The following is a 72,089-nucleotide window of genomic DNA, read 5'->3' on the forward strand; positions in this document are numbered from 1 at the left end:
CTGTTTGATTGGGTGTGAAAGTGGTGTCATGTGTATGAGTTGATATCTGATTGCCTATATTAGTGTGTGGCTGGGTGTGTCAGTGACTGTATTAGTACTTGCCTGGGTGTATCAGTATCTGTACCAGTATGTGCCTTGGTGTGCAAATGGCTATATTAGTATTTGGCTGTGTGCATCAGTGTCTGTTTTGGTATGTACCTGGATGAGTGAGTGGCTGTATTAGTGTGCACTGGGATGTATTAGTGCCTATAACAGGGTGTGCATGGGAGTTTCAGAGGCTGTATTGGTGTTTGACTGGGTGTGTCAGTGGGTGTATTGGTATCTGCCTGGGTGTATTAGTGGTTGTATCGGTGTGTGCCTGGATCTGTCAGTGTCTCTATTGGTATGTACCTAGGCTGGGTGTGTCAGTGCCTGTTTTAGTGAGTGGCTTTGTGTTTCAATGTCTGAATCATGGTGTGCATGGGTGATTGAGAAGCTGTATCGGTGTATGCACTGCTGAGCTCCTAACTGCCATTTCCTATTAACTCAAATTAAAATAACAGTCATTGTTGATTCAGTCTATTAAGGCCCAAGCAAACATTTCATTATATTACAGGGCAATCGAATTTAAAACAGATTTCCAATTTATATTAATTTGACTAAAAAATACTTTAATTAAAAATGAACTAGTCCCAATTATAAACATTCAGACCACGTGTGCAAATTATATAGCAGAACTCAGATGTAATTCATGATATGTATATACCCTCAGGGGTTACATTCAGTGGCAACTTGCTACTTCCACAAATCAGACCTTCACTCAAATCCATAAAATACTTTGTATGACCGTGGCAGCAATTTTGAAAGACACATGAAAACCTCAAAAAACCTTTGAAGGCTAGCAGCAACATTCCACTTAAAAACACAACTGGAAAAAAGTGAATTATAGATGAACAGATATTTCCTCATCAATTTTGAGGCCCTTGTATCTATTTCAAGTATATACTTAGACTCAAGTTTTCTTAATTCCTTTTCCCCTTTTCCTCTCCTTGTCTCTCTGGGAACACTATCAAGACCTCCATATCATAGAACTATCTCTTCCCTTTTATGGAAATGCCATAAAAGGCAAGTCCTAGGGTAACTTATATCATTATTTTGTATAACCCTAAGGTGTTGGAGAATGCGTTTGTGAGCATGCAACATAGTGCTGCCTTTAGATTCTTTGGGACAAGGACACGTTAACATATAGATCACACAATCTACCCTACAGTTTAGAGCCTGTTTAATCCTGATTTTCTTATTAAATGGAGTAAGTATTTACTTAACATTAACCCGATTTTGGTAGGTTTTTCACTAATAGCATTTTACAAAACCCTCTATTTGGTTCAACCAATTTTCCTTTGCTTCCTTAATCTCACTTTTGACCAAATGGCCTCTCATAGACGGTGCCCTAGGGAAGGTGATTTGTGGTCACCTGGTTACTTCTTTACCTATCACTAGTTCATTTTAAATGAAATGCCAATGTTTGTTCAAGATGGCTTGTACCCTCCTGTGATCTGTATGCTATGAAGTGATAAACCTACATATGCTCTCTTTGTCCTGCTTTTGGTCCCGAAACCTTAAATGTTCTATCTTACACTTCTCATATCTTATACACGCACAATTTAGTGTTCCTTCTCAATTACCCCCATGAATAACCCCCATCTCTCAACCTAGAGATCATTTTGTCTTATGTTGCACAAACCCTCTTGTTTACTATATATTATTTTGCTCCTCATCAACTCACCATGTGGGATACTGTTAATGAGTGCTGATGGATGAAAGCTTTTAGCATGGAGAATGTTGTTTCCTGCTGTGAGTTTTCTAAAAACTGAGGTAGTACATTTTCACACTCAGCCAAATGTTTTACATCTAGAAATTCTAGCTCCACTTTGTGGAAATTACTGATAAATACCAAATTAAGATAATTCCTATGAATCATTTTCACAAAATCATTAGCTTTTTCCTCTGTACCGTGCCAAATGACAAAGTGGTAATCTATTGAGTGGACCTAAAACATTACGTTGACCAACCATTCCTCCAAATCGGAGCTATTGAGCACCTGTTCCTCTCATCCTTGCATATGTAAATTTGCATAGCTGGGGGGAAAACAGGTGCCCATAGCTGCACCCTTTCTTGTTCGGAAATGTCATGATTAAACATAATTTTCTTTATTGGTCAAGCACCATCATATCATCTTCAAAAACATGGTATTGTATTTGTAAAATCTAATAGGTTGTGCTCTCAAAAAATGTGATGTGACCCTCAAACCATCCTCATGGTGTATACTAGTATAAAGCAAAGACACATCCAGACTCATCATAAACATACCATCTTCCCACTTCAAATAAAAAAGATTTGAAAAATCAGAGGTACTATTAATGTATAAAGGTAGATTGACTTATAATGGCCTCAAAATACCCGTCTATACATTTGGACATGTTTGGTAACAGTTCATCAATTCGCCCAATTATAGTTCAGCCTGGTGGATTGAGGACATTTTCATTTCTTTTACGAATAAGGTAGAAAATGTTGTTTGGTCATTTTTCAAAACATGTTATTCATTCCAAGTGAGGAGACCTTTCTCCCTCCATTTTAGTAATCACAAAACATTTTTTTTACCTTGAGGTATTCTGACTTAGTAATTTTCTTCTAACATTCTTCATCATTAAGCTGGCCATATGCTTCTTTATTATACAGTTCAAGTGGCCACAACACCACATTCCCACCTTTATCTGCATCTCTTATCACACAGTTCATATTCTCACTCCATTTTTTATAGTTTGCCAATAGCTCATTTCATCTTCAATTCTATACAAGTTACGTCAGCCCTCCTAATTGTGTAATTCACGCAATTCCTTGATAACTGTCTCAGAAAACATATCAATGTTGTCATGTGTCGGTGCTGGTACATGTTTGGAACGCAATTTAAAATAATTTGCTCCTTTCTTATCTACTTCAAAAATACTAATTTCTATCACATTCTCTTCACTCTCTTCTAAACTCCTCATTTCATACTCAGTTTCCAACTCCAAAGGATTTTCATCACTTCCACATCTGATACCAACAAATTACCATGACTACTCTCATTGTCGCCCAGCACAGCTTTTTCCGTCAGCTGTTTCTTTATCAGGTCCACTGGAATTCTAAGCTTTTGTGGCAGGGGTGATTTTTGCATAAATGTACAGTTGCCATCTTTGCCATACAATCCATCATCTGCCACAAACTCTGCAGATTTTAACAAAACAATATATTTTGTTTCTAGTTCAAAGGGTTCAAACGTTACTAAAAATGCAGTCACACAGGTTGCTATGCAGAAAAAGGCCTATTTGCAAAGCTCGACTGGTCAATTCTCTGTTGCTTATTGCTATATTTGGTTGTTAAACGGGTATTAATGAGGTGCAACCAATGCCCAGACAGTATTACCAAGTTTAAAAATGCTAACATAAGGAAGCAATACTATTATAAAATATGCTGCATTTTGCAGCACAGTTGCCTTTTTTTGCCACATAATTTACTCAACCCTGCTGCAAATTTGGCCCTCTCTTGCTGCATAATTCTAGTGGCCCTTTTCTTTATACATTTTCATCAATTTAAATTTCCGTATTCGAATAAATCTATTCTAGATTGTATGTATTTAAAATTAGATTTGGGGCAAAATGATAGACCTAGTGACAAAACCTTTATCTCTTCCAAAGAATTGAATCAGTCAAATGTATTACTCTATTCTTATCAAATATAATTTCGTGTTGCTCCTTGTATAATCCTCTTTTCCTTCCCTTACCCTGATCACATTGACTTTGTTGCCTGTTCTTTTTTTGTTTTATATGGCTTCTTCTCAGTTTGGTTTTTGTTCTTCTGTCCAACCTTAAAAGACAGAATTCATGAAGTCCAAAGCAACAACTTCGAATGACCTGCACCAAGCTGAGGGCATGTGGCTTTTGTATATATAAACTGCATACACATCTCTGCTATTTTAAACATTTGTACTTGTTTTCCATCGTGTTAGACTTGGCATCTTTGGAGTGGTTTCCCCAGACTTTTTGCTTCTACCTCCTTTGTTTTTGATGCTGTGCTGGATTTCGTTTTTGCTGGATTAGAAGCTTTGGGTGCTTTACCACTGCGGATCAATGTCAAAGTGAAAGTGCTCCCTGTGTAAATGATGTTTAAGATTGACTCTCCCTGATTGGCATATGTTCTTTACTGGTAAGCCCCTATTAAAGTACACTGAGTGTGCCAGGGCCTGTAAATCAAATGCTACTAGTGATCCTGCAGCACTGATTGGGCCACCTACATGATCAGCCTGAAAGGGTATATCAGACCTGCCACTGCAGTGTCTATGGGCAGTTTATTAACTGCCATGTTGACCTGGGAAGTACACCCACTTGCCAGGTCCTAACTTTCCCTTTTCTTACATGTAATGGTACCCCTGTGGGAGGCCCAAGGTATCCCCTGGGCAGGGTGCAGTGTATCTGAAAGGTAGGGCAAGTACTGGTGTGTGTGACATGTCCTGATAGTGAAATACTACCAATTTCGTTTTTCACTATTGAAAGGCTAACCTTCTCATAGGATAGAATGTGAAATACTTTGTAACATCTTGCAAGTGTACCTTCCCATTGGGACACGATCAATAAATAAAGTTTAAGCTCGCTGAACTCAGAATTTAATAACACATCTTTTAGTAAAGATGGTTTTTAAAGTGTGTGTTTTAAAATGCCACTTTTAGAATGTAGGCATTTTCCTGTTTAACCATTCTGTGTGCCTTTGCTTGTTTGTGTATTTACCTTCTTGTTTTGGAGTGGCGGGGGGGAATGTGCATTTAATGTAGACAGCCACTGAGGGGGTGAGGCTTGTCTGGCCCTTTCTGGATGACTAGGCGCTGAGCTGAATAGACCTTGTCAGAATTTAGAGTAATGGGAGAAGTTTTTCATGCACCTGAATACGGTCTGTCTCCCTTGCACAATGCTGTCTCCAACCCCTATGGTCCTACTGCAGAGTGAGGACAGAGCTGGTTTGGACTGGGCTCAGAGACCCTTGCACAAAGAGAACACAGACATTTTGAGGTATAAGTATTGCACCTGAAACTCCGGACCTTTAGATCACTTCTAGACTCAAAAATAACCTTTGTCAAGGAGAAGAGAGAACTAAAGAGCTGTGAGGAAGAGTACTGTCCCTATGCTGTGTACTGTGTGGGATTGGTCTGCAGTTGCTGTTTCTGCCAAGGAAAGGACAACAATTGGATTTTTGCTTTGAAACTGCTTTATGAAGATCTCCATGGGTCTGTGTGTGCTGGCCTCCTGTTCTGAAGTGTCTTTCACTAATATTACAAGTACTGCAGGAACAGCGGGTTGGGGCCCTCGCTCATCATTGACAGATTAGGGTGGATTATCAAAGTATTAAGGGGACACTTGATGAAGTGATGAGTACAGTTGCTAATATCACAAAGGAGGTGACAGAGTTGCAAAGCAGGGTGGCGGATCTGAAGAGGCTGTTACTTCAGTTACGCAGACTGGTCAAATGCACGAGGAGCAGCTTCAAGCTTGCCATGCCAAGATTGAAGATTTGGAAATAGAGAGAGAGAAACTCTGTTTATTTAGACCGTGGTCTTTAAACAATGAGATCGAAATGCATCACATCAATATCAAAACCATACAAAATTTATAAAATCAGGCTGTTACTCTCCATGCCGCTTTCTATATGTTCTAGATTTGGAAATAGACAAAGCCGAAACAATTTAAGATTTTTTGGGGCACCAGCAGGCAAGGAAAATGCAGATTCTCGAGCCTATGTAGTACCACTATTACAGAAAGCTTTTCCTGATCTATCCGATTGGGACTGGGACTGCCAAGTACAAAGACCTCATCGGCTTCCTTTGACTATACAAAGGAGCAATGCTCGCTACCCTCGGCCTATACTTATTTTCTTCGGGAATTTCTAATTACGACTAGCACTATCATTCAAGGCACGTCCTAATTACCAGTCTCAGTGAGTTCTTTGTCTATATTTTTTAGATCTGATCTGAGTCGTGGAACTATGGAAAGAAGATGGAAACTTAGGCACCTTATAGACTCATTTAAGGCAACAGGTGCTCAGGTGTTTCTACAGGAAAATGCAAGACTGAAAGTTATCAAAGATGGCAAGCCAGTGTTCTTTGTTTCGGAGGCAGAATCAAAAGCTACATTATTAAGATGGCAGACCACTTGATTGATATTAACATGAGTTGGTTGTCTTCTATTTCACAATTCTTCTTTTCTTTGCCCTTTTGTTTCTCTCTCTTTTCTTGTTTCTCTTTTTAGATAGAATGTGTTTAGGCTAGAGAGCAAGGCGCGTGTTGGACCTGTTGGGTCCTGAGATGCTAGCTGTAATTTTATATCGGCAGCTGTTGGGGGGGTGATTCCTTCTTGGGAGACAGGAAAGATGGGCCCGCGGGCTCTGTTCGTGGAGGGGTGGGTTGAGGGGGGAAAGGGGTATTAAATAGGTTAAAAGGTCCAAAAAAAAGGGGTTCACAGTTTTATTTTTGGTGGAAGAATATTCAGGGATACTAATGTGTTTGTTTTCTTTCTAGCTGACAATATTAAACAGCCATGGCAGCAATAAAGTGCTTAGCTTGGAATGTGTCTGGGCTGAATAGAGCATTTAAGAGGCAGTTAGTTAGGGAAGAGCTCAAGGCGTATAAGCCTCAGATAGTGCTATTAACTAAAACGCATCTAGCATATAAGGACCGGCAATTTCCTGAGCAATTGGGTCTTCAGAATGTTGTTTGTACTTCTCAGAATGTGTCTATTAGGGGGGCAGCTATTCTAATTTCATAGACATTCGATTGTCAAATACTTAAAGTGGCTGCGGATCAAAGGGGGGAGATGGGCAATTGCCCAAGTTGAAATTAATTTAGATAAATATGTATTTTGTGTCTTGTATGAGCCTAATAGTGATGATCCCACTTTATTTGATAATATTTGTTTAGAACTAGTAGGGTGGCAGGGGCAGTTGCTATTTATGGGGGATTTTAATTGTGTAATGAACTATGCTATAGACTCTACTAGCCAGCCACATGCTTTAAGAATGAAGAAGGTGAGAGCTTCTATCTTAGAACTAGCTGGAATTTACTCTTTACAGGATGCATGGCGGGTCTTGCATGTAAATAAACCTGGGTATACGTATTATTCTGCACCCCATGGTCAATATTTAAGAATTGATATGGCCTGGGTTTCAGTTGCTATTTTATCAATGGCTAAAATGGAGATTTGCCCCAGGATTACATCTGATCACAGCCCTATAGTTTTTTCTTTTCTAGCTAAAACTGTTCTCAAAAGTCCTCAACTATTCATATTTCCTAAGAATCTGATTAACAATGCGGAATTTGTGAGCTTTATTAGGGATTTTTTTTAAAATTACCTTACAGATAATATTGGCCCTGCCTCGATTTTTGTGGTCTGGGATGCTATGAATGCGTACATTACGGGAGCCACTCAACAGTATATATATCAGATGAATGGAGAACAAGAGAGACAAATTAAGGATGCTCATCAAAAGCTGGCTATTTTGGAACTCCAACATGCTGAGGCTATTCGATTAAAGCATACCAATCAAGACTCCCTATATATGTTACTATTAGAACAAAAAGGGATGATAACTAGGGCTCTAAAGGAAAAAGTAGCATCATGTTACACTAAACATAAGACTTTACAATACGAATATGGTGATAGAATTGGCAAAGTCCTTGCACATCAACTTATGAATAAACATCTTAAAACTAGCTATGTAAATTGCTGACTTTAATAGAGGAAGATTCGTCTTTATTGGAACAAAGTGTTACATTCGAGGAAGTATTGGAGGCAATTGTGGCATGACCATCAGGGAAGGCGGCAGGAGAGGATGCCATTCCTGCAGAGCTATAAAAGTGCTGTAAAAGTATTCTTGCCCCAGTATTGCTTGAGGTGATTTCTCAAATTGGAAATACAGGAGGCGTACCTGACTCCTGGAACACGGCAAATATAGTTTTTTTTTTAAGAAAGGGAAACCTCCAGAGGAAAGGACTTCTTATCGCCTAATATCGTTAATTACCTCTGACTCAAAAGTATTTGCTACGATATTGGCCACCTGGTTAGCTCCAGTGATGCCTGCCTTAGTTTCTCCCTAGCAACATGGGTTTATCTATGGAAGAGATACCACTACTCATGTAAATACAGCAATCGCCGCTTTTGTTGTTGCTGAGAAGTTGAAGAAGAGACTGGGCATGGTATTATTGGATGCAGAAAAAGCATTCAACCGGGTGGCCTGGGACTATCTCTGGACAATTCTCACATTATTCGGTATTAAAGAAAAAATTTCCAAACTGATAATGGCAGTTTATTAGAAACCGATGGCTAAGCTATTGTATTTAAACATTCATACTCCTCCTTTTCTTATTCAACCAGGGACTAGGCAGGAAGGTCCCCTCTCCCCTCTTTTATTTGCTCTTTACATTAAGCCATTCAGTCACGCACTTTTGGATAATAATTTGATTTGTCCCTTTGAAATAGAGCAGCGTTCTTTAAAATTAACAGCATATGCCGACGATATAGCCATTTCTTTCTTCTGAAAATCCGAAAGAGGCTATAGAGCGATTGACCAAGAGACTAAATTATTTGGAAGTTTCTATGGCTATGAATTGAATAGGAATAAAACTCAAATCGTACTTAATTGTTAACCGGAAGATGTGATAGATGGGGTGTGTGCGAGTGCCACATATTTAGGGATACAAATTTCTTCTAAAATAGAGCTTATACTTGCCTTGAATTATGATGTCTTATTGGCTAAAGTTATTAAGCAGTTAAAAACATGGCATTAACTCCCACTTAGTATTTTAGGAAGAAGAAATGTCATCAAAATTATGATACGTCCAAAATTTCTATACCTTATTCGGTCAATACCGGTACGCATCTCAAATGTGTTTTTAAGAAATTAGATGGAGCCCTTATATGGGGATATAAAAAAGCTAGACGGGCAATAGCAGCAATGAAACTCCCATACAATCAAGGCGGCCTAGACTTCCCTGATTTTAAACTTTATTTTTTGTCTACTTTAGTTGGACGTTTAAGGAGCCTTCTTATTCCGGAGCAAACTAATTTTTGGCAATGGCTGGCCTTGGGGGCAGACAGCCAGATGTTTCTCTATCGAATCAATGACCCCAACTATGTTAAACGGGTGCGTTTCAAGACAATTCGAGATTGTGTATATATATATATGGAAAGTGAGAGAATACACCCGTGCACCTCCAAAAAAGTCTTTTTAATCCCTTCGCTTATTTAGCAATACATCTGGAATTCGTATCCTTGGTCAAACAAATCAGTTTCATCACACCAGACGTTGTACCGCCGAGTTGCAGGGACGGCGTATACGGTGAACCAAGACACGTGTGAAGATTGTGGAACTTAATATGGCTCCACAACTATAACCTCAACTAAGAAAAATACTGACAATTGGAAGAACAAATAGTATCTTGCCTCATTATTCATGATTGTTTTTAAGATTGCTTGAACATATATGAATTGTTTCCTCAAAATTTAAAAGTACTTATCAGAGTTGAAAGTCTTTTCGACAATATACAAAGCCTTGAAAAAGCCCATAGGGGGCGAAACGCGCGTTAGCTGGGGACGATTAAGTTTGGAAAAATAAAGACTTGAATCCGGTACAAAGTCTGGTGTGATGAAACGGATTTGTTTGACCAAGGATACTAATTCCAGATGTATTGCTAAATAAGCAAAGGGATTAAAGAGACTTTTTTGGAGGTGCACAGGTGTATTCTCTCACAGTGTAAGGACTTCCATTCCAAAATCTTTGGGAAGGTGGTCGAAGGTTGATGCCCGAGGTGGATGTGCATCCAACGCCAAGTAGCACTCCATATTGAACTGTGTGGATATTGTAATTTGTTTTTGTGACTATTGAAAACCAAGGTTGATGTGCGAATCTGAATAGCAAATCCACCAATTTTTTGTCCGTAATATATATGGAAAGGCATTGAGTCCAAACTCTCCCTTCCTTCACTGCATGCGAGATTTCCGCTTTGGAGAAATCCAATGCTGCCTGGTGTTTTTTAGGATAGCACTGCTCTGCGATGGGCTAGATTTGAGATATATTCACTGGGACAATTTTATGATTGCAGTAGTATTAAGTCTTTTGAGAACCTCCTGGTAACTTACGATATTCCCCAAAGCATGTTTTTTAAATACTTGCAGATTCGAGATCATTTGCTTAGAACTTTGGAGCTCCGCAATGTAGCTGACTCTGTTATGTGGGATAAGGCAAACAGAATATTTTGTCAACAATGAACAGAAGAATGTGCTAAACTAGCACTTAGATGGAGTGAGACGTTGGGTGAAAATATTACAATTGATAGTATGCGGGCAGCCTTTGATGCTGTTACTCGAGCAGTGCATTCGGTTAGCCTACGGCTGCAGCAATTTTGTACACTGTTTACTATATTATACTCCTGAAAGGATTGCTTGGTGGTCTAATGGTAGAGACATATAGGGAGGGACTCAGGATGGGACACGTCAGAAATGCCCTAAGTGCAGGCTACATGCGGCAGGTATTGCTCACATGTTTGCTACATGCCCTTCACTTGAGAAATTTTGGGATAGAGTTCAAGGCATAATTCAAAATAAACTAAATATGGATATTATAATCACGGTGACTGAAAGGATGCTCTGATACAAAGGAGAAGGGGATGGGAAAGGCCCAATACTGACAATTATGTTAGTTGCTGCCCGTTTAGCAATAGCTAGAGCTTGGATTTCCCCAAAACCTCCCGAAGAGATAGAATGGTGGATAATTCTTAGAGAAACCGGCAAAGAGAAAGGGCTCTGGCTAAAGTTAGAGGGGTCAGAGCAATGCAGAAATATAGATCTATCTGGGAGGCCCTGGAAGTGGTCTGAAACAATTTACTGCTGGTTAACTGAAATAGCTGCTGGCCTCTATTAATAACTCCGGCATTATTATCAGTGCTGTAAGCTAATTTATTTTATTTTGCATATTTTTGAAATTATATGTATTCCCCTTTTCCTTTTTGACAATAAATATTTTTTTTTTTTTAAAGAAACTGCTTGAAGAAGATCTCCAAGGGTCTGTGTGTGCTGGCCTCCTGTTCTGAAGTCTCAGGGACACAAAGACTTCACCCCCAGATCCCCTGAACTCTGTTGCTGAGAGTTCTTATCTGCCAGGATGTGCCTATTCCAGTTGTGGGTCTCTAGAGGTTGTCCCTGCTGCTGGGAGCTGAAAGAAAGAACTACAGACATCGACGCATCGCTCTTCTTGCTGCTGTTTTTCCCAATGCAGCATCGCCGTGCAAGAAGAATCTCCACACATTGCTGGGCTGCTGCTGAAACCGACACAGCACCTGTCAAAGCTGTAAGAATTGACGCCTTGAGGGATCGCAGATGAAAAAACAGACGCAGTGTCGCTCGGTGCCGCAGCATCGAACCCCAATGCATCCCGGATTTCCACGCATCGCCCCTGTGAGGCAAGTTTTCCCGATGGATCACCCGCGAGAATTGTCTAGGAGTCGATGCATCACTTCCCCCTACAGACTGGATTCGATGTGTTACTTCACCTGCGTGCAGCAGAATTGTCACATCGCCTCCCCAAGGTCTCAGTAACTGACACATCTCTTTGTTTCTCAATGCTTTCCATCTCTGCGGCTGTTTGGCCATGTGCATTTTGATGCATCTACAAGTGCTGTGTGAGAAATCCCACACCTATAGCTTTCTATGGACAAAGATGTATGTAACCTTTTTAAAGTCATATTCTTATTACATGTATGTTGGCTTTTTTGTCGTTTTGGTCTTGTTGAGTTTAGATAAAGATACTTTATTTTTCTAAACTCGTGGGGTGTTCATTTGTGGTGTTATCACTGTATTATCATGTGTTTTGAGTACCAATACACATTGCCTTTGGGAGAAGTCTATCTGCATGTGCCAAGCTATCCAGGTGGTGAGCAGAGGTTATCTAAAGTGTGTATCCCCCTTACCCTGACTAGAAGCAAGGGTGCTTATTTGGACAAAGGTACTTACCTCTGTCAACTAGAGACCCCCATTTCTAACACTTATGATTTAATATTGGCAAGGCTGGGTCTTACAAATGAGATTAAAAACGACAGATTTCAATACATTAATTCATTTTTTTTAAGTTTATGCTCACACAATATTAGTTATAGGTACTTTGATTCACTGGTAAGTACAATTACATTTAATATGCCATGTCCTTCAAGCAGTGTGTGTCTAGGTTCTAGGATGATGGATGTGCATTTATACTGACAGTGCTTTAGTGGTTGAAATGTCAATCACAAGCTTGTGGGTGGTGATGTGGTTTCAATCTATAAATCTTCATATACACTTTAGCTATTCTAATGACTTGTGCTCATTTTCAGTTGAATAAACATATATACCAGAGCTGGTTTATAGTTTGGATTGGATATTGTAATTTACAATAAATGTTGGGAGAATTATGAAATGTGTGATGTAACTCTACAATCAATAGGGACAATCCGTCACTGGGAAGTGCAAGTGCCCAACATTTTCTACTTTTGTGAAAATATTTTTTAAGTTTATGTTTACATGTGCAATGTAGTCTCTCAAAGTGAAAGCATCCAATGAGTGGAGTGGACTGGATATGTTGATCTATACTTATAATGGGAGGGAGGGTAGTTTGAGTGACATCTCAACAGACCTATTGAGAAAGTGTGTTGATTTAGAGCCCCTATATGTGTAGGTATTTTTGTATCATATTTTTGGGAAAACATGAGACTGGCAAGACAGCTGAATCTGTATTTAAGCCAGACCTAAAAATGAAGAGAAATCAAAATATGATTCATTGTTCCATCTGCCTAAAGGAGGCGCAGGATTTTGTCATAATTCTCTGTTTCCAATTCATTGTAGATTTGAGTCAAAATCCTTAGTCGGTTTCAAGGGAATGCCCATGCACCATCCATGGAAGGCCACCTTGATGCAAAGTAACGTTAGTCAGCGCATTGATCTCTGTTGTGTTACTTTGGGCTACAAACCGATTGAAATCGTGATTTGAGTTAGATTGTAAACGCAAACCCAACACTGTGCTTTGGGTCATTGCTAAAAAATGTAACGCAAACTGGAAGCAAAGACTTTGTAAATAAGGCCTTGATTAAAGTGCTAAAGGGAGTTTTTTTAATTGCTTGAGCTGTTTGAAACATGGAAAGAAAGTGTGGTGAGATCTCATGTTTATCAGGATCTCCTTTAAATTGTGTGGCAAATTAGTTTCAAACATTGCAAAACCCATAATCATGGAGCCAATTTCCATGTTCCTGGGGAAAATTAAATAATCATTCAACTTTTGAAGCATTTAATGGGACGGTGAAGGACACCCTAATGGACATTTCTGGAAAAATATTTACCATGTGGTTCTTGGGCAGCATCAAAGAAGTGACAAAAGAGAACAAAAAAAGCAAGCATGTGTCTTTTTTAAAGAAAATGCAATGATTGAAAATTATGTAAAATTAGGGCTGGGATATATTCCTAGCCTTTCTCGGCCTTGGCCATGCTTTTGCAAAGACATCATTGACAAGAGTAAATATCATCACCATGGGCTTGGTCAAAGGTCTCTGGCTCTGACTACCCTAATGTAGGAAGTTACTTCATGCAGTGTGCATCTAGGTTCTTTTGAGATACTTCATGCAGTGTGCATTTAAATTCTAGGAAGATACTTCACTCAGGCTGCATCTAGGACCTTCATTCAGTGTATGTCTAAGTTCTAGGAAGATACTTCACGGGGTGGGCATCTAGGTTCCAGGAAGGTAGTTCTTGTAATGTGCATCGAGATTCTAGAAAGATACTTCATGCAGTGGCAATATAGGTTCTAATAAGATACTTGGTGGGGTGTGTGCCTGACTCTAAACAGTTTAAAGCTAACAAAGATCCTAAGCTTTTAGTAGATGTAACGTGAAATAATAAGCACAGACTTTAAATAAGGACTGTGTATCTTTTACTCCAGTGTCCAGCCGGACAAGGAGGTATTTATTTCAAAGGTTTTAGTGAATATATACAGGATTTAGGAAGTGGAGCAAGCCACAGTTAACTGGGCACAAGCCTGTAACAAGTCAAGGGGAAAAGAAAAGACAATACATGGGGGGAAAAATAGAATAACAGGCAAACAAGTTGGAGAAGAAACGGTGGCTTATGATACAATGAAATATTACATAAGCTCAGAACCGGCAGCTGCCTGTTATTCTATTTTTCCCCCCATGTATTGTCTTTTCTTTTCCCCTTGACTTGATTTTTTTGTTATAACCTGCCACAGATTTTGCTTGTTTGGGTGCCCCTTGCATGGAAGGGAAAACAAAAAAACCGTTTCACAGGGGGAAAAATCTACAGATGTGTGAGCAATTGTTATTTTGTGCTTCAAAACTAAACCACCACTTTTTTAGCTTTGTTTTGAAAAATTATAATTAAATGCAAAGCGGTCTACAAAGATATGGCCTCTCTCTCTGCATTCAAATGTGATTCAAGTGAATTCTATGCTCCGATGAGGCAATGATAGAGATCCCCACCAGGCAGGTCAGGATTTCACAATGTGGCAGTGGTCCTTTGCCGGGGTGAGTTAGCCAAGTCCTCAGACGACTTTGTGATCAAAGAATGACCCCTATGTATGCATTAAGGTCATTGAAAGATATGATGATATTCATGACATCTTGCACTGTTAGGGCACTATCATAGAAGTGTCAGATGTTTGGTGTGTGGTATTCTTTGAATTTAGAGTAGAACCAAAAAAGGCATACAGGTGCCATTGTGGTAAGAATTAGGTTCAAGGAATTTACATTGAAAGTGGTCATTAGAACATCTTTGAGATGGGAGTGTGAGAGTAATAGTCCCTAATTGGACACCACCAGTTTGCTAACTAAGGAACCTAGAATCAGCTGGGTTTTCAGAGGCTGCTGTTTGGTTAGTTGGTTGATGGTGTGGCAGCTACTTCATATACGCTGACAGTATTGACTCACAACCTGTGGGTCGGTACTAATATGATCATAGTATGGAAGTGGTGGCACAGCATTGTTGATATCATTGATGAGAATCGTTTTGGAGGTTTCCAGGCAGACCATGTGTCCGGCTGAATTATCTGGGACAGTTATTATGACAACAAATGACAGAGGATCTAGGATCCTTCTTAAGTGTGAAACAAACAGATTGTAAGCATTGCAAAGATTTGATGTATTAATAAAAGCTCTGCATCACTGAGGACATTTGACCAGATAAATGGGTTGTCAGTAGACAGAGATGTCAGTGATAACTTTGGCGCTCATTACAATAGCAGTAAATCCGCCACTGGCAGCATGCCTGTAGCGGGTTCACTGCCAATGTGCGGCCATTCTCTGCCCGCTAAATTAGGATGGCGGGCGGTTTGCTGGCGGACTGGAAGTCCGTGCACCACGGTTCTGACACAGTGTGACGATTGCCTGTCAGATCCGGAAAGCATGCCTACAATGGTGGCGATGCCTGCCTAGCAGGCACCGTCCGCCATATTAGGATACTTCATCGACGCCAGCCTTGAATAGCAGTTCAGCCGCCATTCAAAGGCTGGTGGAGATTGACATTGGGCGGTCCGTTGAGGGCTCCCATTCACAGGGGCACTTGCATCATGTGGCAGGCACTGCATGGCGCCTGCCACTTAGAGCAGGAATATGCAAAACCTGCATTTTCACCATTGCGGCGGGTGCAGCAGACTGCAGCACCCACCACAATGGTAAACATGCCCAAAGCGACTGCCACTGTGGCGGTTGCATTGTAATCCCATTTTTGGGACCACCACCAAATAGGTGACCGGACCCAAGGCCTGTGACAATGGAGGAAGGACTTAAGTCCGTCCGCATTTGTAATGAGCCCCTTAGTTTTCAAAATAAGCCTGAGCCAGAATGATATCTGACTCAGTGGGATAAAGCTTCAATAGAGGTCACATTCAGACATTTCTTGATATGTCTGGGTGTATTGGATAGTAAGATTCCTTTTCTGTTGGGCCTATAGTCGGTCCCCTCTTTCAGGCCCCTGTTCTTTTACTGTTATGTTTTCCAGCTTTTCTTTGGTCTGGAGCACAAAGCGCCGGGACACTCCTTTGGAGTAGCCGTTGCGCTATAAAAGTCCCATTTTAACATAACATAACATAACATAACTATGAACAAATGTAGGGGCATCTTTTCAAGGGCTTATCACCACCAGGATGTCACTTTTTATGGCGTGTATGTGGCGATAGGCCCTTTGCCTTAGTTACAAGGTGGGGTTAGCCGCCTAATAAAAAAGACCTCTTTTCAGACACCACTTAGCTTGAAAGGGGGGGGCAATTGGTGTTGCAGTGGACGTTCACCCATTGGTTGCGACACATAGAAAGAGCAAATCACCATTAGTGATTGATCATGTGCAGGTAGGTTTCCCTTCCTACACATAAACAATCATTTAAAAATGACGAGTTGCAATGTCTATGGATGCTGCACAGAGCAGCATACCTGGAAGTTACAAATTGCCATTATGGGCTGCTTATGTGCAGGAGGGGGCCCCTTTCTGATTAGGAGCAATCATTCCCTGCAACGCAGACATTCTTGCACTGTGGAGCAAGAGTCCCTTCATTGGATCTAGGCAGATAGATTTAGTGCCAGAGCTAGGGAAAACGCAGGAATGGCTCAGCATTCTTGTGAATACGGTGCATCCCTGCATTTTTAAACTGACGGAGCATTGCATTAACAATTTTGGAGCTACACCGCGCTCCATCAGTTTGTTGTAAATTTGCACATAAGTTCGTCTGGGAGTATACCAAAACTTTAGAACTGAATTCAAAGGACCTAAAAAGAAATAGCTGACTTGGGACCAGATTTGCCAATCTTTCATGCAGCATAGTGCAGCATGTGTTGCGTGGAAGGGAGAGAGCAGAAATGGACCATATAGATTACGATATGGCACACTCTGCTCTCTCCCCGAGATGTCACACTTGTGTAGCCTAGCACCAACTCAGGCATCCTTGCGCCATTGGACAAGTGTGCCTACTTTATGGTCAGGATTGTTTTTGTGCAGGATGGGAATCCTTAGAGGTGCACCCCTCTTTGCATGTGTGCTGCAGAATGCAAAGATGAAGTAACAAAGAAATATTAAAATATATCACCTGTTATGCCAGCCTCTGGTAGGCACACTATTTTGGCACAAACCCAGGTTCATTGATTTTAGTAATTCTAAACTTGTGCCAAAATACATGAGTGGATGCATTGGAATGCCCATGCTCTACCCATGTATCACCTCCGGATGCAAGGTAACACAAGAAAGCATGATGTGCTGCCTTACATCACGTTTTGGAGGAAAGGTGATTCAAATCTTAATTTGCGTGGCTTTGTAAATCCCGACTAATATGTGGGTTGTGGCTGCTCCAAAAAAGTGGCAAAATGTTAGTAAATCTGAGCCTTCATCTTTTATGGGCTTTGGGATTCTTGGAGGATATTACCCCTATTTAGCAGCACATAGGTTTTGGTACTGCTAAATTGTGAACAAAATATCTTTTGGCAGAAATATCGTGTCTTAAATGTAGTCCACAAAAATTTAGCCCCATTGGAATTAATGATAGAAAAATTACACCCAATGTGGTGATATTTTTGTAAACAATATTTAGGACATATTACTGTGAGATTATATTTTTACTAATTATATTCTGACATACAACCAGCAGATGAAAACTCTGAATCATCATTTCTCATAGCCTAATGTATATGTGAACATTTTGGGGCTTATCCACAAAGAACATAGGAAATCTGCTTCCTTAAAAATAATTATACTCAAATGAACAGATTTGGTTCTTTTAGCAATTCACATACATTTATCCTTTTGAGAAAGCCCTTCTTTTACTCCTCCACCAAAACTGCAAGCTATTGTTCTCCTTTCTATCATGGAATGTAATTCATTCCAGCCTTTGAGTACAGTACATTTCTGATCATTTCCAGAGTGGGAAATAGTTAGATTTGAATGTGGATTGCCCAGCTGAAAGGTTTATGGGCGTTCCAAACCTTACGCCACAAATTATTCCTAAAAATGCCCACTTCTCACCCTTTGTATGGGATTAACTATTGTGAACTTCTCCACATTTGTGGAGGGGAAATCAGAAGTATTACAAAACGATGTACGCTGCAAGAAAATCTCTGGCGAAGAACTATGGCACCCTACCCAGGGGGGCATATTATCAAGGGATTTATCTCTGCTTTTTTGGCTTTAAAAGCCAAGAAAGCGGAGATAAAATTATCTCCCTATCAGCAACAGGGTGCTAACATGCAAAATCGCATGTTAGCACCCTTTTTCTCTACACTTCCCCTTGCATCTCTAATGAGATGCAAAGGGGGCGTTCCAGAGAAAAATAATAGGAGAAATGTTGTTAAGCGACATTTCTCCTATTATCAAGGCTATCGCTAACCCTGTTAGTGATAAAAAAAGCAGCGCTAACCGCGGTTAGCGCTGCTTTTTTTACACCTGGTATTTTCCTGACTTAGCCATGATATGCTATGGAAGGTGGATATCATGGCTAAGTTTGTGAGCCCCTATCATCAAGCTAACACCAAACTTCAAGAGATTATTTTTGGTTTTCCAGCGATAATCTCTCATTTGGCAGTTAGCGTGAGGATTTTTATCACTTTTGAGATAAACGTTGCTAATAGCAAGTAATCTCAGCGATAATTTCCGGCGATGCTTAGCGATAAAAAAATTGTTGCAAAGCCTCGTTAGCGATAAATAGCGCTACTCGTTGGTAATATGCCCCCAGGTGTCTGTGGGAGTGTTCTTTTTTAAAGGAAAGCTTCTGTGGTCCTGAGCGCAGCCATCTTTGCACTGAGGGCTGAAATGTTAGTAAATCCCGATTTAGACGCTTCCTCAACCTTCTTTAGAGACACTGGGTGCGATTACAGACTAGATAATGCATTTATTAGGGTGGTGAGACACCCGGCACTCCACCCCCTAACACTCCTGAGCATAATAAAGCTGTATTAACACTGCCTCGGTGTAAAAGCAGCAGTGTGTCCAATACACAGGGCCTCATTTATGAAAAGTGAAGCATCACTACGTGAAAAGAGTGATGCGTCACTTTTCATTGCGCCCTCCTTGAAACACCAATCATGCGTCATATTACGAGTATGACGCATCATGTCGCAAGGAGTTACAGATACGTCAGTATTTCTGACATATTTGCAGGCGCAAAAATGACGCATTACTGGAGTGTGTCACGAAAGTGACGCAACTCCATCAATGGGTCATTTCACATGGGCAAGACAGATTTTCAAATGTGCCTGCATCAGTCTTACGCCTGTTGTGAAGCAGGCATAAGATATTGACGCATTTGCGCCCTAGAAGTGATGCCGTGAAATCTCATAGATTTCACTGCTTCACTTCTACGAGGCTTATTTGCGTCAGAACGCCCACCCTGCATATATTAAACCTGGCGCAGGTATAATGTGGCGCAGGGGTTTGCAAAGTGACGCATTTACCTAGATGCGTCACTTTGTAAATATGACACAACATGCTGCATTTCTTGCCCTACTGGTGCGTCACAAAAAGTGATGCAAAGGCGACGCAAAAGTGATGCAAGGGGTCATAAATAAGCCCCACAGTATTCATGTCTCTAACACAAAGGCAGTGCTCGTGGTCCCACGCATCAACTTCCCTCGTTCCCTCGTTGTATCTGCTAGAGGGCATCATCTCCTGTGAATTCTGCGCCGAGTACTGGTGCTGCATGCGCAATCAATGCACTGCCTGCTTTAATAAAATGAAAACCAAGCAACTGATCAAAGAGGTGGTAGATGGAGAATAAGCATTTACATGTGAGAGCCTATAGGTCTGGAGGCGTGGCAAGGAAAACAAACAAAGAGAACAGTGCTAGCCAAAGTTAAGGTAAAAAGAAGTTTGGGAATTAAAAAAAAAAGAGGAAGCAAAGGGGCAGGAATATTAAGCAACACAACTGCCAACCACAAAAATTATATTTCTGAAATGCTGATTCACTTACACTAGGCATGGCAGAGGAGTGAGCTGCCTCCTCACAAACTGAAACGTGAGGCAATGTATGGGAGGGAGAGTTCAAATTCGATCCGCGGCTTTCGTAAGCATCCTTCCTTTTAAGATTGGGAAATTGAGTACCACAGATTTGGGTAATAGTATCATTGGTTAATTTTAGTGCTAAGAACCTGCAGTAAGCACTATATCAAAACATGCCATTGTCATTTTCAAGAAGTGCAAACCACAGGATCAAAAGTTGAAATGGCCACATAGTATAAGAAATAAAGTACACCCTAGCTTCACATTAATAAGGATTTTACAAGTCATCAAGGAGTGCTATTACATTTTAAAGTCACTCAGTCTGTGGTCTCGGGAAGTGAAAGAGACACCACAGTGGCCCTGGGCTTTCAATGCCTGATGGAATGAAAGAGCAGGTCGGCCCTACCAAAAACGAACACAAACAAAATGACATCCACTCACACAAAAAAAGTTAAGAAAAAGTACCAAGTCATGCACATTCACACACAATGCCTGTCTGTCTCATTCACACAAATGCACATACACATTTTCTTTCACCTTCACACATACTGTATTTTTACTATCATACACAAACCACACACACTCCGAATAACAGATACACAAAAGCACTGGCAAACCCACTCGATCTGGCATGTGACTGAAAATGCAAGCCTTAGCTATTGGCTTTGACAGCGTTTGTTGCATTTGTTTTGCATTGGTGATCTTTCAGTATTAATCAGTCATTGTGCTATAAAGCCATACTAACTAAATAAATAAATGCATGCACTTGGATCTACCCCCTAAGTTCTCCCACTAGTAAACCACCTTTCACTTCGACTTCCTATCTCCACTAACTAAACTGTTTCGCTCTTAAATCCTCAATGACAAATCACATCTGTAACAACACAAAGAACAGATGTAAATATTGTTTGCAGACTTATTGCCTATTTGTAATCCCAGGGCTTCAATTATATCATTTTGGCTTAGTGCAGCACAGTAAGGCACCTTGCTGAGCTGCCCTACGCCAAAGTAAAAGGGCTGGAATGCACAGTATTTAAGCGAAACAGTGCATTCCTGTCCATTCTGCCGCACTCGTGCCAATTTGGCAGCCTAGCTCCGGCATAGACATCCTTGTACCTCGGTTGCAGGCAGGATTGTTTTTGTGCAGGAAGGGACACCTTCCTGCACAAAAACAATCCTATGGGGCATTTTCCTCTCGACATGTGTGATGGGTAATGCAGCACACATGGACAGAGGAAAAAACGAGGAGAAATAAACATATTTCGACTCGTTACGCCTCACCTCGGTAGGTGTACGGATTTGGCACTTCCCCAGGTTTATATCGCTTTGGAAATCTGCGGCATCGTCAAATTCCATGGGTGTTGCATAGGAAAGCCCACTGAAAAGGCCATTGAACGCCTCTCTGGTGCAGAGTAAGGCAACACAGCGATTTGCACTGCGCCACCTTACGTATGATTTATGAGGCCACTCAAAGCCATGGCGGGTGGCTGTGTGTTGCTTCATAAATATTTATGAGAGCCCTGCATCATGCATGTACCACTTTACGTGGTGCAAAAGTGACGAAGGGCTCTCATAAATATCCCCCTGCCTCCCAGTATGTAAATCCGGTGCAAAATCATGGAGGGCAATCTGATTTGCACAAAATGTACATACTAATCGTGCCGTTGATGCTCTTAGATGCACGTGGAAGAACTGAACTAAGAAGGGCTGTATTGCTTAGCTATGTTTAGGAATTTCCTTGTGTCAGTGTATGAACTATAGCACAATGTATTTCCCACATTCTAGGAAGCAGGACTATGTATGAATTACAAGCAGTTCAGCAAGCAGAGCTTCATATGAATGCAGCAATATATCAATATAGAGAAGTCTCAGACCAGTCAAACAAGACCGCCACCCACACAACCACAATAAACACATTCACAACCACACTCAAGAAAAATAACACTGCAAACTCACTTGAATGAATAGAGATGTCTAAATAAAGTCACCCTGTAAAAATGCACTGTATTAATATACAACCACAACTTGATGATGTTTTAATGCAGCAATTTGAAAAACCTGTCTTGTATTTTGTTTAATCTAGAAATATCGTGCTGCCCACTTTTCATCAAAATGGTATAATTATAGCTCTGTAGAGCATATGGCCTCAAGGTAATGTTTTAGCTTTCTGCCTGTTTCCTCAAAACTCGATTCAATTAAAAAAAGTTGCCTAGGGCAATAAAAAGTTTAGAAAATGTCATGGTTTATTAGTATTTTGTGATGGCAAGCACAGGGGACACATTACACAGATAAAAGTAAAATTACACAAGTAAAGTTTAAGCATGTGGTTCACATCCAGCTGTTTTTTAAATAAAATATATGTGGATGATTCAGAAGTAAGAACATCAGCAACGCAGTTTTTCCTTTACTGTTTTAAATGTCATGGTTTAAAGAATAATTGTCCATGAAATCATTCAGTTGCTTTATATCTCACCAGCATGCTGTCTTCAGGCAATCCTACTGTTTGACATGCTTACAATAGGATATTATAATAATGTATGTGCTTGGGTACCTCAATATTTACAGGTGAACATCAGTAAAAATATTGATCCAGGAATCTGCAATTAGCAATAAATTGTACATCAATTACGTCGATGAACAGAACACTGATATTGGCAATAGGAGCGCTGGAAGACCAAGGGTATGAGGTGGACATCATTTGTGTGGTCCACACAAATTCATCGGTCATAATCTGTGATCCTGCAATGTTTATTTCTATGTCTGGCTCTCTTTGGTTCCCATCAGATGATATTTGAAATGTTCCATTTTCAGAAATTCCTTAACCCTCTGTGGTCATTCAGAATGCTCTTTTGTGGAAGCACGGGCAAGAGTTGAGGTGAGATGTTTTCTGAACCAAGGTAGTCTTCTATTCTTGGTTCACAAAATGGCAGCCAAGTAGATAGAAATTTCCTGACAAATTACTCTTCATCCAAAATATCAAATTGGTCATCAACAGAAAATGTCTTCATTTTAACCCTTTCTGAAAAATATTTCACCTTTCCCACCTTGAAAAAGAAACACGTTTGCCAGGCCTTCGTCAGAATTTCTCGGAGTTTGGATACACAGTTCTCGTTGGTCACTAGATACACCAGGGGATTGATGGCACTGTTCATGCAGGCCAGGCCGCGGGTCACCTGGTAGGTGACGTAGATGTTCTTCAAAGTCTGGGTGCATGTTCCTTCAAGTTGCCACAACCTGGTGAGCAAATTAAGATTTCGAAACAAGTGATATGGGAAGAAACAGATTGAAAATAAAACCATCACAATAATCACCAATTTGATGCTTCTTTCTTTCAAAGCGGGGTCTAAATTCTCATTTTTCCTCAAAACCACAAGCACATGGGAATAACAACCAATAATTACCAAAAAAGGAATTAAGAAGCCGAAGACCATCACCATCAAGCTATAGGGCAAATACTCGCTCAGGCTTTCATCGCCAGTGGAATCGTAGCAGTGGGAGCTATTGTCGTCTGTTTTTATGAACAGTAAGTCAGGTAAAATCTGCATGATCACCCAAATCCATACAATAGCGCTGATGATGAAAGAGTAACTCAGCTTTTGGAACCGGCCCAGCATTTTCATTGGATAGACAATTCCTACGTAGCGTTGGACGCTGATGCAGGTGAGAAACCCAATGCTGGCGTAGAGGTTGACGTGGAAGAGGCAACGAGTGACCCTGCAGAAGGTCAGACCAAATTGCCAGGTTTCTTTTTCGATGTAGTAGGAGGCGAAGAAAGGTAGAGTGATGACGTACAACAGATCCGCGACACCAAGGTTGCACACAAAGACGTTCAATGTGTTCCACTTCCTCCAGTTTCTACACAGATTCCACAAACCAAGCCCATTGCCCAGGACACCAACCAGGAAGACAGTCAGGTAAACTGCAGGCAGGTAGCGGAAGGTGAAGTCCTTGTTCACCTGGCATCGTGGAGAGCTCAGGGTCGAAATGAGCGACGTGGAATACCATTCCGTCGAATTCCCAGCATTCATCATCCGTGGTTACGACCTAAATGCAGCTCTGCAGGAAGAGTTTTACGGATCCGATCCTTGGTCCAGTGCTCGTACTTTCTTTCCCTTTGCAAGCTCCTTGCTTCCAAACATGATTCATCCACAGCATGAAAATGTCCCGTGCAAAACGTCGAGTCTTTCAGCAAATGGAAAAAAAAAGCTGCTGATAGCTTGCAGCGCTGCTTGTCGTCCTTTCTGTTGGTACTGTTTACTTTCCAGCTCTTTAGTTTAGCTTTGAGAATTCTTCACATTAATATCAGAAGTCGGTGCCTGTCGGCGAGTTACTTCAACTGTAAACAGGGCTCTGCGCAAAGCCAAACTTCAAATCAACTTTTATGAGCCTGGCGCGCGAGTTTTCTCTTCCTTACGGTCAATCTCCTGCCTTCCCTGTTCCCCCTGGGTCCTAGCATTGCCGCTTACCGTGTTCTTTCCAATCGAGCTCCGCCGCTGAAGTGCTCCCACATTCTGACCTGGCAACCTTGAGACACATACCCACACTGTAATCCTGTATCAAATTTTCAGGTGGCAGGGCGGAATGTATGCCCGGGCAATGTGCAGCAATTGAGGTAACCCCTACGTTACGCCTACGTACCATAGCAAGATATATATATATATATATATATATATATATATATATATATATATATATATATATATATATATATATATATATATATATATATATATATAAGTTCAAGTTCAATTAGTCTTTATTTCGAATAAAATTCATAAAAGACAGCAAAATTATTTTTTAAAAGCATTGTCACATTACAGCATTGTACATTAGATCCCCCAATACATAAAAGATGAAAATACAGTATTATATATATATATATATATATATATATATATATGCAGTTCCACTTCCTTCGCAAAAGTGCAGGGACACCAGGACAACGGTGCACTCCAGGGGCAAAGGTAACCCTGTGTTTAGATTCAAGCTCACAGCGCGTAGCCGCAACAGCTATGCAAATGCACTGTCCTTGACAGGAAAAAGATCACTCCCAGTCCTTTTTGCGCATTCCAATATTCTTTAATTCATCAGATGCAGCATCGTGTTTATTATCACGATGCTGCATCTGATGAATTGTTGTTTACATTCACATAGTAATCAGACCAAATGTTAAAAAAAAATGTATATGAATCTTGCATCTTCATGCACCAAGCAAAAAAGGATGCTGACTTCGGGTGAGGGCGCCATGGTTGTAAGTGCATTATGGCTTGAAAAGTACCTGCTGCTGCATTCCTGGTCTCCAGAAATTTTCAGGCAACAATAAAAATGTGAAGATAACTTCGGTGATTAATGATCTTTATTGCGAGAGATCAGAGGTCTGAGTACTGGAAGTTTTGACTCATGGTAAGGTAGCCACAGTGGGGTAATATGCCCGCTACAAAGATCGTGTACCACGCAGATCACAAAATGCATATAATGTAAATAGGTCAGTGAGTTACTGTTTTTGTCTGAGAGACTCTTTTGCTATTTGCAGTTTATAAGTTAAAATCCTAACACTGAACAGTGAGCTATTAACCGTCACAAAAGAGCTGCATGAAAACTGCAAGGTATAGATCAGAACGTTATGATTTTTACCCAGTCTTTCATTATCCTAAAGTTTGAAAATGGGTTCATTAGGATGGAAATCAATTCTGATTATTAAAGAGAACCCCCAACCATGGTGTTATGTTTTAAATTCTGGATTTGTGCTTCTCTAGTGTTGCAAAGCCATCTGTGCCCTGGACACTCCCCAACTTTTTGCTGACTGGTATTGGTGGTACCTGACTCTGACTGACCCTGGCCTCTGACTAACCAGGCCCAGGGCCAGTGCTATGTTGAAAGAGACACTTACAAATACAGTAAAAACACCTACATACACTACGGTGCACTATGGGTTAGGGTACCTCCATGATTGACATGACCTCTCCTATACGGCCCTAATGCATAATAAGGCATGGGGATTGAAACTACCTTTGAGTCCCTAGTATATATTAAGGCATAGTGGTTTAGAGGCCAGAACCCCTTCCTGCTCTTGCATGTGTGCACTGCTGTAGCCTGAGGTCAGTTTAAAAGCAGACCCGTGTTGGAAGACTGCTATTAAAATGCAAATTGTGCCCAATCCTGACTTTTGGGTTTAGGGCACTTACAAATTGATAAACTACAATGTTGGGGCATATTAGGTATCCCCAGGGGTTCCCCTAGGTGTCCTAGGGGTTAGAGGTCAGGTATCTACAAGGAGGACCCTTATAAAATGAGTGTTATATGCCCTGGGTTTAGTGACATGGCACATTTCACTGCCTACATTGTAGTATAGTGCTTCCCAAAATCGGCTTTTGTGCTAGGAGCACTGTGAAGTGAGGATCTGCAATATTTCGATATAATCAGAACCCCTAAAGTCTTTCCTATGTATTCTAGGGGTGGGGGTCCTGTAGTTATAAGGAGGATCCTTATACAGGTCCGGGTATTGGAGAAATTGGCCAGTTAATTTTTCCATTGCAGATCCCTAGCCCATAGGTTAACATTGCAAGAGGTTATTAATTAATAACTGGAGAAAGGAAAACCATACAACTAGGATTAAAGGACTCAGAAGAATGTTAATGATAAATGCAACAATGTGGTGTTGTTGAATTTATTCTAAAATGTACAGACAAGAAGTTATCAATCAATCAATCAATCAATGCATTTGTATAGCGCGCTACTCACCCGAAAGGGTCTGAAGGCGCTGGGGGAGGGGGTACGTTACTGCTCAAAAAGCCAGGTCTTGAGTTGCTTCTTGAATGAGAGATGGTCCTGGGTTAGTCGAAGGTGGATGGGGAGGGAGTTCCATGTCTTGGCAGCCTGGTAGGAGAAGGATCTTCCTCCGGTGGTGGCTCTGCGGATGCGTGGAATGGCTGGTCGATCGTAGATGGCGGGTGGGCGTGTAGAAGGTCAGGCGGTTGTTGAGGTACTTGGGGCCCAGGTCGTGGAGAGCCTTGTGTGCGTGGGTGAGGAGTCTGAACGTGATCCTCTTGCTGACGGGGAGCCAGTGTAGGTTTCTCAGGTGGCCGGAGATGTGGCTGTGTCGGGGGATGTCCAGGACGAGTCGCGCGGAGGCGTTCTGGATGCGTTGGAGTCTTTTCTGGAGTTTTGCTGTGGTCCCGGCGTAGAGGGTGCTTCCATAGTCCAGTCGGCTGGTGACGAGTAACTGGGTGACCGTCGTACTGGTTTTGGTGGGGATCCATCGGAAGATCTTTCGGAGCATGCGCAGGGTGTTTAAGCACGATAATGAGACGACGTTGACTTGTCTGGTCATCGAGAGGGAGGAGTCCAGGATGAAGCCCAGGTTGCGTGCGTGGTCCATTGGCTTGGGAGTGGTGCCCAGAGCAGGGGGCCACCAGGAGTCGTCCCAGGCGGAGGGCGATGATCCCAGGATGAGGACTTCCGTCTTGTCTGAGTTCAGTTTCAGGCGGCTGTTCTTCATCCACTCGGCGACGTCTTTCATCTCTTCGTGTAGGCTGGCTCTGACGGTGGCGGGGTCGTTGGTGAGGGAGAGGATCAGCTGGGTGTCGTCGGCATAGGAGATGATGTTGAGGTTGTGTTGGCGTGCGATGGCTGCGAGGGGGCTCATGTGGACGTTGAAGAGGGTGGGGCTGAGCGATGATCCTTGTGGTACGCCGCAGATGAATTCGGTGGCCTCGGATCTGAATGGGGGGAGGCGGACTCTCTGGGTTCTTCCGGCGAGGAACGAAATGATCCACTTCAGTGCCTTCTCTCGGATTCTGATGTTGCTGAGGTGCTGCACTAGGGTGCGGTGGCAGACAGTGTTGAACGCTGCGGAGAGGTCCAGGAGGATGAGGGCCGCTGTTTCCCCGTTGTCGAGCAGGGATCTGATGTCGTCAGTGGCTGTGATGAGGGCGGTCTTGGTGCTGTGGTTGGCTTGGAAACCGGACTGCGACTGGTTGAGGAATCAGTTCGTCTCGAGGAAGGCGGCAAGCTGTCTATTGACGGTCTTCTCGATGACTTTGGCAGGAAAAGGGAGTAGCGAGATGGGGCGGAAGTTCTTGAGGTCGGTGGGGTCCGCTGTTGGTTTCTTCAGGAGGGTGCTGAGCTCAGCGTGCTTCCAGCTCTCTGGGAAGGTGGCGGTGTTGAACGAGGTGTTAATGATGTCCAGGAGTTGGGGTGCGATGATGGAGTCGGCCTTGTTGAAGACGTGGTGGGGGCAGGGGTAGGTTGGGGATCCGGAGTGGATGGTGTTCATCGTGCGGGTGGTGTCTTCGGTACTGACCGGGATCCAGGCGCAGAGGGTGTTGTTGGGGTGCGTTGGTTCAGTGGTTGGGTGCGTGGTTGGTGCGCCGAAGCTGTTGTGAATATCGGCGATCTTGCGGTGGAAGAATGAGGCGAGTGAGACGCAGATGTCATGTGAGGGAGTGATGTCGTTGTTTCCGGCGCTGGGGTTGGAGACCTCTTTGACGATGCTGAAGAGTTCCTTTCTGTTGTGGGCGTTGCTGTCCAGTCGTTCTTTGAATTCTGTCTTCTTGGTGGTGCGGATCAGCTGGTGGTGTTTGCGGGTGGCGAGCTGGAGGGCAGTCATGTTCTCTGTGGTCTGGTTGGTGCACCAGGCTTTCTCAAGGGTGCGGCAGCTCTTCTTGGAGTTCTTAAGTTCGTCGGTGAACCAGGAGGCTTTCTTGCTGCCGGGTCGGTTGGGCGGGGTCTTCAGTGGTGCGAAGTCGTCTGCGCAGTTGGTGATCCACTGTGTGAGGTTGCGGGCTGCTTCGTTGGGGTCCGTTGGGCTGGCAGGAGGGTTCTGGCTGAGGGAGGTGGTGAGCTGGTCGGCGGTGATCTTGTTCCAGCTCCTGCGAGGAGCCTGTTGCGGGTGGTGGTGGGTCGTGGTTCTTCCGAAGCTGAAGTGGACGCAGCTGTGGTCGGTCCATTGAAGTCCGGTGGAGTGGCTGAAGGAGATGTACTTGCTGGAGGAGAAGACTGGGTCAAGCGTGTGGCCGGCGTAGTGGGTGGGGGTGTTCAACAGTTGCTTGAGTCCGAGGTTGGCGAGGTTGTCCAGCAGGGCGGCGGTGTTGCAGCCACAATTCAGCCCTTAGTGCCCTGCCTTGATTTGTCAGAGGTAAATGGATTGGACTGGCTGTTTGAAGAGGTAATAAATGACCCCTGGAGTTAGGTGGCCTGTCTGAGAGTAGAGGTTGCTGGGCATAGGAACGCCAGAGCCAGGGGGAGTGGTAGTAAACAATGCTCTTCAAGAGAAGGAGACAAGCTGGAAAAATCACTTTCATTTACACCTCTCCCACAGTCGGATGGGGGGATTAAGGAGGAATTCCCAGATGTAAGGGAAGTGGACCTAGGTATATGAAGCCATCCTGTAGGCTGGTTGAGTCAGTTCTGCTCCCTCTGCTGGAAAATCAGCCATGATGAATTTTGGAGAAATGATGCTCTCTTTGGGAAAATAATGCCCCACTTTAGAGGATGTGGTCATACCCTGGAGCATTGCCCTGCACCTCATTGGACAGGAGTGTCCTCCTTCTTGACCCAGAGAACTTGGAATAAGTATCTGAAAGGGACAAAGCCTCTCAGATGATGCTGCTTCAAACTTGGGAGAAGAAGGGTCCCTGCTGAGGAGTTTGATTTGAACCAACCAGGTTCTGGACTGAAGATTGTGCCTGTTGCACAATCTGGATTTTACAGTCCTATGGACTACCTTGCTTCAAAAGGACTAAAGAGTGGACCCCCTGCAAGCTGAAGGTTAACAGAGCTAACCTGGCCCACCAAGAATCTCCAGCCTGGAGAACTACCAGTGAATTTGAAAGGGTTTTGTCCAAGTGGATTGTGGTAACTGAAGTCCATTTCAAGGACCATCTTGGAGATTCCAGACCCGTGGAGTAAGTTTTTGACACTTTGAGCCCCTTTAGAAAACTTCAGGAAGAAGTTACAGAGGTTTGGAGAAGTTTGGAACAACTTTGGTAAAACGCTCTATAAGTAGACCGACTCACTCTGGCCAGCCAAGCCGACAACCATCAACCATGAGTTGGCCTGCCGCCCAGGTTCTTCTGGCTGAAAAGCTCCAGGGGTCCGACTTCCAGAGTTTGATCGAGCATAGGTAGAAACCCAAGCTGGCGAACCCTCACCGAATCCGGCCTAGTGAAAAGCATTGAGGGACCCTGCAAGAAAAAGCTCTGCAAACATTTCTAATTCTGAACTTAGAAAAGGTGACCGGGCCAACCATGAGAGCCAAGCCACCCACCATCAACAGTGTGCCAGCCTGCATCCCTAGCTCGTACGGCTGGAAAGCTCCGCAGGTTGGACTTCCATAAGTTTGACTGGGAGTTCGTTGCAAGACAAGCTGGCGAACCCTCACCGAATCAGGGGTGGCTGAGAGCTTCGACAGACCCAGTGAAGAAAAGCTCTAGAAAAGTTTCAAAGTCAGAAGGTAAAAACTTTGACCGAGACCTACTGCAAGGAGTAGCCCCTGCAGGGCTTCATCGTGGTCGGCCTGAAACTTTGACTTTGAGCAGGTCCAGCAGGTCCAGCAGGAACAACTTTGGTAAAACGCTCTATAAGTAGACCGACTCACTCTGGCCAGCCAAGCCGACAACCATCAACCATGAGTTGGCCTGCCGCCCAGGTTCTTCCGGCTGAAAAGCTCCAGGGGTCCGACTTCCAGAGTTTGATCGAGCATAGGTAGAAACCCAAGCTGGCGAACCCTCACCGAATCCGGCCTAGTGAAAAGCATTGAGGGACCCTGCAAGAAAAAGCTCTGCAAACATTTCTAATTCTGAACTTAGAAAAGGTGACCGGGCCAACCATGAGAGCCAAGCCACCCACCATCAACAGTGTGCCAGCCTGCATCCCTAGCTCGTACGGCTGGAAAGCTCTGCAGGTTGGACTTCCATAAGTTTGACTGGGAGTTCGTTGCAAGACAAGCTGGCGAACCCTCACCGAATCAGGGGTGGCTGAGAGCTTCGACAGACCCAGTGAAGAAAAGCTCCAGAAAAGTTTCAAAGTCAGAAGGTAAAAACTTTGACCGAGACCTACTGCAAGGAGTAGCCCCTGCAGGGCTTCATCGTGGTCGGCCTGAAACTTTGACTTTGAGCAGGTCCAGCATAACCAGATGTACCAAAAGGGGATATACATTTCTATGTGCTATATCGTGCAAAAAATGTTAAAAGTCATGTTCCCGTTTCCCTGCATTGGATTTTTTTCATTTTAAAGAAAAAAATCTTTTTTAATTTTATAAATTGGTGTTGGATTTTTATTGTGTTGTGTCTTAATTATTTACTGAATTGGTGTTTTTAAATGCTTTACATACCTGCTAACAGCCAAGCTAGCAAGGGTCGAGCATGAGAATAATTTTCAAAGACTGGTATGGAGCTATATATTGAGGTAGTGTCCTTATTGCCGTGGACAGATGTACATTTGCCCCTACTATTAACCCACTTTCCAACATCCAGACCAAGCACTCTTAAACAATACTGTCTCCAAGTATGGATGACATGTGACTCCTACACCCTGTAGTTTTATTTTACATTTCCTATACACAGATTTACACACCTATGATTGACTGCCTCTGGGTAGTGTGAATGATGTAAAGTGTTGACACCCTGCACTGGTATGAGTGGCGCTATATAACTAATTGAATGCTTCTGAGAGAGTAGGTATGGAGACTTGGGCAGCACTATTAAAGGGTGGTAGTGAGTGAATCTGTGTCGGAGCTGGGTTGTTGAATACCAAGGCTGTCTATCTGATTTCATCTCCTGCCTCCTTTATCCACCAACATACTCTCCCTCCACATTATCTCACTCTTCCAGGTTCTTTCTCATCTTTGCTTTCTCCTTATTCTCTGTTTTCCATATTTCCCTTCCTCCTTCTGCCAACAACTCTTGATGCCTTTCTCTTATTCAGTTTTACAGTCTGATGGTTTAAATAATGTACCGGTCTCTAACAAAGAATACAGTTGGCCTCACCTGCAGACACCAACTTAAATTAAGCATCATTAGCTTGCAGCCCACAAAGGAAATGCCAGAGTGGCTATTCCGGCCCTTTCTGCATTGTATATCCTTCCTGAAGAGCAGATACACCCTTTTCTCTCCTTTCTGCAAGACACAAGGATCCTAGCCTTCTCCCTTCCCTATGGAAGGGAGAAGTGTGCTTGGCGATCGGTATCTCCGAGTGCCAGGGAACCGCCCGCCATTGGAATATGGCGGGCAGTAATACAGTCATCAATGGTGGTGGGACTGTCATCGATGCGTTGATGTGGCAGTCCCACCACCATTATAATCACCCCCTGAGTTTAATGTGCATGCAAATCCAACATTACCAACCCCTGGTAAGTTGCACTACTAGTGCTGAAAAAGTCCAATGGAGGTACCAATGACAAGGTGGACTGGCCCCAAGGGTCTTGTGACCTCAGTGACAGAGTCACTGTCGCTCTAGTGTGTGCTTCTTCGTATGCCTGCTCGCAAGACAGGAGATGAACTGCATGGATTGTGGTGGACAGGCCTGCAAGGTTAACCCACACTTGCCACAGTTAGGGTCCACCTGCTGGTGCTAGGACACCAGGGCTTCTAAGGTCTATCGGGCCTTCTAAGGTGTAGCATCGGAATGAGCTCTGTCAGGAGTGTGGACTGGTGGACTGGTCATGAAGGCTGAAAATGGTGCTCCAGTTCCAAATTTGGCAGCTCTGGCCAGAGTGCCACATCCTGTCCCCCAATGAACACCATACTGCCCCACTGGGTTAAACTGGCACTGCCTTCAGATACAACCCAATTGTGCTGAGACTCAATTCAAAGTATGCATTGGACAAGAGTAAAATGCTGCCTGAAAAAAAAGTAACAACACCCTGTAAAAAGCAAACAGTGAATGCAAGGATGAGCAAAGCATGTGAAATGTAAGCAGGAACAACAAGATTACCTTAAATGTTTTAAACTCATTATTCAGAAATCAGTAAGTGATTTTGCTTGAAAAGTTTTGGACATGACTACAGGACTAGGAAGGGCCGTTTCAATGTCCATTGCTTATATCATTATAAAATATAAGCAGTTTGGTTTAAAAAAGACCAAATCCCTCAACACAGAGCTGTGGTACACATTTTATAGGCTAAAATAATTAAAACAGTTGAAAACTGATTATATTAAACGTTTTCCAGTCCACCCCTCAACCAGGTATTGCAGTCCCTTTATGAATGGTGCACTTCCCCTCCCTGGGAAAACAATGTTGTTCAAAGAAAGAAGATAAAAAGAAAGTAGCTCTTCACTGGAAAACTCTGTAAAGCAGCGCTAAGGTGCATGGGTGTAAATAACATTCTGGCCTGTCTGCTGACCACTCTGTATTGATTTATTTGGTTATTTAATATTTTTTCTTATTTTGATACTTTGATCTCTCCGTCCCGAGGTTGTACTTTGGAATAGAACCCTGTCAGAAAATTAGGACATTTCCAGCTAAAGTGTTCTGCTCATTTCTGGATCCATTTCACGGGGGAACAAATAAAGAAAATGAGAGGCAAGAGAGAGTATGTAACAGCTGTCTTTTGAAATCCGCACATAAAGATAAGCGAGATAGCGACAGAAAGAGATGGAGGAATAAGGAGAGAGAGAGGGGGAGGAGGGAAGCTACCAGAGGCTGAGTAGGAGAAGCGGACACTGCCCTTGCCTTCTCTGGGAATGACGGAAAAGAGACAAGAGTTTTTTCCCTTCTCTGCCCTTCCCAGACTGGCCAAGCCTTACGGCAGAATAACAAAGGGCAGAGGGCGGGTGGCCTCTTTGACTGCAGGCAGGTGAATCACACGTCAAGTACAGGGCCATTAGGTAGCGCTTTCGCGCGCTAATGGCCCTGTGCATAACAGAAGGGAGAGGGGAAATTCTTTTGTCCCCTGGTCCCCCCCACCCTTGTCCCCCGTGTCCCCCCACTCCAAAATCTGGGGGGGATATGTCCCCCACGTCCCCCACAGCTCCTACGCCCATGCAAATATGTATGTATGTATATATATATATATATATATATATATATATATATATATATATATATATATATATATATATATATATATATATATATATATATATATATACATATATAGTCTTGAGCCCATATTTACAGGGGCGTAGCTTCGGTGGTGTGTTTGGGGTGCTACACCCCCCAATAAATGTACTCTCTAGTAAACAGTTGTATACGGGTACTTTCAGTCGGTATGGTGAGGAGTCTGCCAAATTGCATCTAAGTTATTTACATAAAAACACATGCACCTGCACACACACACACACATACACACATGCGCACACACGTTCTCTCTTGTCTCTGTTTTACAGGTCTGAAGAATGTTGGGTATTTTGCAAAATATTGGGGCTTATTCACAAGCCCCTTGCACCGCCTGTGCATCACTTTTTGTTCCACACCTGCAGCGCAATTTGCTGCTACGTATTTATAAAAGCACTTAAAGCCACCCTGCGTGGCTTTTCATGTCCTTGTAAATAAGGCCCATTTACACGTAACACTTTGTGTGAAAGGAGCGTTCTATGTGTGTTGCTGTGGGTGTTCCCATGCAACACCCATGGAACCTGACACATTTCCAGGTTTATGAGAAATCGTAAACCTGGAAATGCGCCTGAATGCGGCGTCTTCCCAGGGGAGGCATAGGGAAGCGCAAAAACGAGAAATGTATTAATTTCTCCTTGTGTTTTTCCTCTTTCTAAGTGTGCAGCATTCCGAAGCACACAAAGAACGAGGAAATCTCCTCTTCTGATTGTTTACGTGCAGGAACTTGTCCCTCCCCGCGCATAAATAATCACAAAAAAAGGTAGTTTTTCAACATCTATGTGTGCTAATGCAGCACATATAGAAGTTTTAAAATGCCATTTCAGATTGTTTCTGTGCAGGAAGGTACACCTTCCTGCACATAAACAATCATCCCCTTGATGCAGGCATTCTTGCACCATGGTGCAAGTGTACCTGCCTCTGCACATGGCAGCTAATTGTGCACCAGGAAAGAGGAGAGCAAAGGGATCCATCATATCCATGTAGATATGATGCATCCCTGTGCTGCGGAATTAAGGTCCGCTATGCAGGCAAATGGCTTGCTGCATCGCGCTGCATTAATTTTTTATTTATCTATTTTTTTGCAGAGTTTTATATAGCTCGGGTATCAGAGCGCTCTACATAGCACCAGTTACGTTACATGAGGACACACATTAATTTTTTTTTTTTACACAGTGTAACCCAACACGCTACCTTGCATGAAAGGAAAGGAATGCACCGTATAATGTTAAATACGGTCATTCCTGTCTTTTCCTGGAGATGGCGCACTTTTGGCTTCCTAGCTCCAGCGCAGGCAGGCTTGCATCATGGTGCAAGGGTGCCTGCATTGTATGCAGCATTATTTTTGTGCAGTAAGGGACACCTTCCTGCACAACTTCAATCCTCAGAGGCATGTTCCTCTTTCTATGTGTGCTGCAGAATGCAACACACATAGAAATAGGAAGAAATGAGGAGAAACAAAGATATTTCTCCTTGTTGTGTCTCACCTCGGTGGGGGAGTGTAGCATTTTTGACGCATTCTCAGGTCTACCACTAATAGTAAACCTGGGAAGGCACCAAAATCATTGGCAGGATGCGTGGGAACACCCACGCTCCACTCATGGAACAACTCCCTGGGGCAGAGTACCACAGAGGAGCGATTTGCGCTGTGTTGTATTACTACAGATTTATCAAGGTATGCAGGGCTAGCCCAATGCGGCTTTGCGTGGCTTGATAAATAATACTTAGGTTTTGTTTTGCCCTTGCGTGGCGCAAGGTAGACGGAAAACCTTGATAAATCTGGCGCATAGATCCGAAAGATGGAGAAAGAGAAATACATCACAAATGTAGAATGGAGGAACCAGCCAAAGTAAGATAAATGGGCACGGAGTGTATGGTTGCAGATTAACGAGGCATCAGTGAATGTAAGACTACCAGCTTTGGCATTGGTTAAGCACAACTTTTAGGTGAAAGGTATCCTGGTGCTGGTATGGGCAATTACATGAATTAACTTACTCATCTCAAATATGAAGTATAAGGTCAGGGCTTTAATGATTTGGGGAAACACATGTGGTGTTACATGGAGCAAGGAGAATGCACCAAATGGTTCCACAGATGAGAGTCCTGACCTGAAGAAGATCTGTCTCCGATGCATGTATGTTTAAACTAAGATCCCGGGAACAGAAGGAGAAAATAGATATCACACGGGTTTGGATCTTTGACTAATGTGTGACTACAAGATTGCCCCTGACCTGTATCCTACGGTGCCCAGTGGAATTTATCCTCAAGTACTAGACTGAGGAAGACCCTCAGGAGAGTTCATAATGTGTGGCATGTCTGGATGAGTGTGATTGTGATACTTCTGGCACACAATTGTGTGCTCTTAATTTTAGGTATATTAATACATCCAATAGGGATTTGAATACGGATCTAGAATCTGGTGCTCATAAAAACCAATGAACAAGCTGTGTCAAATCTATGGGTAACACATCGAAAACTGGAGCGAGGTATCACTCCAACGCCAGACCCATAGCATGTTCTGTGGTTCATAACCAAGATACTACCAACTGATCAACGTTTTTCATCAATTTCATTCCATATCCTCCACAATGTCATGTAGTTCATTGCTTTGTGTCCTGTCACATGTGAGGCACTTATGTATTCAAACGTTTCTAGTGCAGCAGATATGCCAACCCAGACCTTTTTCTGAAGCATGAAGCATACATTAAACATCCTTAGTGGTTGATCTCTTTACCCAATGCATTTCGGGCTTTCCAAAGCCCTTCTTCGGGGATTCACTACAAGTTTAAAAGATTGACATTAGATTGTATTTTCGGACATCTAGGCATAAATAAGATACATTACTAAAATACTTCAAGCAAATCATGCCATGTTTATCAACTGTCTATAACTGACGTTTTCCCTCTAAATGCCTACATGAAATTTTGGAGGATATGGATTAAAATTGATGATAAATGTTCAGGTGGTTGTATCTTGGTTCTGAACCACAGAGCATGCTGTGTGTCCGGCGTTGACGTAATACCTCGCTCCAGTTTTTGATGTCTTCTTAAGCGCGGGGCACTTGGGCAGACCACGTTTCCGGGCAGCCTGCAAAAATTGAAATAACGTCTAAATCTTAAAGTGGAACATATGGATAAATAGGTGTGCACTTGCTCACTCTTTTAAAATCTATGGCCAAAACATGTAGACCCCAGATGCAGTTGTTGATTACTTTTTTCTATAGCAATGCATATTATTTTTAGTCTTGCCACGGGCCAAAGTATAAATTAATCTCAAGATAAACGTACGGTGCCCATAGCCAATTTCAGGTATTTATCTCTAACCAGTATAAAAGAGCTCCCATGATAACTAAGGGTGAGCCTGATCGGATGTTCGCAGTATCTGGGCAAGGACTCGATGATGAAGCATTCCACTAAAAAGAACCATAGTTGATGAGAGTAAACAAAAAGGGGATGTCTTAGGAGGATGTGAAAGATGAAACATCGAACTTTCAAGTGCATCCCTCTCCTCTGATTTGATGGATTTGGGTACTGACAGTGGAGCAAATGCACTAAAAAACCTCTGTCTCCCTCTTTGTGATTAGTATAGGTATAACCAGTAGATTGGATTCTGCAGTATTTAGGAATTTGTCTTGGAAGTATATCAGTCCAGTTCGCTGAATAGCTCTGTGCATCAAGGAAAGGGATGTAAATTTTTTTATTTTTAATACAGGAAGCCAATGTAGTCTATCCAAGGCCTTAGGCCCAGAGGTCATGTGCAGGAAGGACTAAACTAGATAAGCAACAGCAGCCTGTATTCCATAGAGGTGCTTAAACAGGCAGTTTGGAGCTTGGAAAGACAGTGAGTTACCTAAGTCGGTTTTGCTCAGAGTGGAATTGGAGTTGATTGAACAACTAAGAACTGTAGATTTTGGGGCAGTAGACATAGTATATTATGGAAAGTTCTTAGTAGTCGAAGCATGGGAAAGACAGTTATTGTTATGAGAGGAAAGAAACAGATCAGTGTCAAATGGAAACCTTAGGTTTCTTACAGCTGAGACAGAAGTAGGAGGGGCTTCTTCATGCCAAGATCACAATGCAGCTTGTAGTGATCTCAGTATCTTGCCCAGGGAGCAACGCATCATGTCTTTCTTTTCTTTCTTGAATTTCAGAGAATTCAGAGTGAGCCAGTTAGTGATGTTATTCATACGGATGAAAAATACTCCAAAAGAATAAGGAGAAGAGTGATCATTAGAGATAATAAGTTGGGTATCATCCACATAAGTCATAAATGAGATCCCTTGATTGTAGATTATCTGAGCCAGGAGTCGGAAGCAGAAGTTCGATAAAGTCCGGCTCATCGATGAGCCCTGCTGTATCCTACAATCGATGGCTCTGAAGTCTGACTGTAAAGATGGAAGATGTATTGCTTGCCCATGATTTTAAAGGTAAGATCTGAACCATCTCAGAGCGGTGCCTGTTATCCCGACCTCTGTCAGTCTAAAAGTTAGGTTTTCCTGATTGACAATGTTAAAGGTGGTCGAAGGATCTAATAAGACAAGGGCAACAAAGTTACCCTTGTCAGCATCCATGCGAAGGTTTTGTAGTACCGATATCAAGGAAGATTCTGTGCCATGTAAAGGCTGAATACCGATTGCGCACAGTTAAGTAGCAGAATATGCTCTAAATGGTTTTAGATCATTCTTCTTATCCTCCAAGTCCTCGGAATCAGCGTGATGCAAAATAAGGGCCACCTCCTGATCTATCCAAACCCCGATTGCTGTTGTAGCCAAGGGTTAAGGAAGGATCAGGCGAGGGCAATAAAGCCCGCGGGGAGGGAAGGGAACTGCGGGGAAGGAGATCTGAAACGACAAACATAAGTAACGTGAGTCAGATCATTCTTTTAATCCCTACCAGCAAAACACAATAAGACACAATAAGACATGCCCCAGCTCTAGCCCCTTCGTAATGTTTACCTGTAAAGAAAATGAAAGGCTCTGAAACGTGGAAGATACTTCTCTTCACACACATCCGTAACTATGTGCTGCTGTAAATAACGCTATTCCCACCTGTAAAACACAACGTACAGCAACCATTCAACACAGTCCTAATACTAAGTCTACAGGAATGCATAGAACAAAAGATGGATAGTGTACATACCCTCATTGGTTATACATCTAACTGATAAAGGGACATCCTGGAGGAACAGCGTAAGGCAGATGAAAATGTAAGTCAAAGTAATCCAGTAAGGGTTAAAACACCCAAGAAGAATGTACAAATATAATCTTGAAGAGACAGTACCTTAACTCCAATGAAGCGTCAGCGAATTGTGAGAGGAGGTAGGCACTCAAATCAATACCTGATTATTCGTATCCACAAGTCTGTAAATACCTTCACTCCACAAAGCCAAGGTGATCCTAGGTCAGGGCAGCAAGGAGCACTTCCCTTGACAACAGACCGTATACCAAGCCTGGTACCACCCGTAAATAGTTTGGAGAGTTTTCGTCCTCCGCAAGAGCCACAGGGAAGGCTCACCAACGGAGGGCAAAGTCGCAAAGTGTTCTTCGCCGTATGAATGGTAAACAAAAATCGCTCGTCCTCCGCATGAGCTCAAGAAAAGCTCAGCCAACGGAGGGCAATGTCGGGTCGGGCTTCTCTAGCCGATCAATTCACAAACGTCCTCCGCATGAGTCCACCGGACTCGCCAACGGAGGACACGGTGGGGGTAGGATTATCGGTAACCTGGCCGATCTCAAGAATGCGTAGAAATGCCACAGGAAGCGCCGTCTTAGAGCTGGGGACAAGGAACTACGAGTACTGCAGCCGCAGTACTCTGCACAGTGGCCGTAGTCCGAAGAATATCCGGCACGGGAAACAGGAAGTGTTTTCCCTAAGTAACCTCCCATGTCCTGCAAGGGCCTCTGGGTAACGTAGTTTTAACATGAATTCAACGTCGCTACTCTGTAGTACCAACTGCAGCGGCGCTCAACCGGGAATATAACAATTCTATTGACGTGTTTAAATAAGGAACAGAGCTATTGGTCTGAAGCTACAAAGAATCGATAGGTATTCAGTTGTTTTTTAAGTTGAGTAATCACCATGACTTGTTTCCACTTGAGTGACACCATGCCAGTGAATAAGGATAAATTGCAGATTGAGCCTAAGAGGCCTGCTACAACTTCCATTACCTGAGGCCATATTGGATCACTGACATAATATCGAAGGACCTACCAGAATACCATGTCAAGAATATCGATGGACAAAATATCGACATTCTATCTCTACAAAGGTAAGTACAAAAATATCAAAACCCAAATATCGTTGTTTAAAATATCGTTGTTCAAAATACAGTTTTTTAAAAAAAGTCTTAAAAATAATATAAAATAAATTAAATAATAAATATAATTAATAAAAACATAGTCAGAATTATTTAAAAATGTAAAAAACTTAGAAATAATAAATATAATATAAAAATAAATAGCCGGCCTCTCTCGGTGGCCGGTGCGTAGAGCCGCTCGCTTGGGGACTGGAGCGCAGACTGAAGGGGGCCGCCTCCATCGCCCTTAGTGCACCGCATGTTCGTGGGGCACCCAGTGCTAAATCATTCGTAGATGACCTGATATATGTATTTAAACATGCATATATATAAAAATATAGTGGCTCCAATCGTCCCTTTCTCCAGAAACGATAACGCACTCACTGGGGCTATGTTTACAGTTCTTTATTTCGGCTTTCTGACAAGAAAAACAGACGCGTTTCAGACCTCAAGTCCTTCGTCAGTGTTTGCATGCGCCGCATTACCCAACACAATATATACAATTCACTTCCTGTTAGATGAAAAGGAATGAAGGATAAATCATTTAGATCCAAAAGGGCAGCCATTACTAAGTGGGTTAAATTCTTCACACAGTGACATATTCGCAATGTGTTATTACCCCTGTGTTATACTGATGCCGATTTCACTAGATTAGAGTGAATTTAATCTCGCTGTGTATCAGCATATCATGGTATCTTAATGGCCCTATTTACAGATATTTACAATATATTACAGAAGATTTGAACACCATTTTGGACAATGCGATCGTCACCTAGTTGCACAGGGAATTTAGTGATTTCTATCATTGTTAATTAACATATGAATGAATCCCAAGTCGGTGAAAATTGATGTAATCTCGCCATGTATCGGCCCATCACCGACTAGAGCAACTTCGGCAAGATCGCAGTCCAAAAAAACCATCACCTTTGTAACATAGTTTTTGTTATTTACGATTTTTCATAATTTACAATTCAACTCATTGATTCTTCCAATAGAATATGCCAAGAGAATATATCCGGGATATATCGAATTGCACTCTCATAATTTAGCCGTGGATCGGCTTTCCCAAATTCATAGATTCATAATCAACCCCAATTCCAATTTCAAAGAAACTTTCGTGTGTCAACACCAGAGCCTGATTATATCCAATGATCAGATAATCATAAACCCAACAGTCTCAGATTTTAAGTCATGTGGATCGGTATGAAATGAAAGAGAGCCAAATAAAACTTATACCTGTATCCAATTGGCAAAAACTTCATATGACAAGAAAGAGAGAAGAGCGAACAGAAAAAACAGAAAATTATATAGCAATATATATAAAGAAAATATATATACAAGAAAGATATATATATAGAAAAGTAAAAATATATATATATGTTTACTTAATAATATTAAAGAATAATTATTTTACTAAATAATAAAATGTTACAAACATAATAAAAATTATAAATACATATATATATATATATATATATATATATATATATATATATATATATATATATATATATATATTCACAGAAAAAACCATAGGTTATACACCATATATAGTTAGGAATTTGCATTTACAAAACCTTGAAAATTCACTGAAAAAACCATAGGTTATAGACCATATATAGTTAGGGATTAGCATTTAAAAAACCTTATTTTATTTGCACAAAACCATTGAAATTCCATATATAGTTAGTTGCACTAACTATATATCGCGGACCCGCAATCCACTGCTAATGATGTCACATATTACATCATTCATGACATGGTCAGTGACATCACTGATGACATCACTGATGACATCTCAAATGACATCACTGATGACATCACTGATGACATCACTGATGACAACACCCAGTGACTGTATGTTTCTGTAAAGTTAAAATATGTCTTACATATTGAAGAATGAGTGGATGTATAAGTGTCTGGATGAAGGATTTAGTAGGTGCATGACTGACTGTATGAGAGAATGATTAAATGTGTCTCACTGAGTGTATGGGTTAGTGATTAAAGTGTCTTAATTTGGCAATCATTATTTATGTTGTTCTGTAAACTGCTGCATGTTTAAATCAGTAGCTATATCAGTAACTATATGGGTTATTGAATGGTTGCCCAAGTATTTGTATGGGAGACTGAGTATGTGTGTGGGTGGCTGGGAGGTGTATAACTCTGTGCATAGATGTGTGAGCAGTTGATTCCCTAGGTGTATGGGTTCAAAAGTGCATGTAGAAACAGCTGTATGGACAGTTGACTGTGTGCATGAGTATATTGGTGAGTGAATGGATATCTCAGTGCTACATGTCAAAGTAAGTACATATGTAAAACACACTCCATGTGAGAGTTGACATATATAAATAACTGAACATAAGAGCCAGTGAATGTGTGAGTGGCTGTATGAATCATTGTGAACTTGTATCAAGGATTGTATAAGAGAGTAAATATGTGTTACTATATGTTTGAATAAGTAAGGTGTGTATAACTGTATAGTTGAGGAAATGGAGATGTGATTGATTCTTTGCATGACTGACTAGGTGTGTGAGTAACTCCATGGATGTGTGACAGTCTGTGAGTGCCTGTTTACACTGAGTGTATCTAAGGTTATATTAGAGTCTGAAGATGTATTAACACATAAATGATATCATCAGTGATGTAATCAGTAATGTCAAATGAGATGTCAGTGATGTCATCAGTGATGTCATTTGAGATGTCATCAGTGATGTCATCAGTGATGTCATTTGAGATGTCATCAGTGATGTCATCAGTGATGTCACTGACCATGTCATGAATGATGTAATATGTGACATCATTAGCAGTGGATTGCGGGTCCGCGATATATAGTTAGTGCAACTAACTATATATGGAATTTCAATGGTTTTGTGCAAATAAAATAAGGTTTTTTAAATGCTAATCCCTAACTATATATGGTCTATAACCTATGGTTTTTTCAGTGAATTTTCAAGGTTTTGTAAATGCAAATTCCTAACTATATATGGTGTATAACCTATGGTTTTTTCTGTGAATTTCATTGGTTTTTTAAAAGCTAATATCTATAGCTGTAAAATATATTCTTTATTAAGTGACGTATCACGTAGCCCGTGAGACGCCTCATGATGCATCGCATAACCGTGACGTATAGTCTCTGCAGCGCAAACCAAACCCAAAACGTAAGCGCGCCAGAACACGCTTAAAGATATATATATATTTTTTTAACCTTAATTAGACAAAATCCACACGTGCACATATCACAAACGTTCAAAAAACACAATATGTCGGACTCCCGTTACGCTGCCGGTTAGCTGCCCGGTTAACGTACCAGGAAGCACCTTTTTTTTTTCTTTTGCCCCGCAGGGAACTTTAATAGCCCCCTCATCAATCCTAGGGGTTCAGGAGGGGTCTGCCTTACCCCTTTCATTCATTTACACCTTTTTTTTTTCCACCTCTTGTCTCTCGATCCTACCGAGAGACAAGATGGCGGCCGCTCTAGGCTGTTTACAATGTTGACAGCCAATCAGCTACTCCTCAGGATTTTTTTTTTTTTGGGCCCCGCGTGGTTTTATAATATCCCCCTCATCAATCCTATGGGGTCAGAAGGGGTCTATCTTGCCCTCTTTCCTTCATTTCCCCCTTTGTTTTGGTCTCCTCTTGTCTCTTGATCCTACTGAGAGACAAGATGGCGGCCGCTCCGGACTGTTTACAATGTTGACAGCCAATCAGCTACTCCTCAGACTCCCGTTACACTGCCGGTTAGCTTCCCGGTTAGCTGCCCGGTTCGCTTACCAAGACGCGTCTCTACGGCGAAAAAATCGGATTTTTTTTTTTTTTGGGGCCCCGCGTGGCTCTATAATATCCCCCTCATCAATCCTAGGGGGTCAGAAGGGGTCTACCTTGCCCCCTTTCCTTCATTTCCCCCTTTGTTTTGGCCTCCTCTTGTCTCTCGATCCTACCGAGAGACAAGATGGCGGCCGCTCCGGACTGTTTAGAATGTTGACAGACACCGGAGGGCCAATCAGCTTCGCATCGCAAAGTTCCGATACGCGAAAAGTTCGCTAACCGGATCGCTGCCCGGAGCGCTGTTACAGATATATATCTTGATTTAAACGTTAATTTCTCAAAATCCACTGAAGCACATATATTGAGACCTAGCAAAGGCACATCGGGCTAACAGTCCCTACAATTTTGCCAAGTTTCGTGGAAATCCATTCAGCCGTTCGGGCTAAAAGTGAGTCCAACCGCCCTATGGAAATTAACATGGGAAAAACGCGTTTTGGGACCCCCCTTTTTTCTCGGCCCCCCCTTGACGAACCCCCCCCAAATTTCCAGGAGCTGCTCAGAAACAAAATGTGCCATTTTCCTGAAAATTTCAGCCGATTCCGTCCACAAACGCCAAAGTTATTAGACATAGAATTTTCAGAAATCCCATAGGGAAAAAATCCTAACTATATATACCTACTGGCGACCGCCAGTAGGTAATATATATATATATATATATATATATATATATATATATATATACAACATTTTACACTACATTAACTAAAACAGTAGGGAAAATATTGGATAGCGTAGGGCATAAAATTACTATTCCTACTCCATAGAGTACAACAGTAGGGAAAGTGTTGGATAGCGAAGAGGAATAATTTACTTTTCCCAATCCAGCAAGTGCAACAGTAGGGAAAGTGTTGGATTACCATCTGCTACCAACCTTTTCCCTCCTGAGGCGGAAGCCGGGAGGTCTCCTTTCTTTTCCTGGCACATTTTTATCTGTGTGTGTTTGACTTTCGTGTTTAGTCATTTTAAAACTGTGTGCAGTTTAGGATCGCGCTTGATTAATAAGTGTGTTGCTGCCTTGCTAGAGACTTCCTAGCGCTTGTAAGCGCTTCGCCTGCTCCCTTCCCCTTGCCTGGGTTTTCAGACCGCCCTCGGCCGAGTATTGACGCCGAGGGCTGGGATCTGATTTTGGCCGCCATCTTGGGGGTAGGACTCTCCGCCCTCGCGCTCTAGTAGCGATATAAAAGGGAATCGTGTCACTTCATCTGGGATTACCATCTGCTACCAACCTTTTCCCTCCTGAGGCGGAAGCCGGGAGGTCTCCTTTCTTTTCTTGGCACATTTTTATCTGTGTGTGTTTGACTTTCGTGTTTAGTCATTTTAAAACTGTGTGCAGTTTAGGATCGCGCTTGATTAATAAGCGTGTTGCTGCCTTGCTAGAGACTTCCTAGCGCTTGTAAGCGCTTCGCCTGCTCCCTTCCCCTTGCCTGGGTTTTCAGACCGCCCTCGGCCGAGTATTGACGCCGAGGGCTGGGATCTGATTTTGGCCGCCATCTTGGGGGTAGGACTCTCCGCCCTCGCGATCTAGTAGCGCTATAAAAGGCAATCGTGTCACTTCATCTGGGATTACCATCTGCTACCAACCTTTTCCCTCCTGAGGCGGAAGCCGGGAGGTCTCCTTTCTTTTCCTGGCACATTTTTATCTGTGTGTGTGTTTGACTTTCGTGTTTAGTCATTTTAAAACTGTGTGCAGTTTAGGATCGCGCTTGATTAATAAGCGTGTTGCTGCCTTGCTAGAGACTTCCTAGCGCTCGAAAGCGCTTCGCCTGCTCCCTTCCCCTTGCCTGGGTTTTCAGACCGCCCTCGGCCGAGTATTGACGCCGAGGGCTGGGATCTGATTTTGGCCGCCATCTTGGGGGTAGGACTCTCCGCCCTCGCCCTCAGTAGCGATATAAAAGGGAATCGTGTCACTTCATCTGGGATTACCATCTGCTACCAACCTTTTCCCTCCTGAGGCGGAAGCCGGGAGGTCTCCTTTCTTTTCTTGGCACATTTTGATCTGTGTGTGTTTGACTTTCGTGTTTAGTCATTTTAAAACTGTGTGCAGTTTAGGATCGCGCTTGATTAATAAGCGCGTTGCTGCCTTGCTAGAGACTTCCTAGCGCTTGTAAGCGCTTCGCCTGCTCCCTTCCCCTTGCCTGGGTTTTCAGACCGCCCTCGGCCGAGTATTGACGCCGAGGGCTGGGATCTGATTTTGGCCGCCATCTTGGGGGTAGGACTCTCCGCCCTCGCGCTCTAGTAGCGCTATAAAAAGCTCCTCCCTCCCTCCTCGCAGCGGACGCGCACTGCGGACGCGCCGGATCTGCGCCGGAGTCGTGCCAGAGTCCTGCCCGTCTGCGCCCGTCAGCGTCCCGGAGGCGTACGGCGTGGCAGGTTCTCTTGGTCTTTACATCCTCCCTGCACTATAATGTTGTCGTATTCTTCCCAGGAGCTCCATTCCCTGCGCATGGCTGAGGCGTCCTGTCACTCAGTCTTTCCTGGTCGCTATAGGGGTAAATATAAATGCCCAGGCTGTAATTGGCATCTTACTAGCGTACCTCCTCCCATGTGCCACGCGAAGGAATGTAGCATTAAATATCTTTGCTTACTCCTCAACACCAGGTCGCTGCACAGACATACACAGGAGATATTCGATCTCCTCTCTACGATCAATCCTACCTGTCTTATGCTCACTGAGACTTGGCTCAATGAGTCCTCTCATCCGGACATCGCTGCAGCCATTCCCCCTGAGTACAACATCTATAGACAAGATAGAGTTAAGGGAAGAGGGGGAGGAGTTTCCCTCGTGGTGAAAAAATCTCTCACGTGCTCAGTCATTCACACGGAGACCATCACGGGCGCTGAATCCCTTGCCTTTACCCTATCCCTATCACCTCAACAAGCTGTGAAGGGTCTTGTAGTATATAGGCCTCCGGGACCTGTGGGGTCCTTCTTTGAGGAACTCCAGCAGGTCCTGTCTGTATTAGTTCTGAGATCTGAGCGGTGTCTATTGGCGGGAGATTTCAACTTCCATATGGAAGATCATCAGGATCAGGATGCTATTAAGTTGCTTGATATTACGTCTGCCTTGGGCTTGCTCCCTTATCTTTCCGGCCCGACCCATGACAAAGGTCACACTATAGACCAGGTCTTCTCCACTTCACCAATTGTGGTTACTGCACTCTTGCCGGTATTATGGTCCGATCATCGACTTGCCTATTTCCAAATATCTGGCACTGAGAAACCAGCAACTAGCACTACGAGACAGCAGGGAAGTAACTACAGGGTGTTTCATCGGGTGACTCCAGATCTGTTAGCCCAGGCCCTGGTGAACCATCCTCTGTCCTACACTGGTGATCTGGATAATGACCTTGAAATCCTGCAGACCTGGCTTTTAGCTAGATTGAATGAGCTTGCCCCTTTACAGCCCCCCCGATCTGATACTAAATGGGTTTCGGCCCCCTGGTTTACGGCGGAGTTGGCCCACTCCCGTAGACAATGTAAAGTCGCCGAAAGGACATGGAGAGCCCAATATGATGCCGAGGCAAAACGGATTTACAAATCCATGATGAAATCCTATCATGGATTAATCCTACAGGGAAAGAAGTGCTATTTTGCTAAAAGAATTGAGGAAGCAGCTAACTCCTGTAAGGAGATCTTTTCGATCGTTAGGGAATTCACGACCCTACGATCGAATTCAGCACAGGAAGTTCCGGCTGAGACTTGGGCCAATACCATTGCGAATTTTTTCACTATTAAAATTAGGCAGATACAGGACTTCTTCCCTCCGAGACCGATAGCCGTTCTTCCGACTTTGTCGAATGAGATAGCTCACCTGCCCACCCTCGGCCCTGTCCTGTTGGACTTCCCGCCCCTCACGATAGCCTCATCTTTAGCATTGATGAGGAATCTCAAATCTGGCTCACCATGTGATCCCTGCCCGGCGAAATTCTTAGCTAGAATGGCAGATGTTGTTAACCCTATAGCCAACCCTATTCTTAATCTTTCCCTGAGTCAGGGAGCCTTGCCACATTCCTGGAAACAGGCCATGGTTATTCCTCTCCTTAAAAAGCCCAACCTTGCCCCGGAAGTCCCGGCCAATTATAGACCGATCTCGCTCCTCCCAGCACTCACTAAAATCCTGGAGAAACATGTTCACAGCGTGCTCTCCAACTTCCTGGAGTCTAATGAGCTCCTCCACGCGTCTCAATCGGGCTTTCGACCCAACTTAAGTACTGAGACTGCGCTCCTGGAAGTTTCAGAGATTGTGAAGGAGGTGCTGGATGCCGGAGGCAGGGTGATGTTAGTTATGTTAGACTTGTCGGCGGCTTTTGACACCGTCCCCCATGAGGATCTCCTCATAAGACTACATGACATCGGTCTAGGGGGGACGGTGCTCAACTGGTTTTGTTCTTTCTTAGCCAACTGCCGACAAACGGTCTGGGCCTCTCCTGGATCTGCCGAAATGCCGCCATTGGGAGTTGGAGTTCCTCAGGGCTCAGTATTGAGCCCTACTCTATTTAACATCTTTATGACCCCTCTGGCGACATTGGTGGAGTCCTACGGGGCCCAGATCGTCTCATATGCTGACGACACCCAGCTTCTCTTCACCTGCCGTAAGAGCGAAGAATTCGATGGGGAAAGTATCCGTGAGTGCCTTGGGGCTGTTTTTAACTGGTTCCAACTGAACAGCCTCAAGTGTAACTCGGATAAATCCGAGATACTTTTCTTTGGCTGCCCATCGGATCCGGATTGGCATGGTTGGTGGCCTGCCGACATGTTCCCTCCAGCTCAGTCTTCTGAATGGGCTAAGAACCTGGGAATTAAAATTGACAACGGGCTTACGCTCAAATCCCAGGTGTCAACTCTCACAGGAACATGTTTTGGCATCCTCGGGATGCTTCGAATGTTTTTTCCATTACTTTCTGAGGAACATCGGAGAATAACTGTACAGGCCCTCATTGGATCCAGACTGGATTACGCTAACATTCTGTATCTGGGTCTTCCGGAATATCTCTTACAGCGTTTGCAGGTGACCCAGAATGCTGCGGCACGAGCTATTTTTGGCCTACATCGTCGAGCTAGTGCCTCGAACGTGCTGCAATCTCTCCATTGGCTCCCCATACGGAAGAGGGTAATGTTCAAGGCCTTGACACTAGCCCACAAAGCCCTGCACGCTACAGGTGCAAAATATCTACAGAAGAGGCTGGATTTTTACCGGCCGACACGATCCTTAAGATCGGAGTCACTGGCACTTGCTGTAGTTCCTCGTATAAAGAAGGCTCGTGTGGGTGGTCGGTCCTTTAGATTCCTGGCCCCTCAGTTGTGGAATTCTTTACCGCTGTCCTAACGGTCCACATCGAATCTGCTTGCCTTTAGGAAGGGTTTAAAGACTTGGTTATTTTCTGGTTAGAGTTTCTCTATCCTTGGGTTCTGTTTTCCTTATATTGTTGTTATGTTTTTCAGTCTCCTTTCTGGGTCAGGAGCACAAAGCGCCGGGACACTCCTTTGGAGTAGCCGTTGCGCTTTAGAAAACCCATAAATAACATAAATAACATAACATAGCGGAGAGGAATAATTTACTATGCCCACTCCACGGAGTGCAACAGTAGGGAAAGTGTTGGGTAGCAGAGGAGATAAAATTACTATTCCCACTCCACCGAGTGCAACAGTAGGGAAAGTGTTGGATAGCGGAGAGGAATAATTTACTATTCTCACTCCAGCAAGTGCAACAGCAGGGAAAGTGTTGGATAGCTGAGGGGAATAATTTACTATTCCCACTCCAGGGAGTGCAACAGTAGAGAAAGTGTTTGATAGCGGAGGTGAATAATTTACTATTCCCACTCCAGCAACTGTAACAGTAGAGAAAGTGTTGGATAACAGAGGGTAATAATTTACTAATTCAACTCCAGCAACAGTAGGGAAAGTGTTGGAAAGCGGTTGGGAATAATTTACTATTCCCACTCCAGGGAATGCAACAGTAGGGAAAGTGTTGGATAGCAGAGGGGAATAATTTACTATTCCAACTCCAGGGAGTGCAACAGTAGGGAAAGTATTGGATAGCGGAGGGGTTAATATGTTTAGTACCACTCCAACAATTGCAACAGTAGGAAAAGTGTTTGATAGAGGAGGGGGAAAATTTACTATTCCTACTCCAGCATTTGCAAAAGTGGTGAAAGTGTTGGATAGCGCAGGGGATACATTTAATATTCCCACTCCAAAGATTGCAACAGTAGGGAAAGTATTGGATTCGTTTATGTGTCATACCCCATGCCGCTTTTTGAGTATCTTTTTTACCTCCTTCTCCTACACCATATTTGTGCCCAAGACCAGCGTGTTTGTCTCCCCCCCCCGCCACCCTCCCCTCTCCCCCCCTTGCCCCCCACCCCTTAGGAGCCCCCCCCCTTGCTACAGGCAAATAGGCCAATCCTGGCCTATGTGTAGCCCCCTGTAGTCTGCAGAATCGCTACTCTCTCCTATCCTGTTCTCCTGTTTGTCCAGCATTGCTAAATACCTTTCTTTAGCATTACCATCTTACCAACTTACGGGGTCTTTGGTGGAGTACTCATAGGAGACCTTGGTGGGGTTCTGGTTCTAGTTCTACTCTCTTTACCTTTACCAGCTTCCGAAATTTCTGCTAGGTATTCTGCTGCTTTTACCTCAGATGTAAACATTCTGGTATAACCTTTCCTGATTACTTTCAGCCTTGACGGGAACAATAGATACGCTTCTGCCCCTTGCTTTTGGAAAGGCCCTATCATCTGCCTTAGTTTCCACCTTCTTTCCACCGTAACGTGGCAAAAGTCTGGCCTGGAGAAGAAAGTGTTCCCGTCAGCTGTCTTTCTTGAGTCAGGCCTAGCTTTATCTATTATTTCCTGTCTTGCTAAAAAATTACCTAGAAAAACCAGCATTGCTCTAGGGAGCTCCTTCTCTTGCCCTCCCCGGTTTTTCTTGAACAATGGATACCTATGCGCTCTCTGCACTTCAACATCCCAGTGCCATTTTGACTCAGGAAAGGCCTCTTCCAAAATCTTAACCACATAACCTCTGGGATCCTGCCCCTCCTTTCCTTCCTCCAGTCCCAAAAGTCTCACATTGTTTCTCCTTTGACGGTTTTCAAAGCTTTCTAGCTTCCATTGGAGATCTTCAACCACCTTCTCTTGATCCATTTTAAAAGTCTGCCAGTCTGTCACTTCGTCTTCCACCCTGCTTGTCCTTTCCTCAACTTGCGAGACTCTCCCCTCAACTTCCTCCTGTTTTCTACTTACTTTCCTTAGCGATGCTTGAAGTTTTTTTGTGTCTCTTTTTGCCCTTCTACTCTCCATTCTCGCCTCCTTCTGCATCTGTTTCAATGTCCCAAATAGCCTTTCAAGGGTTACATTTTGGCTATTCTGCCTCCCCTCTTTCTCCCCACCTTCCTGCTCGTTCTCCTTGTAGGTTTCTGAAGTAGCGGAGTAGTCCCATGATAGTTTCTTAGTCATGCTACTCCTTGATCCTCTTCCATTTCTTTTTTTACCACCGCCAAATCCTTTTTTCTTTTTCGTGACAAATTCACTAGAATCCTTACTAGTATCTGAATCAGAGGTGTGCTCAGTACAACTCTCCTCTTCCTCTGACTCCTGCTCACTAGCATTTGATGAGTCCGAACCCTCATAAACCGAAAAGAACTCAGGGGAGCCTCCCCTCATACTTCTATCTGTGCTTTTATTGTTTCTGCCAGTATCTTATCCAAATGCAGCCCTTGCTGCTCCGTTAAGCTCTGGGTACTACCCCAGCTTGACTCAGCACCCTGCATAAGTTTACCGTGTGGCTTTACCTCCACAGACAGAAGAGCGTCCAACATCTGCAAATTATTTTGTTTTTCTAGCTGTTCTGAAGCATTGTCAACATTGTCAGCAGAACCGGTGTTCTTACCAGCCTCCTCGTTCGTTTCCCCGGCTTCCGCGGCTTCTGCGGCTTCTACGGCTTCTGCCTGCTGCTCTGCTTGCCTCGAGCCGACTCCTGCAGAGCTCAATGGTTGCCCAGCAACCAAGCCGCCTCCAACGCTTGCGCCCTCGCGGGCCGCCGATACTGCTTCCGCAGTCACCTCCCGTCTGTCTCCCTGGACGCCGACGGTCGTCGGCAGCATCGCTCTCCTCTCGGTCAGCAATTCCTCCTGGAGCAGATCGGTAACCTGAATCTCTATCCATGGGACAGCTGGAGGTGCTCTTGGCGTGAAAGACTCTGGTAGGGTCGCTTGCCGCTTCAAATCCTTTGTGGTCGTCAACACCGTATGTGCGCGCTGAGCTTTTCCTTCCAGTGCTAATTCCCTCGCCGCTTTAGACATTACCGATCGAGTCTCCGGACCCGCGTCAGATTTCTTTTCTTGTTTCTCAGTTTTCTTTGCAGTTACATTCTTCGAAGACCGATTAGGAAGTTCTGTTACTTTTTTCAGAGAGGTAGTTTTTGGGACTGCTCCCTCTCTCACCGCAGCGGCTGAGACTTTAATCGGTCCCATGATTGCTAGTTTGTCTCTGTCCGTCTTAGATTTTTGAGACATCTTGCAGGGCACTTTCACGAAGCTTATCCCACTTCTCCAAGAGTTCAACCACTTTATCAGCTTCTGTGTAACCTTCTTTGCCGTAAGAGCCCTCAACCAGCCTGGGTTAAGAGTATCTGCCGTATTCCGATGAACCAGGTTAACCAGACCCCACATCCCCGGATTCAACAAAACATCACCATCATCTTAGGATAGGAGAGAGTAAAGGTGCGACTACTCTCTACAGAGCTACGGCGGCCATCTTGCCCCAAATAAAAAGATACTCATAAAGCGGCATGGGGTATGACACATAAACGAATTCAAGGGAAAAGTGTAGGGGAAAACTAAAAGATAATTACTAAATTTTGCTGGCTTAGATGGATGTTTGAAATAGGAAGATCTGTGAAATATAATGACCTGTAGAATAGTCTCAATAAATATTTGTGGACTTAATGAGTTAAATAAGAGGTTAAAATCTGCTTCTTTGTTAAAATCGTTAAAACCTGATCTAGTGTGCCTTCAGGAAACACACATCAAGGGTACTAAGGCTTATTTATTTGATCAACTTGGCTTCAATGTTTTAGCAAAAACCAACCAGAATACCAAGACAAGAGGGGTGGTGATTCTCGGTAAGAGACAGGACACATTAGTTAAGAGGAAGATGGAGGATCAATGGGGTAGATGGGTTATAGCAGAGCTAACGTTTAGGGGAGAAACCTTTACGCTTGTTTCAATTTATGGCTCTACTGGAGAGATATTTTTCAATTTCTAGATGCGGAACTGGCACAGTGGCCAGAGCCTATCATCTTATGTGGCGATTTGAATATTCATGATTCAGATAGTAGCTTTCTAGATTCTAACAGGAAATATGCGGGGAGAAAAAAGAGAACTCACAGGGCCTTAGCGGATATGGCAAGGAATAACTCTTTAGAGGATCCATGGTTAAATTGCCATCCGAATCTTGATGGGAGTACCTTTTTTTCTGCGCCCCACCAGATTTTAGTTAGACTGGATTATTTTCTAATCACAAGAGGTCTGATAGATGGCGCAAGGATAGTAAGAGAACCAAGGATCATATCGGATCATAGTCCGTTAGTGTTAACGGTAAATCTTGGGCAAAAGAGAAATAAGGAGCCGACACAATGGACATTTGACAGAATGCTTCTCCAGGATCAAACTTATAGGGAGAGAATGTCTGAATGGATTAAGGAATTTTGGGAATTTAATAGAGATACTTCAACACCAGGGATTGTGTGGGATGCTTTCAAAGCTGGAATAAGAGGAGCGACCCTGAGCTATGTTATTAGTGCACAAAAAAGGGAGAGGGAGAAAGCAGAGAGAGATAACGAACTAATTAGAGTGGCAGAGGAGGAACTTATGTAGGCCATAACTGCGCATTCACCAATTGAGCAGATATTGTTGAAGTTAGTCGTTCTAAAAGCAGAGGTTATGGATGGGATGGCAAAAAAGACAGTGGAGAAGTATGTAGCTAACAGAGAAAAAGCGTATGAACTCAGTGAGAGAGTGGGTCATATATTAGCGGTAAGAGCTAGACAAAGAGATGGGATGGCTGACATTAAGGAGATTAAAAATGGTCAAGGAGCCAAAGTTAAAGGTGCAGAACAGATCAGAGAGGTTTTTAGGCAGTTTTATATGGAGCTGTATCAGTCAGATGGTTATGGAGGTGAGGAGGATATAAGGGCTTATCTGAGGGACATAGAGCCTTCGAAATTGGAGGAGGCAGAAAGAAAAGAGCTGGACGAGAAATTTAAGGTGGATGAACTGTTTGAGGCCCTGAGCGAGCTGCCATCTGGGAAGGCTGCTGGCCCGGACCAGATCCCAGTTGAATTTTATAAGATCTTCCAATCCTCTCTGATAGCAGATATGTTCAATCTGATGCTGTCAGCACAATTGGGCGAGTCTGTTCCGCACTCTTGGGGAGGCGCAGACATCATTGTTATTCCAAAAAAAGGCAAACCTGCAGATGTCCCGGGTTCCTACAGACCCAGTACTCTAATGAACGCCGATGTCAAGGTGTTTTCCAAAATGTTGGCAAAAAGATTATCCAGGATAATTGAATCGTTGGTTATTCCCTCTCAGCATGGATTTATTCCAGGCAAGGGAACAACCCATCATACTAGGTTAGTAATTACGGCATTTGATGTAGCAGATACCCTGGAAGATCCAATGGCAGCGGTGTTTCTCGACGCCGAAAAAGCATTCGATAGGGTCTCATGGAGATATTTATGGGAGGTTTTGAGGTGGCACGGTATAGGACCAGGATTTATTAAGGCTCTGCAGACACTATACATAAATCCGACGGCCAAGATAAGAATCAATAGAGGATTTTCGGCCGCAGTTAACATTCAGAGAGGTACAAGGCAGGGGTGTCCCTCTTCTCCCCTGCTGTTTGCTCTATACCTTGATCCCTATATACGGAAATTGTAAAATAATCTACAGATATCACCGTTAGTGTTAAATGGTCGTAGACTTAAATCATTAGCCTATGCGGATGACGTCGCTATCTTAACTCCAGAACCATTAGTTGCCATTAGGGCAATCGAAGTAGAAGCTGAGAGGTTTGGCCACTTCTCTGGATATAGTTTGAACACCACTAAAACACATATAGTTAAAAATCAATGGGTAATTTGTAATGATGTTAGAGTGACGAATATGGCAACCTACCTAGGGGTACAAATTACAGCAGAAGTAAGTAAAATTGTGGAAAAAAATATGGAGCCCTTGATTGCACAAATGAAAAAAGATTTGGAAAGAATGAACAATCTGCACTTGTCGCTAGTTGGATGTACAAATATCATCAAAATGATGATTCTACCCAAATTTCTGTATGTGTTCAGGGCTGTACCCTTGCTGATTGAAGCCAGCTGGTTTAATGGTATGGAGGCTATATGTAATAGGTTTATATGGGCACAAGGTAAAACCCGGAGAGCTTACAGGTATATGACTCTTCCCAGAGAAAAAGGGGGATGGGGGGCACCAGACTTTCGTTTATATTATATGGCTACTGTGCTGCAATATATTCAAGGTCTTATTGGTGGAAATTCGGATGATGTAAGACTCCAGAAGATGTCTACAGAGGTTTATGCTGTTGCACTTGGGGTAAATGCTGAGAACTGTTTTCTAAAATGTATTGACTATAGTTATTTTAAGAGGACTAAGTTTAAAACTGTCAAAGCGGCAGTGACGGTCTGGAATGCATTTTTAAAGAAAGTAAAGATCGGGAGGTATAACAGGTATGTCTCATTAATTAACAACAGGTCACTCCCTAAGGAAATCTTTGCAGATCATACTATGGCAGAGTGGTCTCTAAGGGGGGTTGTGCAAATTGGAGATTTATTCTCACAGGATGGTTTTAAGCAATTTTCAGAGCTAAGAGATACATACGGCTTAGATAATAGGGGATTTTTCAAATATCTACAGATTAGAAGTTTTCTTAATAACAAAGTCGGAGGTCCAGCAGGATTTAATAAAATAGAAATTATGGAGAAAATAAAATTGATGGGGGATTGTTCTATTAAATCCTTTTATGCAGCATTGGTGAAAGATAAGCAGGATGATTTAGCTAAATTCAGCAAGAAGTGGGAGGATAAATTGGGAGTTGATAGTAGCTGGTTCTATGATTCCTTGAATTTGGGATGTACGATACTATGTGCTGCCCCGCTGCAATCTCAGCATTATAAAACATTATATTCTTTGTACTTTACTCCTGCAAAGATTGCAAAATGGGGGGGGGAATCAAGGAATCAATTGTCCCAGATGTAATGAGCTGGAAGTAGATAGCGTGCATATTTTTGCGTCATGCCCCCAACTACGAACTTTGATTAGTGAGATTGAGGGGTTCTTGGCAAGATCATTGGGTATTGAGATATCCCTTACGCCAGCTTGGATTATGCTTGGTGTGAACAATGAGGAGCAGGTTCAATTTCTGTTTGTAATAATGGCTGTCTATAGACTTACAATAGCTAGGGCTTGGCTAGATAAAAGCCCTCCGAATTTGCAAAACTGGCTGGCAAATACCCTGTATGCATATAATATAGAGGAAAAAATTTATGCTTGAAAGGGGAGAAGTGGAAGACGATTGGGGAGAAGAATTTGGGAGCCAATATGTAAATGGAAAGAGAGGCAAAGAAGGAATAACTAGGGGAGGGTGTGGGAAGATGTTATCTTTATTGTTTTTGGTTTTTCCCTTTTTGTAGACTTTGGATCTTGCCTTCTTATTATAAGCTGAACTGTATAATGTGAATAATTTCTTTATGCAGCTGTATTATATAATTTGTATGTTAGTACTTAAGGACGGAGGTTAAATAATGCAAAAAAATATTGTAATGGATAAAATTGTGAAATGTGTAAAGCTCATAATGATATGTTGTAATGAAGAAAAATGAAAAAAAATAAAAAGAGGAAAAAAAAAAAAAAAGTAGGGAAAGTATTGGATAGCAGAGGGGATAAAATTACTATTCCCACTCCAACAATTGTAGCAGTAGGAAAAGTGTTGGATAGCGGAGGGGAATAATTTACTATTCCCACTGCAGCAAGTGCAACAGTAGGGAAAATGTTGGATAGCGAAGAGGAATAATTTACTATTCCCACTCCACAGAGTGCAACAGTAGGTGAAGTGTTGGATAGCGTAGGGCAGTGGTTCCCAAACTTTTGACTCCTGAGGACCCCCATTGAGTCACCACTGGAAGCCGGGGACCCCCAAGCAATTTGTATGAGTTAAATTTCAAACACTAAAACAGTGTTTTGGGGCCAGATGTACGACCATTTCTTTTAGCGCCTCGCAATTGGCGACACATTGCGAGTGGCAAATTGCGAGTTGCTAAATGAAATGTACAACAGTGTGTTTAACACTATTTGGGATTCCCAATGGGGTCGCAAATTGCGAGGTTCATTAATATTAATGAGCCTCTCGCAATTTGCGAGCCCATTGGGAATGCCAGCCCTCCCAGCGATGGTGGCCTGCTGGGCTCTGCAGGCCACCATGTCACGGACTGCTTTTAAATAAAGCAGTTTTTAAAAAAATGCAGCCTGTTTACCATGCATTTAAAAAATAAAGGAAAATGAAACGTTTTCGTTTCATTTTCTAAGGGTAGGCAGAGGTCCCTGGGACCACTGCCTGCCCTTAAAAAATAATTTGACATGCATTTGCAAATGGGAAGGGGTCCCCTGGGGACCCCTTCCCATTTGCGAATACATTACCATCTACTTGAAGTAGGTGGTAATTGTGACTGTTTTGCGACCGCAAAACATTTGTACATGGTTTTGAGACTCGCTATTTGGAAGGGAATGCCCCTTACAAATAACAAGTTGCAAAACCTATTTAGATAGTCGCAAACAAATTGTGACTCGCGAAATAGGCTATGTACATGGCCCAATAGGTTTTTGCATGCACAAACAGGTTCGAGAACCCGTTCGCGCATAAAAAAACAGATCGAACATCTGGCCCTTAGTATTTTATATTGAAGTAATAGCCCCTCTGTCACATGTATTTCATTTGTTTTATAGAATCTCTCATACCATTGTAGGATGTCAGAGCACTGTACATCACACACATATAAAGACTTTGAATCCTACATGTAAATCAGTGTGTATATAAAATGTTTAAAAAGTGCTTGGTCTGGAAAAGCAAAAACTCAGGATTCAGAACATAACACAGTGGCTATCATTGACTTTAACATTTAAAATGTATTACCACCCAAATATATCTTTTTAGCAGCATCAGGATAATGAATAACTGGGACAAAATATGAGTTACTAACTGGTACCGTGCAGTTTGCAAGCAGCTCTTTGATGACAGTTTATAGGTCCCTCTGCTAGATTACGATTGTCACTTATGAAGTGCACAGTAACAAAGAATCTCTGTGACAAAAGCAGTAACCACGTACCTAGGCACATAAAATACTGCTTTTTAAGATGCATGTTACACGTTCGTTGCAGTAGGCACATTAACCCTCTGTGCTACATTAGTTAAATCAAAGCTGCCACTGGAAAGCTGCTAATTATACAAGAAACGTTTATATGCTTTTAAAACTGTTGCCTACGGACCCCCTGGGATTGTGTCACGGACCCCTGGGGGTCCGCGGACCACAGTTTGGGAAACACCGGCGTAGGGGATAAAATTACTATTCCCACTCCAATGAATGCAACAGTAGGGAAAGTGTTGGATAGCAAAGGGGAATAATTTACTATTCCCACTCCAGCAAGTGCTACAGTAGGGAAAGTGTTGGTTAGCAGAGGGAAAATAATTTACTATTCCCACTCCACAGAGTACAACAGTAGGGAAACTGTTGAATAGTGGAGGGGATAAAATTATTATTCCCACTCCAACAATTGCAAAAATAGGGAAAGTGTTGGATAGTGGAGGTGAATAATTTACTATTCCCACCCCAGCAAAATAATAAACATTAATTAACAAAAACTCATATAAAAAATAATAATTTACTACTCAGCAAATACCCCTATAAATAACACCACCACTATTGCAAATCATGACACATAATTGCTTAAAAATGTATTATTTAACTAATTGCAATAAATAAATAAAATAAAAACAATGAGTAATAAATTAATTCATACTATTAAGACTATAAAACAACAATAAATATCTGAAACAAATAAAAAGTATAATAATTTTCAATTACTTGCATCACTACTCTCCTCAAAATACACAACTTGCTCTTGAAATATGGACAAAATTTACATGTTTACCAAATAATTATTAATAATTACTAACTAATTAATAATAAATAATACATTATTCAACACAATTAACAATATGAAATATTACATACACAAAAAGTAATTAATCAAAATTTGTATTCAATGAATTACAATTAAATTACTCCCCTATAAACCCACAACCTGCTCTTAAAAAAAATAACACAATTAAGATATTTACCAATGAATTAATAATAATTAATATCCAATTAATAACAAAATAATAACAAAATATTTTACACAAGTAACAACATAAAATATTAAATACATCAATATTAATGAATATAAGTATTAATAATGTAATTATAATTATATTACTTCCCACCCTACTCCCCTATAAACCCACAGCCCGCTCCTAAAATAATAACACAATTAACATATTTACATAATAAATATTAATAATTAATATCCAATTAATAAGTAATTATTAACTGCCAGATTGATTGTTTTTTCATACTAACCTTTGGGATTAATATCCAGTTTGTGATGTTTAGATTTTTCAGCCAGCTTGGCTTTAAAAAATTGATAGGGTATTAAAGGAAATTTAGCCCATGAATCAAAGAGCACAGTACAGAGCAAAGCGACCTCAGATCATCAATGATCTCAAAGAAACTGGTCAACTAGCCTCTCAACATTCCATGACTCAAAGCTGTGCCTTCATGCTGCATATAACACATGGAGGCACCAGTCAAATCCTGCCCATCAGCACGCATTGCACAAGGTGATGGTGAGCGCAATAAGTGTTTCCAAGCAATCGAGTTTAGGGTGCACTCAAAATACTCATCCAAGCTTCAGGGAAAGTAAAAAAAAACAAGATAAGTAACGCTGGGAAAATCAGTACTCACCTGATCTTCACTTCAACTGAAACAATTGAGCCGGTGTGATGGATGAACTAAGATCCTGGAAACTCATAAAGCAAGATGTTTCATGAAGTCAACTGCCAGCAAATTTTAAGCCTAATTATGTTTTTGGTCAGAGTTGCCTCAAACCGACATTGCTGCAGAAGAGGAACCGAATGACCTCCGGTCGCCGGTCGAGACACTACAATTCAGATTGCGACCGCACATGGGACTCCACCGCCCGCCACCCTTGCGGAAAATGGGACCGCCGTGGTGTGGAGAGGTCTCGGCGGGCCAGGTAATTCATGGCCCAACGGTCTGTTGGTGCGCACATCATCCTCTGGGAGGGACAGTACGACGGGTCGTGGATGTGCGGTGGCGGGTACCCGGGCAGAGGGAGGGGTCTCTGAGTCTCCATGTCCATCAAGGGAGGTTGGGGGACAGGAACTGGAGAGGGGAAGAGGGAGGGATGTGGACTGGGAGGGTCGATGGGGCCCCACAAGAGGGGTGGGAGGGATAGGAGGGGTCCGCAAGATTATACGAATGGAGGAGGAGATGTGGGGGGTGAGAGGGGGAGGGAAAAGCATGGCGGGTGGTGGAGGAGGGAGGGAGGGGGCAGAATGGAAAAAAGGGGGGCAGTTGTGGGTATGGGGGTCCAGGATTACTACTGAGGGGAGAGGGAGCCATGACAGCACATGGGTGGAACAATCAAAGCAACTGGGTTGGGGGCCAATGGGAGGGGCGTAAGGCACAATCAGTCCCACAGGTGCAACATTCTCTATGCCTGGCGGTGGGGCGCTGTTGACATGACCTGACTCAGGGGACCTTCCATAGGAAGGGGGCCCATGTCTGTGTGAACACCTCGGCCTGATCCTGCGTACCGTAGATAGAGTGTTCATGGGCCGCCGTCTGTATCATTGCCACCCGCGTTTGCCACTGGCAAGAGCTTCGCCGTTAATAGCACTGTGTGCAGGAGGCAGCGTTGTAGCCTGGAGAGGTCTGGGGAGTCTCTGAGGTCGTGCAAGAGAATGAGGAAGGGGGCAAAAGGGAGCTGGAGAGACATGGATGCTCCTAGATTGTCCCCGACATGGGTCCAGAAGGACCGGATTGAGAGGCAGTCATATAAGATGTGAGTGAGGTCACATTGGATAGCGGGACACCTCCAACAATTCAAGTGGGGTGGGAGACCAGCCCTATGCAGCCTTTGGGGGGTCCAGTACCACTCATGGAGCATCTTAAACAGGCAGAATTTCAATCGGGTTTCCTAGGCACCCCAGTCCAGGGCATCCAAAACATCAGTCCATTCCTCCTCCTCCAAGGTAATTTGTACGCTGACCTGCCACTTGGTGTGAAGGCTACGTGAGAGGAGTTGGGAGAAAAGGTGACTTGTGAGCGTGCCGTAAAGCCCGACATCACGCACCTATGTCGGCCCCGTGCGGACAACTGTTCCACAACCAGTGAGGATTGTAAAGACTACGGTCAGGGGTCATGGCAGAGTCTCAGGCTGTGCTGTAGTTGTAGATACTGCTAGGCTTCCTGTGGGTCCGGCCAAACTCCTTCAGGAAGTTCAAAGGTTTCAGGTTACCGTCCAGTAGCACCTGATCCAAGATGTGTATGCCGCTTCCACGCGGTGGAAGATCTGGCCGTCGAAGCAGATGCTGTCTGTAGGAATCAAAGAAGTCTCGTAGACAGCTCTTGTAGTTAGTGGTGTCGCAGGGATTCCGTTCTCATACAGAACTGTGCATAGAGACTTGGAACATCAGTGAATTAGGGTGTACCAAAACTCAAGTTAGTACCCAAATCCCCTACCAGACTAGCTACAGTGTCTCATTGGTTATCACAAACTCCCAATGCTTAAACAAACCAGAACATGGACTTAGTACACCTCAGGTAACGTGGAACACATGAACACTCTTTTGTTATACAATCATTTCAATCCAGAACAAGGAGTAAATGAGGACGCGTGCACATTTGAAATGTTTATTTACTAATGCAGTGTTCTCAAACGCAGTATCTTAGCTAATACAAGCAAACACATTATAAGTAACAAAGTAATCAGCATAGTCCCTAGTCCATAGAATACAAAAGGTGAAAGCATGGTAAAATGCTAAAACGAATAGGGTTCAGTAACACCTAATTCTCACCCTCCCTAGCTAGTGTATTATATTATATCTAAGAAGGTCTTTAGCAGGGCGGCCCCCATACCTCAAGATCCTAGTGGTAAGGGATCACATCATCTTCCACCAGCTCTCTGCATGCGAAGCACCATCAAGTGTGTTTGTGTGCTCTGTGCTAAGCAATATAAAACGCCCCTAAAGCCAGAATTTAGCCGCAGCTGCATGTATTTTATGTCTAGGAGCGTGCGAAGATCAGACCTCACAACAACCACTTTGTTGAGATATCCTTGAAGGTTTCAGCACTCACTGTACAGACACAGCTCACTGAGCAAGGCTGATATTAGAGTAACAACATATTATTCTTGCGTGAATCAAAACTCTCTACTAGGCTCAAAGCTAAAGCATCAGATATGTGTTGTGTGCAGAAGCAGCAGAAAGGTAAAATGGCGTTTAAACTCCTAATAAGCTCATGCTAACTTAACACAGCATATATGCAAAGCATATCTATAAAACAGTGGTTTATTCTCCAAGTTACATCTTAGTAAGTTTCAATATACGCCCCACCAGGAGCAGCCTCCTGGCTGCTCAGCCCATCTTCTCCAACTGCTATCTCACCAGTACAAACATTCCTCAAATTCCAAATAACATCATATTGTTAGAGCATCATGCAGAAAACAAGGACAGGGAAGGTGCATTACTTAACAAGCAGATTACTACACATCTTCCCCCTTATAATGATTAAACAAAATCAAACAGTATACAGATATATAAACATAGGAAAAGAAGATAAACATTCCAGAAATAAATGCAATAGAACTCAGTACTAATATGGGAAGAAACTCTCCTCATGTAATAATAATGATAATAATGTAAAATGTAAAATAGTAATATAAGTAACACATTGCCTTCTCTATGTAAAAATAATATTGTAATAATAATAATAGTAATGCAATAATAATAATGTAAGTAATAAACAGTAAAATAGAAATCTTAAACATAAACAAATAGCAGGACCAGGGAATATCACGTGCCCTCTACTGCACGCACTGTAATATACCGTATACTTACCCCTACTACATACTTTTGCAAGATGAATGACTCACACTCCCGCAATAATACTGTTTACATACTGCATTCCCAATAATACTCTATTCACATACTGCATTCCCATGCAGTAACTTTATAAAACACTGTAATAATAATCATAATAATGCAGTAACAATATTGTCAAGGGGTAATCTTCCTCCCTATAAACCACACACCACAGTAACCTCCCAAATCATTGTAAAGGGGGAATCCACCTCCCTATAAACCACACATACGCAGTAACCTCCCAAATCATTGTAAAGAGGGAATCCACCTCCTTATAAACCACACACACGCAGTAACCTCCCAGATCATTGTAAAGAGGGAATCCACCTCCTTATAAACCACACACACGCAGTAACCTCCCAGATCATTGTAAAGAGGGAATCCACCTCATTATAAACCACACACACGCAGTAACCTCCCAGATCATTGTAAAGAGGGAATCCACCTCCCTATAAACCACACACACGCAGTAACCTCCCAAAGGGGGAAATCCACCTCCATATAATACACTGTAAAATGAAAATACACATCAAATTAATGAATGACATAGGACTTCACAGTCATCTCAATTCAACATCGAACCGATGAGTGAACTAGCATCACAACATCAACTCATATAAACAATCCTCCGCTTCTGGAACATTTGTCCCCCTTTTAGGGCTGTTGCGGTTCAAGCTCTGGGACCTTAATCCCCACACGGGATGTTCATCCCCGTTATTTGGGCTTATCGGCATGGTTCAAGTCCCCAACAATGGCTCTCAGACCCGCTTCTGGAATCGCTGTGCCAATTCTGGGCTTACTCTGAATTTATAATTCATAGTGTTCTGGTTCTGGTTTCTTGGCTCCCTGACTCATTGTCAAGCTTCACACAGCTAACCATTCAGTACAAAGTCTTAACTCAAAATACAGTTCCTCAATTGGTGTTCTAAATTTCCATGTCTTGGTACAATGGCGCTAAATAGCCAGAAGATGGTACCGTTATACTAGTTCTAAATTTTCCACAGCGACACTCCCGGTAATATGGAGTTTTCAATTAACTTAAATGACAGTACCTGCGACTCCTTGACGGTCTTCAGGCAGCAGAGCTCACAGTAATCTTATGACGTTAAGCCGGGAGACTGTCGGCACGTCCGTGAAGTACAGCATGAAACTGCAGGACTAGGCGTGAAAAGAATTCTGGGCTCGCGCTGATTAAAAGGTTGGTGAGCAAGACCTGAAACTGTTAGGGTGAGTGCCAAACTGTCATTTCCTTTTTTCTTTTAAATGCTGTTTTCACATCTCTGTAATCTAGAAATCCTCATTCATGTCAAGACTCCCAAATGCCAGTAATGATATTGCTCAGTCACCTAACACTGTGGCCGGATCCTAGCCTTCACACGACAGTTCAAAGTGGCAACATTCTCGTTCCCTCGATCACCATAATTTAAAATGTGAAACTTCACCTTGTGTAATCCCATCCTCGTTGCCAATGTAGGAATCAAAGAAGTCTCGTAGACAGCTCTTGTAGTTAGTGGTTTATTCCCCAAGATACAACTTAGTAAGTTCCAAAATATGCCCCACCAGGAGCAGCCTCCTGGCTGCTCAGCCCATCTTCTCCAACTGCTATCTCACCAGTACAAACATTCCTCAGATTCCAAATGACATCATATTGTTAGAGCATCAGGCAGAGAACAAGGACAAGGAAGGTGCAGTACTTAACTGTCATTGGCCCACAGCGGCTTCTTGGTGTGCAGTTGGTGGTCCACTCTAAAGAGGCGGTGGGCGCGGTGCCAGGCTTTGGATGTGGCTTGCAGCACAGGGTGCGGAAGGGATGGTGGGGTGGCAAGTTATCATTTTGAAATGTTTTTTTTAAGCATTTGTAAATGAACACTGTGTGCATGCGTAAAATGTATACATGTGTAAAATATTACAGACTAGAGAGAGTACCTACAAAACTACAACAGTCCCAGTTTCCCAACAGTATAACTGTATTTTTCTTTGTGAATTCCAGAAAAGTGTAAATCTTTGAGGTAGATCAGTTGGTGTAAATTTGCACATGTATTGAGAATCTGGCCCTGTATGAATACAGTTTTAAAGTTTCACCATCTACAGTTGGTGTTCCCTCTCTGTGGCCAAGCTGAAAACCTAAATATAAATTTAAGCAATGATGTAGAAACAGGCAGATGGGTTGCTCCATCACAAATATGATCGTTATCCCATCCGTCTTATTGTATATGGGATAAAGTACCCCCTGCATTACATTATAAGGATATTGCAAGTCAATCAGGAGTTTCATGACCATATAGAGGAACAAGGCCTATGGCTGAGTCCCTTTATAAGGTTTTGGATGCCAAGGTTACTAGCAAGTTCCTTATCATGTATGGCAGGAAGTAATTTATTCCTTATAATACATGATCACACCATCACCGTTCCCACAAACCTCTTAAGTCCTTGGTGCATAACTTTCATATGAAAGAGGAATTATGTTTGCAAACATGAAGAATACAAATAGAATCTGTAGTGCAAATGTAAAACACATCAAAAAAGCTTTTAGATATTTGTCAAAATAAGATACTAGAATCAGTTTAATAGAAGTCAGTTTTGTTTGGGCCAGGGCAGTGAGGCAGAATTTCCAGACACCTCTGCAGGGGGAAACAACAGAAGCTTTTCCCACTTCAAAGTGGGTACTAGGTATAAAATGAGGACCCTCAGGCTCACTCTTCATTACGCTTCTGGACCTGTGGATACTACAGAAGAAGGAAGCCTTCCTGTCCTGCTGCTTGAGGCCTGCCCTGTTTGTTGAGAAGGAGGATTGCACTTGTTTACTTAATCCCAAGCAGAGTGACTCCAAAGGTCAGCCGACTGACCTCCTGTTCTGAAATACAGGGATATGACAAGTTCCATTCCTAGAAGTTGTGTAACTCCAGTTCTATTGATTGAATGTTTGTGGTTTCAGTCTCAAAACCTTTTTGAATTTTAAGCTATTATTCTAGATTGGTGTGGGGTGTTTCTTGTATTGTTTTTTCACTTTATTAATGATAGTGTGCTACAAAAATACTTTAAATAGTGCCACGAAGTTAAGCCTGACTGCTTTTGTGCGAAGCTACTACAGGGTTAAGCTTGAGTTAATTTAGAGACCTTTGTGGTTCACCCTGACAAGTATTGTGGCTGCTACTTGAGAGGGGCTCAAATCTCCCTCAACCAAAAACCCAATTTCTCACAAGTTCCATTGGCTGTTTATGACAACAGTGTTTCAACTCCAAACGTGCAAAGGGTCATCATCAGGATGGTAGAGATTCATGGGAAGCAGCGAGCAATGTATTAACATAAAATGAAAAGAGCACGTGATTAGGAATATTAAGCAAAAAGGAGTGTCTTGATCAAAGGTAAGTTGTTAAAAGGACATAAAATGGCAGAGCAAGTGAGTAAAGCAGATGGAGCAGATTGGACCAATGAGGGAGATTTGAGACACAGGTTACAGGAGAAGAAAAAATATGGGGAGGTTTGAGAGGTGTGGCGGACAGAGGAAACAAAGAACGAAATCAAAGAAGCAACACATAAAAGGGTGTTGGATGGGATGAATAGGAGACCAGGTGAGGGATGACCATAAAGGGAAGAGAGAAAGGAAAGGTGAAGAGGAATTAGATAAAAGCGTTAGAAATGTGAGAACGAAATTGATCAGGTACGAGGCAGAGAAGGAAGAGGATAAAGGAGGGGATAGAAAGAGGATTGTAGAAAGTGAACTAATGATGAATTTGTTCAGGTAAAGGGCTCCAAAGAGATGGGACTGCTCTTGAGAAGGACTGGGTGGAAGAAAGTTCTTGGTTACGAATCTTGAAAATTAATCTGCGCCAGACGTTTTTTCAATCACCAGAGACTTTATTATAATGACTCAGGACATGAATGTCCACTACATGGTAAATGGGCATGTACCCTTACCCAGAGTGCCTGCCTGCACATAAAACTAGTATCTTGACTTTTCTTTGTCCCTAGCAAAATGTTAATCTAGCATGCACAAAGACCTAGTCCTGTCTTTGGAAATAACAGGTCCAGTATATTCTCACTGTGGGCATAGAACTACCGTCAGTGTTTGCAGTAAGACACATAACGTGGTGGTGTCAGAATACTCTGTTCTATGAATCTTTATGGTGACAAGACCTTTTTTCTGTGTTAGAGAGTGTCCATCTTACTGACTGCTCTTGTGTAAATTTCTGCAGTTATCTGAACACACAGAACCATGGACAGAAATCCAGTGTGCATGTAGAGGAGGGTGTGTGTGTGTGTGTGTGTGTGTGTGTGTGTGTGTGCAGTAAATGTGTATATACATTATTATAGTAGGACTTTGTGAATTGCATGTATCTGAGTACCAGGACCAATGGGATCCATTTTGGATGCCCCTGGTTTACCATGGCACAAGACAGTGAAAGTGTTTTGTCGGCATTCCTGCGGCTAGAGGATCCTGACCCAGACACTGTAGTGAGGAGGATGGAGACAGGGCTTCCATTAGAAATTTAACAAGAGCCTTGTTAGCAAAAGACTGTTAATTTCTTCTCCTGAAAACAGCCATTTGGTAGATGGTAAGGGCAATGAGTGCGACGTTAATTTTCCTTGTTCAAGGGGAAGGTGAAGACATTTCTTGGCAGTGCTTTCCCTTTTGTCTGTCTCTGATTATTGCTGCAGGCAGGCTGACCGCAGCCAGGTGCAGAGATCACATGCTCCATTATGCCCTTGTTTTGGATACTCCTTCTTGCATTCAGCCCTATTGCCGCCTCTTGTTAGATCCATCACCCGTTACAAAGGCTGCATTTGAGGCATCACTAGAAAATGAACTTTGACAAGGAAACTATCCCAAACAGGTTCTGAAGCCTTGGGCAGTGGCTCCACATCCCCTGTCTGGAAAATGTATATAAAAGTCTACATCACCCCACTTTGTTCAGTTCTAATGTCTATATGACTAAGGAATTGAGGGCTCCTTAGAGTGTTCAGATGAATATTGTGTGGCTTTGGCTGGTGTCTGCATAACAGACAGTACTCAGAGGTGAGGAGACAACTCCTAAACTCTGCACTTACTGCTGGAAGAACTAAGGGTCTACCTAGTTCCTAGAATCCTTCCCTATCTGACTACTCAGAGAATGAAGGAGAGTTATTGGCCTTGCAGAAGAGCACACTCTCCAGGAGGAAAGGTTCAGCATGTTCCTCGTAGAAGGAAAACTCAGAGAAACTTGACTGCCAAAGGGAGCAAAACCAAGGGTGACCCGTGCTGAGAGAGGATCATTACATATGAATTCTGTTCAGAATATATAAACTGAGCGCATTGTACTTCCTGGTTGTTTGTAGAATACCAGAGCAGCAGCTATGGATGCCGAGCTGTTGTTGATCCCCATCAGACTGTGCAAGGAATTCTCTCATCGCCTTGTCATCATGGTGATGTAGCTGTCATCTTAGATGAGCCAACCGCCCTCACACTCTTGCCGATGCGAAGGCTGCTGGCTGTGCTGACCTGTCCTAGCCCTTTTTCTGCTTTCCCACATTCGCAACACTTTGGGGCATATTACCAAGGGGGTTTATCTCCGCTTTTTTGGCTTTAAAAGCCAAGAAAGCGGAGATAAAATTATCTCCCTATTACCTAGCTGTCGCTAACACCAGTTAGCGACAGCTAGTAGGAGATAGCGACCATCTTGGGCCCCACTTTGCATGTCAGTGATATTTATCACTAATGACATGCAAAGTGGGTGTGCCAAGATGTTAGCGACTGGAAACAGTCGCTAACATCGCTATCTCCTCTTACCAACTTTTGGAGATATTCGCGCTAAGCGCGAATATCTCCAAAAGCTAACACCTGCCCTGAGCAGTTCTTAGCCATGTTATCCAATCGGAGATGGATAACATGGCTAAGAGCATTAGTTCGCTAATGCATGAATATCGCTGACTTTTCAGCGATATTCATGCATTGCGGCCGATTTTTATCGCATTTGCCATAAACCTTGGTAATACCAAGGTTTATTTGCGATAAAAATCGCCGCAGCTCAGCGGTAAATTTTTGTCTCTAACCAAGCAATAGCGATAATTATCGCTATTGCTTGGTAATATGCCCCTTTGTGCCTTATGAAAACTGGGCTGATTAAAAAAAAATAACTGATCCTCTAACAAAGCAATGGCTGAAGATGGCCTGACCCAAAAGTTACCTGGCCTCATGTAATATATCTTTCTACATGGAGGGTTACCCAACTATTGACTAAACAAATGCTGAGCTGACATAAAAAGCTGATCACCAAAAGGACAGGCCAAAACTGTCCTCTTTATACTCCCTTTTAAAGTCTAGGATGTAGACAGCTTTTGCTGTCTGTGGCAAGTCTCTTGTTTTCAACACATAGAATATACTTGCATTGTTTGTGCCAGGCCCTTGCTCATCACTGTATTGCTTAGTTGTCAATTTCAGCTGTCTGCTCTCGGTTGAATGGTTTTCATGCATATTCTTGTTTTTATCCTCCCGGAATCATCTTGTTCAACTACAGACGTTTTATTATTTTGCATGAACAAACCACTTAAACGCGTATGTTTCCTCTCTTCCAGACCTTCTCTAAGCTCTACTCTCTGCCTTTTCCATCAGTAGCTTAGTCACTGAGCTGGAGACCAGTGAGTGCTTTCCTGTTTTCCACAAAACAGCCCCTTATATGCCAAAATATTCAGGCAACATGAGCTGCTCACACTGCTTCCCGAAGATACTGTTTTCATCACTGCCTTCAGTTCAGGGCGATTTGATAGGAAACTGATGGTCTAAGTACAAGTGCTCCTATTCTCATATTTCAGAGCATAAATCCATGCTGCCACTGAAAGCATCAACAAGATCCATTAGAAACAATGCATTAGAAAACCTCTGCTGTCCTCAATGACCCTTTACAAATAACACTAGTATTATGGCTAAATGTTTTCCCCCTTACTGCTGCTCTGTTGATGGATAGCACATGCTAACTACAGGCCATATGTACTATTTACTGGTTGCGAAATATTGGTCACACTTTGAGAACAGTAACAATGTTAAAGAACGTACCTATGTACTAATTAGTTGATTCTTAAAATTTGAATTGTAGTGGGTCAGAATCTGACCTGCCTCATGAATATTAATGAGTTAGGTCACAAATTGCAATTCACTATGATTGGAGCCTGTCGCAGGGATGGTGGCCTGCTAGGGTTAGCATCACCATGTCTGTCATTGCTTTTTAATGAAGCAAACCTTTAAATAAAAAAACTGCCCTCTTTTGTTAAAGGAAAGGGGACTGCATTTAAAAAAAAAAACGTAATTGTTTGTTTGTTGTCCACTGCCTACTCTTTAACAACCATGTTTTTGCCTTCATAAAGAGGAAGCATTCCTCTTAGGATCCAATGGGAACCCTTTCCCTAATGGACCTCTTCCTTTTTGCAAATGCATTACCACCTCATTTGAGGGCTTGAGAGAATATCAATGTTTTGCAACCAGGGTTTAGTTGGAAAACATTGATACATAAAATACTGCTTTGGCATTTTGAAGGGACACCTATAGCTCATCCTTTCTAGATACCTAATCAGTATTCATTTGAAATTCCATTTTAGGAGTCGGAAAAACTTTTGACTCCTAAAATGGGATTAGTACTAAACTTGGGGGAAATTAAATTACACCTGTGTAATTTGTATAATTTTTTGAATTTCATTTTGCTCTTTTTACACGTAATTTAAAAATTATGCCATTACAACACTTTGTACCATTATGTAACAATCGCAGTAAAAATTTAACACAAACGCTCCATTTGTGGTCAAAGAAATTGTGAACGTCGGGTAACAACAGAATGCAGCTGCAGTTGCTTTTGCTTTTTGCACCATTATTTTTATTACAAAATTAGTTCTCGGGTCAAAAATTGGCAAAAGAACGTATTTCACCTGAAAATATAACAACGGATTTGCAGTTTAACTTAATTATGCATAATTTTGCAGAAATTTTGCAGAATTACACAAAAGCGAATTACTTAAATTTCACACTCCTTATTAGTACATAGGAAAAAACATTTTAACGGTCACACCTGCTTAATTGGAGCATTTGCAAACCTTAAAATGATAAGTCAGTCCCACATCCAAGGCCTCATTTACAGTTTGGCTGTCAGGCTACCCTGCCATAAACATGGTCGACTATCCTGTTCAATATTTGCACTTTCCAGCTAAGAACCCTGTAATGTTCACACCTATTAGTTACTTTGATGACTATCGCTGTCAAATAATGCCCTGTGTTAGACCTGGCATCTTTGGCATGGTTTACCCCTATCTTTTTGCCTCTACCTGCTGTATTTTTGATGCTGTGCTGGATTTCGTTTTTGCTGGTTTAGATGCTTTGGACACTCTGACACAGCTGATCAGTGTCAGAGTGTAAGTGCTCCCTGTGTAAATTGTTATTGTGATTGGATATACATGATTGGCATATTTGTATCACCAAGAAGTCCCTAGTAAAGTGCACTGGGCGTACCAGGGCTGGTGATGACAAATGCTACTAGTGGGCCTGCAGCACTGATTGTGCCACCCACATGAGTAGCCCTAAAATGGTGTCTCAGGCCTGTCAGCGCAGTGC

The 72,089-nt window shown here is 42.7% G+C and overlaps 1 protein-coding gene across 1 annotated transcript; it reads right to left on the bottom strand.

The window, feature by feature from the left end:
- Positions 1 to 22,291: 22,291 nt before the first annotated feature.
- LOC147706114 (P2Y purinoceptor 1-like) lies at positions 22,292 to 24,471 on the bottom strand. Its single transcript, XM_086932551.1, has one exon. The coding sequence runs from the start codon at positions 24,095 to 24,097 to the stop codon at positions 23,024 to 23,026; it is 1,074 nt and encodes a 357-aa protein (XP_086788677.1). The 5' UTR covers positions 24,098 to 24,471; the 3' UTR covers positions 22,292 to 23,023.
- Between the last annotated feature and the right edge of the window lie 47,618 nt (positions 24,472 to 72,089).

The sequence above is a fragment of the Lissotriton vulgaris genome, chromosome 7 (genome assembly GCF_964263255.1).
Source record: "Lissotriton vulgaris chromosome 7, aLisVul1.2, whole genome shotgun sequence".
In the NCBI taxonomy this organism is placed as follows: Eukaryota; Metazoa; Chordata; class Amphibia; order Caudata; family Salamandridae; genus Lissotriton; species Lissotriton vulgaris.

Bases quoted from the DNA above. Each gene is read 5' to 3' on its own strand.
- LOC147706114 (XM_086932551.1), bottom strand. From the start codon at position 24,097: ATGATGAATGCTGGGAATTCGACGGAATGGTATTCCACGTCGCTCATT.